At 50.2% G+C, this 57484-nt stretch overlaps 1 protein-coding gene and 1 pseudogene across 5 annotated transcripts; one reads left to right on the top strand and one right to left on the bottom strand.

Annotated features, from left to right (window-relative positions):
* Positions 1-26572: 26572 nt before the first annotated feature.
* Positions 26573-44293, bottom strand: Arhgef19 (Rho guanine nucleotide exchange factor 19). Of its 5 annotated transcripts, none has more exons than XM_028753968.1 (18): positions 43978-44293; positions 43114-43220; positions 38772-38921; positions 37186-37629; positions 36552-36836; positions 36304-36412; positions 36160-36236; positions 35685-35947; positions 34624-34784; positions 34392-34544; positions 34076-34205; positions 33619-33693; positions 33444-33533; positions 33151-33311; positions 29078-29236; positions 28722-28801; positions 27353-27457; positions 26573-27041 (listed from the first exon to the last, which is right to left on the bottom strand). In XM_028753968.1, exons 3-18 carry the CDS (start codon positions 38782-38784, stop codon positions 26884-26886), a joined length of 2463 nt encoding a protein of 820 aa, XP_028609801.1. In that variant the 5' UTR covers positions 38785-38921; positions 43114-43220; positions 43978-44293; the 3' UTR covers positions 26573-26883. The 5 variants fall into 5 exon arrangements, with proteins under 5 accessions (XP_028609801.1, XP_028609803.1, XP_028609800.1 ...); XM_028753970.1 differs by lacking the exon at positions 38772-38921 and adding an exon at positions 40785-40917 and having other exon boundaries at positions 44014-44293; XM_028753967.1 differs by having other exon boundaries at positions 44014-44293.
* A 4709-nt stretch (positions 44294-49002) lies between these two features.
* LOC114609578 lies at positions 49003-49482 on the top strand (annotated as a pseudogene).
* Positions 49483-57484: the final 8002 nt, after the last annotated feature.

The following is a 57484-nucleotide window of genomic DNA, read 5'->3' as shown; positions in this document are numbered from 1 at the left end:
ACAAAGAAACAGACAGGGAGAGAGAGACAGACAGATGGAGGGAGAGACAGGCAGATGGAGGGAGAGAGAGAGAGAGAGAGAGAGAGAGAGAGAGAGAGAGAGAGAGGCTGTTTGCTGATTTCTAATTTTATTTTGAGTGCTTCACTGGATGCTGTCACACAGCAATGATCAAACCAGACAAACATCCCTGGCTTTGCAAAGCGCATTCTGGAACGGTGCTGTCCTGAGAACTCCCTGGCTGGAATGCCAGGTGGATGGGCGTGTTCTGTATCGGCTTTGCACAACCCATTGGCCACTCACTTCCAGCCACCGTTAAGCATTCTAACCGCAAACAAAGAGAAACTGCCTTCAGTTATGCTCACTTAAATGGATTTAAACAAAAGCTGGATGTGTTGGTACAGGCCTGGAATTCCAACGCTCAGGAGGCAGAAGCAGGAGGATTATCACACGGGGCTGGCCAGAGCTACAGAGCAAGACCTTGCCCTAAAAAATAAAAAATAAAAGTTAAGGCACTGAGGTGAAGCTCGGTCGGTAGAGTGCGTGCCTAGGAGGCGAGCTACGGATTCCATGTCCAGTGGGGCATAGACTGGATGTCATACCACACACCTGTTAGCCCAGCACTCAGGAGCTTGAGGCAGGGGATCAGGAATTCCAGATCATCCTCAACTGTGTAGTGTTTCTCTCTCTCTCTCTCTCTCTCTCTCTCTCTCTCTCTCTCTCTCTCTCATTTTTTTTTTTCAAGACAGGGTTTCTCTGTGTAGCTCTGCCTGTCCTGGAACTCACTTTGTAGACCAGGCTGGCCTCTGTAGATCCTCCTGCCTCTGTGCTAGGTTAAAGCTGTGCGCCCACCTATCTGCATTTGCCTTTTTAAGCCCTTAGTTATTGCTCTTGGGCTTCTTGGACACCCTATATCAGAGTCTCCCAGACCCCCGGGCCTGGCTTAGACCCCTAGAGTCTACATCTGGGACACAGTGGCCTGGACTCTGTGTTTACCCAACTTTCCCAGTGATTCTGACAGGAAAGGTAGGTTCTGAGACCCATGAGCAGCTGCTTCTAGATTCCCTGCTTGAAAGAAATTATGTGAGGTCTCTCTTGTGTATACTGTGGCTCCTGGTCCTGACCAGGTCATACTTAGAGGTGGCATAACAGCCCTCCTCCAAACAGGGCTTCCCCAGCCAAGGACGCACAGGTTTCAAGATAATGAATTTTGCCCAGCAGCCCATGAACTCTCTGCAAGCCTGCACTGTTTCCAATACACAAACCGGTTGGCATTACCATGCTGTGTCCAGCGGGTTTGAAGGGTCCCTGGGGGTCCGTCTCCCACATCCCAGAGCCCCCCATCTCCTCAGCTCTCCGTGTCAAGGCTCTCTGGCTCTAACTGCTGGACAGTGAGAGGGAGATACTTGGCCAGGTGCCCCACCCTACAGACTAGCCTGGTCAAGCAAGCAAAGGAAGGAAGTGGAGAGAGGCCCCGGCCAGCGGACTCCGCTCCTGGTAGGGCTGACACAGGCCTCAGGAATTTGAAAACAAACACTGGGACAGGGAAGGAAGAGGCTGCCCCTGGCTGCTGAGCCAAGGCTGGCCAGGCCAGCCCTTCTCCGGGGCAGTGGTGAATTTCAGCCCTGCCGACTGTGGCCCAAGGCTGGAGTTTGTGTCTGGAGAGTTTCCACTCCACAGATCATAGTGGTGGGAGGTGGGGGGGGAGGGTGAGGGGCAATAGAGGATGGCTCCCCTCCCTCCCCCAAACCCCAGAACACCCTGGATGGAGAGAGAGAGGGGAAAGGGTCAGAGGAGCAGAGAGCTAGAAAGTGGCCCAGTACCAAGGGGGGGGTGCCCATTAACACTTGTTGGTCACTTACTGTGTCCCAAAGGCTCAAGATGGAAGTATTGTACTGTACAGGGCTGGGGAACCCTGAGGGGAGAGTATCAGGGAGTCAAGCTTGGAAGCTTGCTGCAGAGTCTGAACAAGGTCTCCCAGAGAAAGCAGCATCTGAGATGAGCCCTGAAGGTCCAACTCTAACCTCGCAGGATGAAATTTTATTTTATTTTTTTTATTTTTTTTTTTTTATTTTTTATTTTTTCGAGACAGGGTTTCTCTGTGTAGCCCTGGCTGTCCTGGAACTCACTCTATAGACCAGGCTGGCCTCGAACTCAGAAATCCGCCTGCCTCCGCCTCCCAAGTGCTGGGATTAAAGGCGTGCGCCACCATCGCCCGGCTAGGATGAAATTTTATTAATGTCATCTTCTACAGTCTCACAGCCCAGTGAGTGGAGGACTGTCATCGTCCCATCGTGTGTGTGTGTGTGTGTGTGTCCATTCCTCACAGTCCCACTTGGAGACTTTGGAGACAGCCTGCCTGGGTCCAGTCCTCACTCAGACACTTCCAAACTGTGTGGCTGCGGGCCAATTACTTAACCTCTCTGTGCTCCCACCCCTGAAATGAAGACAGTAACAGCTCAGTCTTCACATGGCTTTCATGTCAGCTCGGTAAGTTCACACAGGTAAAAGAGCCTGGGACAATCCCCGGTGTTAGTAAGAACCATAAACGCCTCCGATGACGTCATTATTTAAGCGCTAGCTCACAGGTTCACCTTCATTCATTCATTCACCCTTCACTGATTCACTTCCTCCCTCAACCCACCACGCCCACACCCCTCCCTCGCCACCAGTCATAGGTTGGGCAATCCCCAGGTACCCGGCTGGCCGGCTCCTGCCTCCCAGGCCACTCTCCCATTCCCAACCGGGCCACCAAGCTGCTAATGACTCTTACTGTCCTCTAACTCCCACAAACCTCAAACAGTGAAGGAGCTGCCTGGGTAGGACAGCATGCTGGGACAGGAACTGGGCGTGGACCCTGAGCCCCCAGCTCCTTGGCCAGAGCCAGCACAGGAGCTGAGAGAGATGCTGGACCCAGGGCTTCCACAGGCCGCTTCAGTGCCCCACTTATCTCCACACACCCCTCTTTTCCCTTTTAGTTTGGGGCAGGGCCTCACTAAGTTGTCCAGGCTAGCCCTGAATTTTTGCGATGCCCAGCAGCTAAAACTATAGGCAGGTGTCATCAGGCCCATTTCCCCCACCCTACCCCCATCATCTTTATCGTTATTCTTCAACAGGGTCTTATGTAGCCCAGGCTGGCCTTGAACTCTCTATGTAGCCCAGGCTGGACTTGAATTCTGTAGCTGAGATGACATTGAAAAAAAAACTTTTTTGTTGGTTTTGAATTTTTAAGACAGAGTTTCTCTGTGAAGCCCAGGCTGTCCTGTAAGCTCACTCTGTAGACCAGGCTAGATTCAGACTCCACCTGCCTCTGCCTCCTGAATGCTGGAATCAAAGGGGTGTGCCACCAAGGCCTGGTTGACATTGAATTCTTGATCGGCTCTCCTGACTCCTGCTTCTGCTAAAGCCCCAGACTCAAGTTAGCTATCCCGCGGCTGGAAGCCCAGAACCTGCTGAGGGAGCTTCGAAGGGAGCTATCGACAGCTAGCAGCGCTGAGCAGAAAGCCCATGCTTTCCTTCCTCCTTCCTCTCGGGGCCTTGGAGAACAGGTTGGCCTGGGGAGGAACCTGCCATGATTCTGAAAGAGCCATTTCCTGAGTGCTGCCCTCATGCCCAGTACCATAGGGGACACTTTAGATACTTTCCATAACATCACACGGCGACTAACATCTCACCCACAAGGCAACTGTGCCTCAGAGAAGTCGAGGGACTTACCCAAGACTGCACAGCAAGGAAGCATGGTCCTGCATTCAAATCTAAGTTTGAGACCTCAGCCTACCAGAAGCCGCAGAGTTGGCATCTGGGATTGGAGAGAAGCCGGGTTGGGCATGAGGTGATGTTGGGGCCACAGGGTGGGACCAGCGACGAGAAGAGTGAAGAGACACAGTACAGGGCGGGTAACGGGAACCTGGCCAGGCCAGGCCCCGGGCCCCTGGGCAGGCCCTGAACGCAGCAGGCTTGTCCTGTGGGGCTGCCTGGGCGATACCAACTGTGTGTGCTGACTCAGTGACTGCGTTGGCTTTTTCCTGGAAAACAGCAGCCACGATGGGGGTGAGAAGTTCTGGGAGAAGGAGGTGAGGATATCTCTCCTGCTTTGCATATACGGAGTCCTGAGTTCAATTCTCCACACTTTCCCACACACTCCAAGTGCCTTTGCACCTCCTCTGCAGACCCAGGCCCACCTCAGGCCTAGGGTGGTGCCAGCGGAGCACAAGTGTCCACCTTAGCCACACAGCACAGTCTGGGGGCCTGTCCCCATGTGTCTTCTGCAGAGACTCATCTGGCCCCACCCTAAGGGGCAGTAGAGAAGGCACCTGGATGCTATGCCATCTCCTTAGGGACTTCAGAGCTACATTCTGCAGTAGGGACTAACTTTAGGGACTCAAAGGCCTCAATGGCTTGTCGCCCCCCACCATGACTTCACACTGCCCAGCTGGGCCCAAGAAAGATGAAGTTCAAGAGAACCCTTCCTCAGGCACCTGGCACGGCCAGTCACAGTCATTTGTCACACCCCAGAGGGGATAATGGGATCAGGGACTGTGGCCTGCTGCAATTTACATTGGCCCTCATACCCAGTGTGGGGCATGAGGAGAATCCCACAGAAGCATTCATGGGGCCAGCAAGGGACTGAAGCCAGGGATGGGGTCTGGACCTTTCCCCCCATTCATCACTTGTGGCTCTCAGCCTCAGTGGCTGCTGTTCTTAGGGTGTTGTGCTGGTGAATGTGGGAAAAGGCTCCCGTACAGGACTGGGAGGACACGGGCAGCTGCCTGGTGGGCTTGGGGAAGTTGATGATTGACAGGCCTGGAGAAGCTGATTTCCCTGGAGAAGCTGATTTCCCTGCTATAATATTCCCCGTCTGGAGCATCACAGAACTCCTTAGCAAGGGATACTGAGGCAGGCTACTCTGGAAAGCTCATCTCAGGGAGCCTCAGCTCGGCACTAACAGGAGGCGCCTGCCTTACAGAGCTGCTGTGAGAACAGCGTGCTTTTGAGAGCAAGGGAAGAGGGGAGGCAAGGGTGAGCTCATTAGAGAGAAGGCTTTGGCTGGGAGATGCCTCAGTGCGTAAGAATGCTTGCTATGTAAGCGTGAGGCCCTCAGTTTGGGTGCCCGGGACCCAGGCAAAAGGCTGGGTGTGGCTGGGCATGCACCTGTACATAGATGAGGGGCAGCGACCGCAGACTCTGGGGAGTCTGGCAAAGAAGTCCAGCTGAGATGCCAACTCCAGGCTCAGTGGGAGAGCCTGTATCAAGGAAATGAGATGAAAGATAGAGAAGGATATTGATGGTCTCCACACTCTCACTTACCTGTACACCACACACAGGCACATGCAGATGCACACGCACCACACACACATACACACGCACCATATATACCCATACCATACATACCACAAGCATATACAACACACACAATACAGACACACACACCCTACACACATACACACCACAGACACATACATACTACACACACAGACCACACACATATATACACACCACACATATACCACACACACACCATACATATACACACCGCACACGCCCTAAATACAGAACACAGATCACACCACACACTCACACAAAGGGCTTCATGGGGAGACAGTGTGTCAGGTAGGCTTGGGAACCCCGGGAGTCACTTGCTATGTGATCTCAGACTAGTCCCAGCTCCATTCTGAGATTTGGTTTCCTACGTGGTCAAATCTGGACGATACAAATAGAAAGGGCTCCTGGGGCTTCTGCTAAAGGAAGCCCTTCGGTAAGCAGCCTGATACTCTGGTAAACCACTGTCCATGTTGGCAACTGTTCTGCCAAGAACTTGGGCAAGCTGCTGGAGCAGCCCAGGCCACGGGTCACAAGTGTCTGGGAAAAGGGTATTCCAGGCTTGGAGGGGAGACCAGGCTTCTGATAACAGAGGCTGTGCCTTCCCTCAGCCCCTGTCCAGCCTGCTGCAGCTGCCTCTACCCTACCCCATGACACAATTGATCATTGGACTGACTCCAACCACCAACCAGCACAGGGAGACCACAGGGTGTGGCACGCAGTCCTCCAGCCCAGCTCCAGCCTCTGCTGCCCCCTGGTGGTTGCCTCGAGAACTGTAGCTGGTGAGGAGGCCCATGGCCTTCCAGTTTGTGAAATACATTCTCCCTGACCTGAAGATGCATTTAAGCAGAGGGCAGGACTCCGATGAGACCAGACAGGACCACTCTCATATCGTTTTCTACCTTATGGTGCACTTGTGGAGGTGGATAACAAATCCGGGAGTCTCCTTCCGTGTGGGTCCTGTGGATTGAGGTCAGCTGGTCAGGCTTGGCAGCCAGGGCCCCTAACTGCTGGGCAGTCTCCTCAGCCCTCAGATGGGGTTTAATCAGAGGGGAGTGGGACCTTGGCAAGTCACCTTTCAGAGCCTCGGCTAGCTGTAGAATGAGATGATGAAATCAGGGGGTGGGACGGATTAAGAGCCCTGAGCCTGGCGCCCCGAGGTTGAGCTGCTGACAAGAGGAAGGCTTTCCTAAGAATCATAGCCTTGCGACCACGAGACTTCTCCCCTTCGTACAACACTTGTGTGTATGGGGTGTGTGTGTGTGTAAGTGCAGGCACAGGCGTGCCACAGAACAACTGTGAAGGTCGGGGGTAACTACCAGGATTCTGTTCACTCCTTCCATTGTGTGTGTTCCGAGGATTGAAATCAGGTCATGGCCCCGTGCACGTGAACATTTAAACCCGCTGAGCCCTCTGACCACAACAACTTATTTATTCATTTATTATTTTGTGTTTTAAAAAAATTTATATGTATATGTGTAAAAACATGTGTGCTCAGGTACCCATAAAAGAAATCCGATGCCTGACGTGGGTGCTGGGAACTGAACTCAGGTCCTCTGGAGAGCAGCAAGTACCCTCAACTGCTGAGCCGCAGTTCCGGCCTCCTCTTTTTTTTGAGACAGTCAAGGGTGACCTTGGACTCCAGACCTTCTTAACAGTCATCCCAAGTGCTGCAGGCACGCACCACCACACCTGCCTTTATCAACTGTTTTAGAGACAGGGTCTCAGTGTATAGCCCAGGCTGGCCCCAACCTCTCCATCCTCCTCCTCCATCTTGTAGTTGCTGTGATTCCAGGTGTGCACCGTCACAATGCCTGGCGGTATTGCCACATTTCCATGTAAGGAAACCGAGGCCCAACGGAGATGTGACGGCAGCCACTTCCTAACCCAGTCTGGAGCCCCCTGCCCCTCAAGAGCCCTGGCCTTGCCTCCTGTACCAGCACTGGGCCACCAGGCCCTGCCAGTGACCACCCTCGGCTCAGGGGCCAACACCAGCCAGTGTCTCGCAATGGCCATCCTGCTCATCCCCCTGCACCCCGCCCAAGCAGGTGCCTGTACATCCTGTTCTTCTCGACATACAGTGGTGAGGATTCCACAGCTCCACTTCCTCCACCCACCCAGCTGTTTGTGACAGTCCCCACAGAAGGTAAACCCCTGCCGGTGTCAGACGAGGGTCCCTCCCTCTGGCATGTCACCCATTCCTTTTGTTCCTTCTCTCAAGAGTCATGAAACTTGACCTGGGGAGGACACTTGAGAAGGGTACCTTGGGACAGGAAAAGAGTTACTTGGGAACAGGAAGTAAGAGCTCAGCCCAAGTTCAAACCCAGGTCAAAGCGGCAAGAGTAGCCAAGCTGGTCTCTCAGTGCCCAGGACTGCTCAGCCCAGGTAGGACAGCTTCCTTCACAGCCTGAGGACACTCTTGCCACAGGGGCACCATGGTGCTTCTTGGGGAGCGGAGGCTGCTGCTGTGGGGAGGAGAGGCAGCAGAGGCGAGTGCCTCCGACTCATGGCTATGCAGGCTTGGATGTGACTCCTGTCCCCACAGCCCGGATCCACATTTTCTTCTCCATGCAGGGCCACATACAACACTGGAGGACAGCTGAGGTCCCTGCCCTCATGGACATCACAGCCCAACAGGGAGAACGACAGACAGTAAATGAACCTACAGATGAGCCAACAGGAAACCCATGATGCTGAGGGGGGGGGGGGGCGTGAGTGCAGCAGCCATCAGGAGGTGAGTGGGTAGCACTTGAAGCCTGGGCTGCGAGGAGAAATCTATGAAGGGCTGCAGGGAGGCATAGGCATACATCTTTTGCAGCCTACTTTTAATAAGGGTTGAGCCTCTCCTCTAGCCCACCACCCAGGAGAGGCAGTGGAAAAGAGGAGTTATTAGGCTGTGGGGGAAGTGGATCTGTTCAGCAATAGTTTCTTGGGAGTGAGCTTGATCTTCTTTCTCAGCAGTTCAGTCCCCTAGCAAACACCAAACAGGACTCAGCAGCTGCAGACCAGTCCTGGAGGCAGCCAGACACCAGGCATGAACCAGCAGCTGTAGTTCAATCCTGAAGAAACTACCAGGCTCACTAACCAGCCTGAGGCGAGGCCGCGGAAGCAGCAAGCTGCCACAGGAACTTCACGAGCAGTTCTTGGGTGAGTTTCTCTCAATGGTGGAGTTATCACAAGTTGAGCTTAGTTGAGCTTAACGCTGTGTAAGGCGGATCAATACATATGTGTCTTTCGAAGTACAGCAAAGCAGAGCAAACCAAATCAATACTCAGTGCTCGTCTCCCGCTGTCTGTGGGGTCGTATTTATACTCCTTCATCAAGGGTCCTTTCATGTGTTTTGTACATGTATGTATGTAAAGCTATGTACAAACATCTTTTCACCAGTGTCTGTTTCAGGAAGACAGTTTTTCCCAGGTCTCCTCCAGCAAGACATCCTTTCACCTGTGCGCCCCAGCAAAACAACATTTGACATAACTAACCTCCCAAGAAACTAGAAGTTTTCACCCTCAGGGGGTTTTACAGAAAGCGGTTTTGTTTTTTGAGACAGGGTTTCTCTGTGTAGTTCGGGCTGTCCTGGAACTCCCTCTGTAGACCAGGTCTGGAACTCAGAGATTTGCCTGCCTCTGCAGAAAGTGTTGAGTGTTGTTGTTGTTTTCCATGTGTGTTGGTGTGTATCTTGCATTTATGTGTGGGGCAGGATGTCAGATCCCCTGGAACTGGAGATATGGACAGTCATGAGCTGCCCTGTGGGTGCTGGGAATTAAAGCCAGGCCTTCTAGAAGAGCTGCCAGTGCCCTTAACCATGGACCCATCTTTACAGCTCCCAAGAACACGTTTTAAAAGGGTGGTAGGGGGGCTGGTGAGATGCCTCAGTGGTTAAGAGCACTGACTGTTCTTCCAGAGGTCCTGAGTTCAAATCCCATCAACCACATGGTGGCTCACAACCATCCGTAATGAGATCCGATGCCCTCTTATGGGTGTCTGAAGACAGCTACAGTGTATTTACATACAATAAATAAATTTAAGAAAAAAAAAGGGTGGTAGGAATTAACCGATGCCTTATTTATTTATTTATTTATTTATTTATTTATTTATTTTTGGTTTTTCAAGACAGGGTTTCTCTGTGTAGCCCTGGCTGTCCTGGAACTCACTCTGGAGACCAGGCTAGCCTCGAACTCTCAAACTCAGAAATCCACCTGCCTCTGCCTCCCAAGTGCTGGGATTAAAGGCGTGCGCCACCACCGCCCGGCTCCAATGCTTTAATTTTGAGGAACTTTTTCAGAATTTTTTTATTTACCATGGTCCAGCCTAAGACCCTCAGTTGTATCAGGTTTTGTGCACAAAAGAAAAGCACAGAAGTTGAATGTACCTGAGGCATGCACTCTCTGTGTACCAAATATTCAGATGGGCTTCTTTTTACAGGCCTACAGTCTGTGTCCGGAAGTTTTTGACTATTTTGCTTTGTATAATCGTAGAATCTATTGCTGCTGATTTCTGTAAGGAAAAAAAAAAATAGTGGTTCTTGTCTGCAAAGACTGACAGTTAACGTCTGTTGAGGTAAATATTTAAAATCGGCCACTGGTCAAGCCGACTATCTAAGCTGCGGCGGCTCTGCCTAGCTCAATCACCATGTTTCTTGGCCGGCCAGAGGCCACCTGCACACCACAGCTAGAACCAGCCAGACAGAAACACCAGCCCTGTCACCCACGAGACGCCAGCGTGGGAAATCTCCCACACTGTCTCCACAAGGCTGGGCATTGCCCAGACCATTCCGCCAACCATGCAGGCCCAGTAGGAAAATGAGACTCTGATGCAAAAAGATTAATCAGAGGTTTATATATTTGGTAATGATTAACAACAAGATGGCCACTCAATCAGAAGTGTAACCCAATACCCAACCTAGATCTACCAACTACCTTTGACTGCTATAGACACGAGAACATCTGACCCCATGTCCCCATCTCTCTCATTCCTCTCCCCTAGCTCCTCCTCTTCCTTCTCCTTTTCCTCTCCCTACTCCTCCTCTTCCTCTCCTTATTCCACCCACCTTAGCTCCTCCTACAAACATCCAGCCAAAACAAGTTGTCTGGCAGAGTCCTTGTGTTTTCCTGCATAAGAAGCTCATGGCTCTAATATGAGAGCTGTCATCAGCTCCGTGGGAATCAAACCCCTCCACCAGAAGTTTCTCTTCATTTTATTTTATTTTTTATTTTTTATTTATGCTTTATTATTTATTTTTTATTTTATTTTTGGTTTTTCAAGACAGGGTTTCCCTATGTAGTCCTGGCTGTCCTGGAACTCACTCTGTAGACCAGGCTGGCCTCGAACTCAGAAATCCGCCTGCCTCTGCCTCCCAAGTGCTGGGATTAAAGGCATATGCCACCACTGCCCAGCTCTCTTCATTTTAAAATCAGGGATTTCATTTGTTTATGTTTGTTTACTGAGGCAGGGTCTCACTAAGTAGACCAGAGTGACCATGAAGTCGCAGAGATCCACCCACGTCTGCCTCCCACGGGGTGGGAGTACAACCAAGCCTGATGATTTGAACCCAATCCCCAGTCTCCATGTGGTAGAAGGAGAGAATCAACTCTCACAAGTTACCCTCTGGTCTGGAGACATGTGCTGTAGCATGTGCACACCAAAACACACACACCCAATAAATACACATAAAAAATACCCGTAATACTAAAACAGCAAAGGACTCGAGAGGCAGCTTGGCAGCTTCAAGTCCTAGGCATTCTTTCAGAGGACCTGAGTTAATTTATGTTTGTTTATTGAGGCAGGGTCTCACTAAGTAGACCAGAGTGACACACCAGGTGGCCCAGAACTCCCTGAACTGTGGCTCCAGGAGATCTGATGCCCCCAACTGGCCTCTGTGGCACCTGCACACACGTTCATAAATAAAAGTAAAAATGAAGCCGGGCAGGGTGGTGTACAGATTTAATCCCGGCACTCAGTAGGCAGAGGCAGGTGGATCTCGGGAGTTCCAGGCCAGCCTGGTCTACAGAGTGAGTTCCAGGATAGCCAGGACTACACAGAGAAACCCTGTCTCGAAAAACAAATAAGCAAAGAGCAAAATTAAATCTTGTGGGAGAGAGAAGTGACCTCCTAGTGGCTTGCCTCGTGGCAGCTGGCAAGCACAAGAGAGAAAGAACCAGAGTCACCATTATCTCCTTTAAGAGATGCCACCAATGAATTATTAGTAACAGGTGTCTTGTAAATATATACGTTTGGGTTTTTAAGGAAACCAAAACTCTCACTACAAAGTAATAATTTTTAAATTGAAAAACATGGGCTGAGGATGTGTGTTTAACAGTTTCCTCCAAGATTGAAACATTCCGTCCTGTGGGGAAGCTCTTTAAACAGGAAGAGTTGCTTCCACATCACTGTAACACCACAGGTTTGTACAAAGCCTTCAGCCCATGGCTTTTTTTTTTTTCTTACTCTGGATGGACTGGGCCTAGTGAATCTGGTCAATTTCAGGGACTTCCTGAAGCTATTTTGAGTTTTTACCTTCCTGTTTAAAGAGCTTCCCCACAGGATGGAATGTTTCAATCTTGGAGGAAACTGTCAAACACACATCCTCAGCCCATGTTTTTCAATTTAAAAATTATTACTTTGTAGTGAGAGTTTTGGTTTCTTTAAAAACCCAGTTATGCTACACACATACACACACACACACACACACACACACACACACACACGACAGCTTTGTTAGCACAGGTCCTTTTTTTAAAAAGGTCTTCAGACACACCAGAAGGGGACATCAGATCCCATTACAGATGGTTGTGAGCCACCATGTAGTTGCTGGGAATTGAACTCAGGACCTCAAGAAGAGTAGTCAGTGCTCTTAACTGCTGACTACTCCAGTCTGTCAGTTATATTTTGTAAACATGTTTTGCTTTTAATCCTGGGTGTGGAATATGGGGCTGTTTCAGATTTTCCACAGCGGCTGACCATTTGTCTGCCTTGTGAGCGCTTCAGCAGGGGTGCGGTTCTGCCAGCTGTAGATAGTTTAATTCTGAGGACTCTGTAGAGGGTAAAAATACCAGAGCCCCTGAGAGAGGGGGCTCTAAAGGAGGAGAAGGAGGAGGAAGAAGAGGAAGTGCTGGAGAAGAGGCTGGGCGGCCAGCGCCAGCCTCAACACTCCCCTTGCCTCAGCACCCCCTCACGCTCACAAAAGCTCCCCTTCACCCTCCTTACTCCTTCCTGCCGCCTGACCCTTCAAAAGAGACACAGAAATTCCAATAGCACTCCCTAACACAAACCCCCTCCCAGAACAGCAAATGCCAACCTGAGAACAGATAAGAAAGTAGCCGCGGCTCCCAGCCCCCATGTCGCTGAGACTGGCACTCTCTCTGATGGGTAGCTAGACACTCCCCAGCACAGGTGGCTTTTGGCCTTGGGAGAAGCAAAGAACCACACATCCTCGGAGAGATTAAGCCAATTAAGCGGTCCCAGACAGCTGTGACCGGTTTGTAAACACACTTACCCCTGATAGCACCATAAAGGCCAGAGGAGCATCCCTCCCCAGTTGCATGACCCCGCCTGCCGCCTAAACAGATGGAATTGTGTTTGAAGGATGACTTCCCTTATTTGCCATGTAACCCTGAAACCCCAGAACCTGCTCATATATAAATTCCCTAAGCTCCTAGACGTGGCATAGCAATACTGCCCTGTGCAGATCACGATATAAACCTGGGTTCAAATTTATTAAAAGACTCTTTGCCTCGCTGCATCAGATCCGGCAATTCTTTGAGCTCTCCTGGGGATCCCGAGACCTGGGCTTGACGCTGGCATGGCTGATCCTCTTCTTGGTTCCTGCTCCTGCTGCTGCTGCTGCTGCTGCTGGTGGTTTGTCAAATGTTTGAGAAAAAACAGACAAGAAGTTGGAGATATCCTGACTAGACAAAGATTGGACTTACCCCGAGGAACTCAGGTGTGGGGCAGTTTGAGTGGATTCAGAAACCCAGGAGCACTCATAGCTGAGGACAGTCAGTGTTTCCTCTATTCCCGACCAGATTCCTGGAACACATGACCACTGTAGTATCAGGAAAGATTCATGAACCCCAAAAGACCAATCAGGAGCTGATCTGATGTAACCACACAAGGGTCTTTATTCTCAAGCTGAGGCATGGACTTCACTTACTGCCAACCCACAGGATGGTTTTGGTAGAGAAAAGCCCTGGACACTCACTGGGACAAGGTTTTATAGGAAATGACAAACTCGGTGTGAGTGTTTCTAGGCGCCTGGCAAGCATCTGATGGGGGGGGGGGGGCTACTGTGTCCTTTAACATAATTGGCTGGTGCTGGGAGCCAAACCATGAACTTAACTTCTGCTTTCCTCCTGATTGGTGGTTGTTAGGCAGGAGCGGGCTTGTAACCTGCAGGTGCAAATTTGTTGGGGGTATAACCTGGAAACTGGTGCTAGATGCTGGATTTTTGGGGGTCAGGGGTAACCTGGAGCCTCAGGTCTTATTGTTTTGTTTTTTGAGACAGAGTTTCTTTGTATAGCCCGGGCTGTCCTGGAACTCACTCTGTAGACCAGGCTGGCCTCGAACTCAGAAATCCGCCTGCCTCTGCCTCCCAAGTGCTGGGATTAAAGTCGTGTGCCACCACTGCCCAGCCTCAGGTCTTATTGGTAACCTAGAAACTGGTACTAGATACGGGGCCTTTTAGTTTACTTGAGTTAAAACTTAGGTCAGGTTCTCGAAGATGGAGTCTGATCCCAGAAAATTTGTTCTCTCCCCACAACTCCCCACATAAAGAACTTGACCGCTAGTCACATAACACAGAACACAGAGTTCTCCATGCTAATGAGGTAATTAGATGGGCCCTGAGGGCTCAGCCAATAAACTTCCCTTCCTGGACATTTCTCCCTGCAAATGGTGTTTAATCTCTGGCCCACCCATTTTCCACGATGAACAATCAGTAAGCAGTTTGGGACCAAGGAAGAATCAGAAAGATAAAAGAACCCAAATAAAATAGATTAAGAGGTTATGCCAACATTACCTTAGTGTTTTCATTCTTATTGTGTGCACATGTGCACGTGTATGGAAAACACAGGACCAATGATGATGTCAGATTCTCCTTCCATCACGTGAGGCCTGGAAACAGCCACCAGACCTGGGAACAAGGGCCTTTACTAACAGCCATCTCGCTAGCCCTTTTTTTCTAGAGACTTATTTTATTTATTTATTTTTATTTATTTATTTATTTATTTATTTAGTTAGTTAGTTAGTTAGTTTTTTTCGAGACAGGGTTTCTCTGTCCTGGCTGTCCTGGAACTCACTCTGTACACCAGTCTGACCTCGAACTCAGAAATCCACCTGCCTCTGCCTCCCAAGTGCTGGGATTAAAGGCGTGTGCCACCACCGCCCGGTGAGACTTACTTTATAATTTTCATTTATTTATTTGTGTGCCTGTGTATAGGTGTGTGCATGTGAGTGCAGATGCCATCAGAAGCCAGAAGAGGGCACCAGATCCACTGGAGCTGGAGTTACATATCACTTCAGTTACTTTTGTATTGCTGTGACATAAATCACCATGACAAAGGCAACTTATAGAAGCAAGACTTTATTTGGGGCTTATGGTTTGTAATGGTTTCTATATGCTTGGCCCAGGGAGCAGCACTATTAGGAAGTGTGGCCTTGTTGAGTAGGTGTGTCACTGTGGGTATGGGCTATAAGACCCTCATCCTAGCTGCCTGGAAGTCAGTCTTCCATTAGCAGCCTTCAGATGAAGATGGAGAACTCTCAGCTGCTCCTGCACCATGCCCGCCTGAATGCTGCCATGTTCCAGCCTTGATAGTGGACTGAACCTCTGAACCTGTAAGCCAGCCCCAATTAAATGTTGTCCTTATGAGTTGCCTTGGTCATGGTGTCTGTTCACAGCAGTAAAACCCTAAATAAGACATGGTTCCAGAGAGTTAGCATCCATAATAACAGTAACAGGGGCAGCAGGCATGGTGGCTGGAGTCGATGCTGAGAGAGTAAGCTTCAAGCTCAAAGCAGAAAGAGCACACTGGGAATGTGTATGGCTTTGAAAGCTCAAAGCCTACCCCCAGTGACACACCTCCTCAAACAGGCCACACCCTAAGCCACACCTCCACAAACAGGCCACACCCTCAAACAGGCCACACCTCCTCAAACAGGCCACACCTCCTAAGCCACACCTTGTAACAGCACCACCACCTTGGGACCAAGTATTTCAGTCTCTGAGCCTACAGGAGATGTTCTCATTCACACCACCACACAGGTGATTTTGAGTCACATGACATATGTGTGCTGGTTCTCTCCTAACTACTGTGTAACTATGGGCTTTTCCACCTGTGCCCCACTTCCCAAAATAACAACTCTGAGGCTTATTATTTATGAATAAATGCCCAGGCCATAAGCTTGGGCTTCCTTCCAGACTAGCTCATAACTTAATAACCCATTTATTCTACTCTATGTGTGCCACATGGGGGGTTACCTCTACTCAGTTTCATGCATCTGTCTCCTCAGAGTTTGGGGCGAATCTCTCCCACCCCTTTCCCAGAAATCCCTCTCTCTCTGTCCCACCCTCTATTTCCTGCATCAGCTAATAGGACATCAGCTTTTTACTGACAGGTGATGGCTTCACACAGTACACAAGGGACTCTCTCTACATTTTCCCCTTTTAGTCCAATAAAAGGCTTTTTCTCTTAATAAATAATAATAAATTATAAGCAATAAAAACAGTTACAAAAACTATCAGGAAAGATGACATCCATGATGTCCAGTCCATATGTATCTGGCAACCTTGGAGAAAGTATTCTATCATCTATCTTATCTTGGGAGGTTCAGAGTTCTATACCTAAATCGATTTCTATTGTAGTTTGCATTACCAACCTAAAAACATCTTTTTAGACCTTAAAACATTTTTCTAAATCCTAAACAACTTAGGTGCAATACTTTAAACAAGAATTGAAACGTACATGCATAGTATGCTGTAACAATTATAACCTTAATCTGTATCAATATACAAAATCCATAGCAAATGTAAACGGTTTGGCTTGTTGATGCTCTTCGGTGTAATAGTAGGATTTAATAATCTACCCTTTTATCCCATTATTCCTACACCACTGAGCTGTCTGTCTCTCTAGTCCGGAAGTACATTTTGAATTTCAAGGTAGGATCTGTATAGCCTTGGCTGGCCTGGAACTCACTAGAGTGAATATTCCCTCCCTCTGCCTCCCCAGAGCTGGGATTACAACCGTGCACCGCCAACCATTGCTTCTTTTTTTTTTTTTTTGTATTTATGAGTACACTGTAGCTGTCTTCAGACACACCAGAAGAGGGCATCCAATCTCATTATGGATGGTTGTGAGCCACCATGTGGTTGCTGAGATTTGAACTCAGGACCTCTGGAAGAGCAGTCAGTGCTCTTAACCGCTGAGCCATCTCTCCAGCCCCCAACCATTGCTTCTTATGTGCCCTCCTCACTCTTTGTTTTGGTGGAGACAGAGATGGAACTTGGGGCCTCATGTGTGTGAGCTAAACTCTAGTCTTAGTAAGGGTCTTTCTCAGCAGCCCCACTTCAGGACACAGTCTTTTGACTTCGGGTGGAGTTTGGAGACCAGAGAATAGGGCAGGGCCACAATTATATCTGGGCTACTTAGTGTGTGGAGCAGTAGGTGTGTCTGAACTACTTGGTGGGTGGGGCAGCAGGTGTGGCTGGGCTACTTGGTGGCCTCTTCTTTCTTCCACCCACTCTACAACCCCCCCACCCTTTCAATCCCCTAGCATTAGGTAAGTGACCTGGCCCAAGGGTCAGTCAACAAGGTCTGCAAGGGAGAGGGTAGGGATGGAGGGGCAAGAGATGCAAAGAATGGAGACAAGGCAGGGTGTCTAGTGTAATCTCATTTACTGAAAGGCAATTATGAGTATAAAGCACAAGCAGAGGAGTGCAGCTGGAGACACTTAACCACGAGTGCCTTACAGCTGGGGGCACTAAACAACAAGTCCAGGATATGTCTGAGAAAACCAAGATGTTTATCAGAGTGTGCTCAGCTATTGTGGGCTGCTTGCAAAAATATCATGCTAGAAAAAACAAGTTTCTTATCAGGGTGAAAAGTATCAACCTGTAAATATATGACCTGAGATGGCTGCAAAGATGATAGCCACTTTCAGCTAGGAGTCAGCTCCCAACAGGTCCCCCTTTTTAATTTTTTCAAAAGGGAAGGCTGGGAAAACTTATGGAAACCATGTCTGTCTTAGGTTGGAACAGACCCTAGCTTCCCTTTCCCATCTCTGGATACTCAACAGCCATTTGGTTGAGCTCCTGTCTTAGGTTGGTGAGACCTCCCAGTTAGGGACAAGGGTCTTGAGGTGTTCTCTTAACGGTTGTTGACTATCTGGTTTAGTGTGTAAGTTAGGGGCTAATCCTTGTTGGTCTTGATGACAGAGGTTTTAGGGTCCCCTACTTCCAGCCTGTGATAATGGACCTATATGGGTTCCATTTGAATAGTGTCTGTTGTCATACAAAAGCCTATTAAACAGTATGGGCCTGAGAGACAAGAGAATAAGTCGTCATAATAGGGGTCCCAAGATGGATGGGAGTAAAGTCGTGAGCCATGGCAAGGTACTAAGCCAAGCTTTGAACCAGCCCTGTTCCTGGTCACGCTGGTGTTTTTGGTTTTTCTAGACCTCTCTGACCTTTTTCATAGAATCTTTAACAATGCCTGAATGGTCGGTATAAAAGCAGCACTCTTCTTTAAGGGCAGCACACAACACCCCTGTTGGAGGAGTAAAAGGTCTAAGCTTCTTCTATTCTGTAGCACTACTTCAGCTAAGGAGGATAATGAATTTTACAAATGTGATATAGCGGATTCCATTCTTTCTAAATCTAAATCCATAGAAGTACAGAGCTGATCATAACTTTGATCTTCCAAAACAATCGAGGAAATCCCCGTCCCTGTCCCGGCCAATCCTAAACCCAAAAGGACAGCTACAGTAACTGTTGTAATGGGTTTTCTCCCGGGTATAAGCAATGTACCCTACTAAATCATAAATCAGGGAACCAAGGGTCCGATGGAGCCCCCTTGGAGGCACTGGTGATGATGTCTCCTTCAGCTTTGAAGACTTTCCAACTCAGGTTATAGGGCATATCCTGGTTGATTTATTCCAGTTTGAAGGCAATTGTGAAGGATCTTCATGTTTACTGAAAAGAAAAAAATCGGGTTCTCGGGGGCTTCTCCTCCCTGGTCTCGACACAGCAGGTTCCTGCAGCAATCATCTTTGTTTCACTTTTGAATTTTCAGTTGACTCTTCTTCCAGCAATGTCCCTCACTGGGTCTCTCGTTCTTGCTGTCCCACGTTGGGCACCAGATGACCCAGCCCGAGGGTCAGTCAACGGGGTCTGCAAGGGAGAGAGTAGGGATGGAGGGGCAAGAGATACAAAGAATGGAGACAAGACAAAGTGTCTGATCAAGTCTCCTTTATTGAAAAGCAATTATGCACATATAAGCACAAGCAGGGGAATGCAGCTGGAGACACTCAACCACGAGTGCCTTGCAGCTGGGGGCACTAAACCGCAAGTCCAGGACATGTCTGAGAAAAACAAGATGTTTATCAGAGTGTGCTCAGCTGTTGTGGGCTGCTTACAAAAATATGCTAGAAAAACAAGTCTCTTATCAGGGTGGAAAAGTATAAACCTGTAAATATATGACCTGAGATGATTACAAAGATGATAGCCGCTTTCAGCTAGGAGTCAGCTCCCAGCAGGTAAGAGAGAAAAGGGGATAGAGGAAAGGGAAGAGATACCTGAATAAAGTCAGGGGTCAGAAAGGGGTTAATGTTTATTGTTAGATTACTTCCTGCTGATTAGGGGTGTTAGTTCCTTGGGGGCAAGTTTGGTCTTTGCTATCTGGATTTGCAATTTCTTTTCTTTTCTTTCTTTCTTTTTTATTTTTTTTTTTTGTTTTGTTTTTGGTTTTTCGAGACAGGGTTTCTCTGTGTAGCCCTGGCTGTCCTGGAACTCACTCGGTAGACCAGGCTAGCCTCGAACTCAGATATCCGCCTGCCTCTGCCTCCCAAGTGCTGGGATTAAAGGCGTGCGCCACCACCGCCCGGCTTCTTTTTTATTTTATTTTATTTTTTTTTAAGGTTTTTTGAGACAGGGTTTCTCTGTGTAGTCCTCGCTGTCCTGGAACTCACTCTGTAGACCAGGCTGGTCTTGAACTCAGAAATCCGCCTCCCTCTGCCTCCCAAGTGCTGGGATTAAAGGTGTGCACCACCACCGCCTGGCACAGGATTTCCAATTTCTTCTTGTTTCTTTTTTGTGCAGGACTACTGAACAAACTATGACCAACAACAACCAACAACCCACCATGCCTCCCAGGGTCCTAGCATTTATCTACCCTCGGAAAAGTCCCCAGAATTCCAAAAGTCATACAACCACAGAAACTGTCTGTAACTGGCAAAATCACTCCTCAGCAAGAACATGAGGCAAATCATGTCAGCTACTATGGCTAGTCTGTAACAACTCTCTTCCATACCTGGACTAAAACAAAAACACATTCTTATAATATTTCTTGTGTGTGTGTGTGTATGTGTGTGTGTTTTAAAGAAACCAAAATTCCAGACTTTTCACTACAAGCAGGTCCCTAGCAAAGGCAGGAATGAGTACCATAGCCCTCCAAACCAGCTCCTGAGAGCCAAGGCCTGGAGACCAGTTGGATAGACAGTGCTGGACCTCTGCCCCTACTGTGCCCTCCCCACCTCCTGTCCTGCAGACAGCAGCCTGTGTATCTCCTTCTGCAACAAGCAGAGGCAGGGCCTTGGGTCCTTAGCCAAGGCCAATTGCCTGGGCAGGGGCAGGTGAACCCCGTGATTCTGCTTGGAAGGGGGAGGGAGAGTGATGCACGGGGCCCTTGGAGATCTTTTGTAACATTGTTTGTTTGCTGGCTGGCTGTGTGTGCCGGACCAGCCCAGGCTCCCAGTGTGTAGTCTGGACCCTCCCCCTACCAGCTGAGTCCAGATGTGCCAGATAACCCAGCTGCCAGAGAGCTTCTGTCCTCTTTTATTTTTATTTTTTCCTCTCCTTCAGTCAAGCAGATAGGCTGCAAAGCAGCAGAAGCAGAGTGCCTTTCACCTAGGATAGACAGCAACCAGTCCATGGCCTAGTTTCTGACTGGAGATGAAATGGGAGATATATATATATATATATATCTCCCATTTCATCTCCAGTCAGAAACTAGGCCATGGACTGGTTGCTGTCTATCCTAGGTGAAAGGCACTCTGCTTCTGCTGCTTTGCAGCCTATCTGCTTGACTGAGTCACAACTGGCAGCTGCAGCCTCTGGTTAGCACCTCAAAGTGACACAGCAGGAGGCTAGGTAAAGCTCGGGCAGGGGATTGTGTTTCTCTAAGCAGAAGCCTCGTGGAGAAGAGGGGACGGGGACTTATCTCTGCCCTTTGTTCCCAGTCCTTGTGGGACACTCAGAGCGTTTGTTTAACAGAGAAGGCCTACATCCATACACGCTAGGAGTGATTCTCTGGCTTAACTTTCACCATTTGTCACTAACTTGGAGAGTCATGGGAAGTTTAAAATTGTAACTAAGCCGACCTTGAAATCTTATTTAGACGAACTTAGTCAATATCTTATCTCCTGTTTTTGCACTTGGGGTCCTGTGGTGGATATCTTCTTTATGACCTTCGGTTAGTGGTTTCTGTAACCCCTTGGGAATGTGCCCTAAGTTTTAGAAGTCTGCTGTTATCTCAGAAGCAATTAAGCTGTCCATTATAAAAGGAACTCCAATGTCCCTGTCATTGTTACCAGAAGCAAGTAGTAAGCAGTCCTTTACCATTTGGTAATGATGGGCACGCTCCCCAATTCCTGGTGACCCTAGCACACTAGCTGTTTCTGCAGAATAAACACTCTTTGTCTTTGCATACTCTCTGAGTCTGGGGTCTTCCTTCATCGAATTTCTGACTCTTACACAGACTTGTTTCTGCCTCCCTACTGCCCCAGGGATGCACCTGATGCCATGGGCAACTTCTCTCTCTGCTCTGTGAGTTGCCAGCCTTGGCTGCCCTGGTCCAGTGAGATTCAGAACTAGAGAGACTGCAGGGGCCTGGTCCACACATAACTGAGGAACTCCCATTCTTGACTTCTCTGAGTGTCTGGAGCCTGAAGAGCTGGAGGGAGGGAAGCCCTGTGCTCTGCTCAGAGGCTCTCACAAGAAAATTCCCATCCTCTCTTCCGGAGCACGTCCCCGTGTTGTCCCTGGGTACTCTGTCTTTGCCGTCCCCATTTAGAGCCCAAGCAGAGAGTCTCAAAGAAGCTATGTGTCTTCCTAGATTCATGGTATTTGGATATGAAATATATGGATTTGGGTCAGCAAGTTGGCTCGGCAGGTCAAGGCGCTTGCCACCAAGTCTGATGACTGAAGTTCAATCCCTGGAACCCACATGTGGAAGGAAGAGAACTTGCTTTTTGCAGTTACCCTCTGACAACTCTGCCCCGTACACACACGCAAGCACTGTGGCATTCACAACTGCTCCCTGTGGTTCTGTGTTCCATCTCTTCGCTGGGGTGTCTGAACTCTGCTCAGGCAGATGAAACAGGAAGTGTTAGGCTACAAACATAGCCTAAGATGGGGGTCCCAGTCCGGGTGAGCCACAGCACAGGCTGAGGCCAAGGAGACTGGGGTTCCTAAACTCCCAGGTGTTCAGTTGTCACTGGAAACCACGCAGAAGAGTAAGGAACAGGGGAGGGTCAGGGGTCCATGGGCCCACACTGAGGCTTGGGCTGGGGGGGGGGGGCTCCCAAACTCCCAGACACCCAGATTCTGTTAGGTCACAGGGAATTGAAAATGGGGTTGGAGTCTGCCCGCTGAGGATGAGGACAAGCCCTGAGCCAGGACAATGGGGGACTCTGGCTTAGCAGTGGTGGCAAGTCCCGGAGTAGAGAGGGTCCTTCTGCAGTAGGTTTAGACGGCGGGTGGTGCAGCTCAGTTGTCGAAGGCCTTCTCCAGGCTCCCCACAGAGGTTCTTGATGGAAGAGACTGTCCTTGGTTCTCGGTTCTCGATTGTTCATCGTGGAAAATGGGTGCATACCACCTTCTCAGGGTGGACCAGAGATTTAATACCTTTTTCAGGGAGGAATGTCCAAGAAGGGACGCTTATTGGTTAAACCCTCAGGGCTCATCTAGATACCTTATTAGCATGGAGGACTCTGTTCTGTACCACATGACTAGGGTCACCATCCTAACGTGGAGTGCCGTGGTCTGTGCTCCAGGACAGGAACTGGGTTGGAAGCAGATGAAACGGCTGCCGGTCTGGGGGTTTCTGAATCTGCTCAACCTTCCCAGTTTTTGTCTGGCAACACGGTTCTGCTTGTCCACACCTCCCCACAAATAAATTAAGAATATAATTCAAGCATGTAATGTATAGGTGGATTCCTCTCTCTGTCTGAGGGCTGCAGCCCCTCCACAGCAACGAACACTCTTTGCTTCCTAAACCCGCTGTCCAAATTTTGAAAAGAGCCCAACTCTTTAACGGAGTCTACCTGGGAAGCACTTGAGCCTGGAGATTGCTGTAGCGTGTGAGCCCTAAGGAAATGCTGTACACGGGACAGGACAGACCCAAGAGAAGTCCTGGTCAAGGTCTCACACACGGCCCATGAATCAGAACATGGTCAAAAAAAAAAAAAAAAAAACACAAAAACCCCACGAATTTCTTCTGCCCTGCCCTCACCTTCTGGGTGCCAGGTTGCAGGCGCCATCCTGCCTGCTTATACAGTATAGGAATCCAGCCCAGGGCCACTCCAACACTAGCGATCACTTGGCTACGTTATGTCTCTCTCCAGCCCCGACTCCCCTTTTTGGGACGGAAGGGTCTTACTATGTAGCAGGTAAGTCTCTTCAGCTGCCATCTTCCTGACTTAGCCCCTCCCCCTTCCCAAGGGCGTGCTGGGCTAATGGCTGTGCCCGGCCACACCCAGCTCGCTAGGACAGTGTGAAGGAAGGTAGACACTAAGACAGTGGATCGCAACCCAGTGAATAAGGAGTCCACGCTGACAGACATGGCAGGCTGAATGAATGAGGTGAAGCATGGTGGACGAACGTAAACCACACACACGGGATCCATGAGTGTCCCCTGGTCCGGGCTGGTGTGGGCCCTGGGTTTCATTCCCGATCCAAGAAAGAAAGGAGAAGAATGGCCGGGCGGTGGTGGCGCATGCCTTTAATCCCAGCACTTGGGAGGCAGAGGCAGGTGGATTTCTGAGTTCGAGGCCAGCCTGGTCTACAGAGTGAGTTCCAGGACAGCCAGGGCTACACAGAGAAACCCTGTCTCGAAAAAAAAAAGAAAGAAAGAAAGAAAGAAAGGAGAAGAATGAAAAAGAAAGAAAAGAAGGAAGGAAGGAAGAAAGAAAAAGAAAGAGGGAGGAATAGTCAAAGTCTCTAACAACCCCCCCCCCCACACACACACACAAATGTTTTTTTCAACATGGTCTGTTATCTCAGCCCTCAGGAGGGGGCGGCCTGGCTCAAGGCCAGCATGGGTTTGGTTGAGACAAGCTTTTTTTTTTTTTTTTAAGGATCGTGTACATCATCGGGGTTTGGAGGCTCACCTTTTTTCATGCCAGCACTTGGGAAGGGAAGAAGAGGTTTGTCTTAAGTTTGTGACTAGCCTGGGGTACAAAAAGGGGGGGGGGTGAGGAAAGAAAAGCAACCAACCCCAGTGGTGACCCATGTGGCCGTCACGTGCCTCCTGACGTCATGAGCCGAAGACTCTGTTTACCTCTGTGGTGTTCTTGCCGAAAGCCGCAGTAACTCCGGCTTCGTCATGAGAAAAACATCAGATACACCCAAATTGCAGGATCGTGTACAAAATACCGACCAGAAAGCCTCAAAATTGCCCAGGTCAGGAAAAACAAGGGAAAACGGAGGAGCTGAGTCAGACAGACGGGGAAGTGAGGGGATGGACAGGAGAGGGCACGTGTGGGCAGCCTGAAACCCGGGCGAGGTGCAGCTCGCTGTCACGTGGGCGCAGTGGAGGGGGAGCCACCTGGACTTCAGGGTGGATCCAAAGAACGAAAATCTAAACACAAAACCGAGGGGGGGGGGGGCGCTAAGGGCGCGGCTCAGTTTGGGAGGGTTTGCCTCTTGGAGTCAAATGGGACCCAATGCCCAGTTCCATCCCAGCACCACATAAACCTGCGGTGGTAGCTTGGGTCTGTAATCCCAGCACTAGGAGGTGGAAGCAGGAGGTTTAGGAGTTCTAGGTCATCCTGGAGTATGTAAGGAGCTTGAGGCTGTCTTGGGCTGGAGACCTTGCCTTAAAAAAATAAAAACCAACTTGAGCAAAGAACATTAGGAAGAAGGAAGACGACCGCTATTCAGGGCCATCCTTGGTTACATTGTGAGTTTGAGCCAGCCTGGACTACATAGCCCTGTCTAAAAACCCCAGTAAAACCAAAAAGAGACTGGTGCTTGCCTGGGAGGTAGAGTGTATCCTTCAAACACAGAACAAGCAGGAGGAAGACACTATCCCACTATCCTAAAGCCTTGGTCAGCATGCCTTCCTGGCCACCCAGGGCCAGGGCCACTGATCTCTATAGTTCCTCTCCCTCTCCTTAGGGTAGAGAGAGACTCACAGTTCAGGGTGTCCTGGAACTCACAGAGATCCACTTGTCTCTGCCTATCTAGTGCTGAGATTAAGAGTGTGCACCACCATGCCTGGGCCTCTTCTCTAAGCCCCGAGGAAGGCCTCATCCCAACTGTTCACAGCTAATTCACCCTCTGGTCAGTAGGGGTTGCCCCTAGTGGCTCATGGGACTCCAGGGTCAACCCTGTCCAGCCTGACTCTTGGGACTGCACACATGGCTACTGTTACCATTTAAATCTGAGTGTCTCCAGAACCACGGTACTAGAGGGTCACTGCCCAAGGTGGGGAATGGCAAATTAACCTGGGAGGTATTGTTAGGTTATTGGGAGGGGATAGAGACCCCACCTCTCCCTCTGTCTGTCGGGCATGTCCACCATGAGTTACTGGACTGCCACTGGCTCAGAGCACCAGGCCTAGGTGACTTGGGACTGAAACCTCTGGACTCAAAACAAACTTCTTTTCTTCTTCTTTTTCTTCTTCTTCTTCTTCTTTCTTGTTTGTTTTGAGACAGGGTTTCTCTGTGTAGTCCTAGCTGTCCTGGAACTCACTCTGTAGACCAGGCTGGCCTCGAACTCAGAAATCCGCCTGCCTCTGCCTCCCAAGTACTGGGATTAAAGGACAAACTTTTCTTCTTAAATCATTTCAGGCATTTTGTTGCTATGACAGAGAGCTACCACACTGAGTAGAGCCTATCAGAACATACTAATCCTGGATCAGTGCACAGGAAACCATGGACCCAAGCTAGTCCAATCACAGAGAATTCGAGGACTCCACCTGGGAATTCTGACAAAGTTTTGCTGGAAAAAAAAATCTGCAATGCATGCTTATGTACTTATTCCAGGAATTCAGGAAAGTTAAATTCTAAAGTTGTTTTCTTTATTTTCTGTGTAGCCCTGTGTCCTGGAACTCTGTAGACCAGGCTGGCCTTGAACTCAGAGATCCACCTGCCTCTGCCTCCTGAGTCCTGGGATTAAAGGTGTGTTCTATCGCTGCTCAGCCAATGTTACATATTTTATAGTGTATGTTGGGGGCCAGAGAGGTGGCTGGGGGTGGTGGTGGTTAAGTGTGCTGGCTGGGACCTGGGTTTGGTTCCCAGCCCTCACATGGTGGCTCACAACCATCTGTAACTCCAGTTTCAGGGAATCTGTCGCCCTCTTCTGGCCTCCCTAGGTATTACAGACACAGGGTGCAAACACCCATTCACATGAAAGACACCTAAAACTGTTTTTAAACAAATAAACAAAACAACAAACCATGGAAGAAGTATGTAGATGATTTTGCCAGGACTGTGATGGGGAGATGGTTGGGGGTGGGGGAACTTCCAATGAAGCTATAGGCTCACAGTTGGAGGCAGACAGAGGACACACAGTAGGACTGGGATTTGTCTGCAAGTGCAGCTCACTGGCAACCACCAAGTACACAGAAGCAAGGAATAATTCTCTCCTGAGACCCTGATGGGGCCTGGCATCACCTCCACCTGGAGCCCAGCCCAGGAGGCTGATTTGAGAGCCTGGCCTCTGAGCTGTGTTTTAATAGTTTCAAGCCCCCACCCCCTCCCCCCCCCCCCCCCCCCGTCCCCAGTCAGTGCTGCTTTCTTGGCACAAGCTACAAGAGGCAACTACAAAAACTCACGGAGTCACTTTAATATTCAAGCCTGCTTGGATCTGACACTTTGCTACTTGGTAGGGAGAGTAGCAAGCAGTTTGAGGCAGCCCTTCTGCCCTCGGGACACCTGGAGACTGGTGACAGCAGGAACAGCCAGCGCCCTCCTGATGGGGCAGCCTGTGCAAAGGCCCTAGCTCAGACTGTGAGCAGAGGCAGCCAGAGCAAATTTACAGGACTGTTACCACCCAGTGCCTGCAAAGGCGGCTTGCAGACAGACAGACGCCCACCGGCACCAGAGTGGCCCCAGCCGGGCCCCAGCAGAGTATCAGGCAGGCTGGTCCCCCAGCTTGCTGCTGGCGTTGGAGACCCTCTTGTACTCTCGGAGGTTGCGCAGTCGAGCGCTGAGGCTGCTGATCTCCTCCACATGGGCCTGAGGCACCCACCCCTTCTCACCATCGGCCAGACGCACGCCCTCCAGCCAGCCTAGGAACACACCACAATGAAGAGCTGCTGGGCAGGCCTGGGACAGAACACCTCAGCCCGATGCCAGCCTGAGGCCAGGTGACATACCATAACATCACCAGTTCCCCAGAAGGGCCACACCTCTATGAGAAGGGTATTTCCCACTCTCCCCATCACTCTCCATTCTCAAGCAGGAAGTCCCTCCTCTGACCTAACCAGATTCCCAAATGCTGTGGTTGATCGCCACTTGCATAATCCTCCCCTGTGACAGGTTGGTCATCTAGCTACGTCCTGCCCCCTCAAAAGGGCTCTCAGGAAGGCCCGCTTCTCACCATCGCTGGTCCTGGTCTTCACTGCCAGGATGTCTGTCTTCTCCAAGGTGAGTTCATCGGGTTGCAGGGCCTTGTAAGTCCTCACACACTGGACCTGGGGGCGGTCTGAGAGCCGAGAGAGGGTCCAGGAGTCCCCAGATCAGAGGCGGGAGAGAGTAGGGAAAAACAAAATCAGGGAGGGGGCCACAGTTGCTCCTCTGGCCACCCCAGCTCACTGCAACACCCTGTATTGACCTGTAGACTCCCCCACAAACCCCAAACACCCACCACATAACCCAACAGTTCTCTGGGTGTCTAAAGTTCCAAAGACCTCTCGAGATCCACAGTGTTTCACGTGAGGCAGCCCACTCTGCCTTGCCTCGCCTCCAGGCCCGCTTCCCTCAGACTCCTGAGTTCCAGTCACACAGGGCCGCTGTGGTCCCTGAGCAACTGATGCCTTGTGCCAGGAGGGCCTCTCTCCACCCTCAAGGCCATCTCCCAGTGGCCTCTGTTGACTGCCTGTCTGGAGTAGGAGGCTGGTCCTTAGCCTCAGTGGGACTCAGAGCCCAAGCCAGAGAAGCTGTCCATTCCAGCCCTCAGATCTTCGTGACAGAGTACATAGATGAGCAGAAGCATGGCAAACAAGTTTGAGCTGGCTGTGGTGGCTCACACTTGTAATCCAGCACATAGGAAAACTGAGACAGGAGGTTTGCTATTTATTCAAGGCCAGCCTGGGCTACACAGCAAGACTCTATCTCAAAAAGGGAAGAAGGAAGGAAGAGAGGGAAGTAGGAGACCAGACCTGGCCCAACTCCCAGCTCGGGCGGCTGGGCAAGTTACTTAACTTTTCTGAGCCTTAGTTTCCAGAGACGGAAAAAAAAAAAAAAAGCCAAAGAACCTGGCTAATTAGATCACCAAGAGGAGTAAATAAAAGGAGTGAAACTTTAGTCCGGTCCCTGGCCTGAGCCACAGCACATGCTGGCTAGGAAAGCATCTGCCTTTCCCTCTCAGACCCATGCCTCTGCTCAAACACCTCCCAGGGCTATCTACTGCCCACTGTCTGCCAAGATCCTCTCCACCGAGATGTGGCTGGACAGCCTCATATCATATCCATCCCAGCTGAGCCCCCCACCTTGTTACCACCATCATCCTAGCCTCCCCCCCCCCCAATATACCCGGCCTATCTGCTTTGCAACCAACACAGACAGACAGACAGCTGTGGGCTCCAGAGCCACCTCTGTCTAGCTGGGAGGACCTGGACTAGGCACTTGACCTCTCTGAATCTCTCAAAGTCTGCAAGATGGGTTGCCTGCGTCTACGGAGTTGGTCTGTGCACCCTGCCCAGCCCTCTGTGATCTTCAGAGTCACCCCAGAAAGTTCTGGGTCCTACCTTCCCCATCACATGTGATCTCCTTGTCCTCCTGGGGGCTGGATGGACGCAAGGCTGAAATCCACCGCTGCTTCTCGCTTCTAGGGAGGGGGAGGTGTGGCTATGTGGGGCAAGTTACAGTGGCCCAGAGCAGGCTTGGGAGCCAGAGCTGAGAGAGCTTGGGTTAGGTTGAGACATCCTTGGCTACAAGCAAAGCACCAGGCCTTTGCCCCAACCCCTACTGCTTCCAATCTCACGCCGCCTCCCTGATAGAGGGGCACAGTGCCACCTGCCAGGATTCAGGCACTGCTATGCCCACCCAGCCTCGCTCTCTGCCCCTGCAGGAACAGCAGGGCCCTTTCTCAGGGTTTGCTTACTCGGTCCGTGCTCTCAGCAGCAGCTGGTGCCTGGCACGCTGTCCGTGCAGAAGCCTGAGCAGGAACACATGGCCCGGGATACCCTGGAGCTTCAGGCTGAGGTCTCGAACCTGTAGCTCAGCCATGTTGGCATGGACAAAAACGGCAAACTTCCCGAGCCTGGAGAACAGATGATGGGGCAGGAGGGGTCAACAGAGCCTCGGTGTTACCCTCTGAGCCACCTCAAGACCCCACGAACCGGTGGAGGGAGAAGGAAGGCTTGTTTCCTCTTCCAAGCCTGGCTTGACTGGGTACCATTTCCCAATTGACAGTAAGGGTCTCATCAGGGCATCCAAACAGAGCTCAGGAGGCTAAGGCAGGAGGATTGCTATGAGTTCAATGGCCTGGGTTTCTGCTAGCGGAAGATAATAGAAACCATATTCCCACCCCAAGGACACTTTTGAGGTCTTTCTGGCTCCAACTGGACTCCCATGGGGCTTGTATCAAGGCAGAGCCGGGTGCTGCTGGGTCTGCGGAGGGAGAGGCAGGGAGGTGGGGCCGGGTCCTGGGTCTGTTATTGTATCCCAGAAACAGGCCCACCTCCTTTTCCGTAACACTGTGCTGTGCAGGAGGCCTGCCATCATGTCCACCTCCCCCCGCCACACTAGAGCAGTCACCTCTCCTAATGCTGCGACCCTTCAATACTGTTCCTCATGTGGTGGTGACCCCCAACCGTAACAGTATTTCGCCGCTACTTCATAACTGTAATTTTGCTACTGTTATGAATCCTAATGAAAAGATCTGTGTTTTCCAATGGCTTTAGGTGACCCCTATGATAGCGTGGTTCAATTCCAAAAGGGTCGTGACCCACAGGTTGAGAACCACTGGACAACAGGGAGCAGGTCCCTCTTTCCTTTGTCTTCCTACTCTGGCAACTGTCTATCCTGAAGCACCTGCCCCCGTCTTGGCTAGCTAGCTATGCTCACCTAGACAAGAGTTTCTGGTCTCTCCCACCACTCTGCCCTGCAAGCTGGCCAGGAGCAGAACGTGCCCTTCAGAACAAGCCCAGACTCTACGATAACTTCAACATCCCTGCTCTCCTGTCTGTCTGTCTGTCTGTCTATCAACAGGATCTTACTATGTAGCCCTCACTGCCTGCCTGCCTGCCTATTTTCTTTCTTTCTTTCTTTCTTTCTTTCTTTCTTTCTTTCTTTCTTTCTTTCTCTCTCTCTCTCTCTCTCTCTCTCTCTCTTTCTTTCTTTCTTTCTACAGGATCTCACTATGTAGCCCTCGTTGCCTGGACCTTGCAATGTAGACCAGGCTGGCTCCTGTCTGTCTCTGCCCCCTGAGTGCCGGGACTAACGGCGTGCACCCCCATCCTGACACACTGTCTTTTCGCCTACAGTTTACAGCCCGGCTTCACCAATTCTCAGGCACACATTGCTCAGCCATAACTTTTCTGTCTTTCCTGAATCACTTCTCTATACAAAACTCCTACTCACTCTTCAAAACCCAGCTCAAGAGCTAGAGAAGTGGCTCAGTGGGTAAGAGCACTTGTTACTATTCCAGAGGACCTGGGTTCAGAACCCAACACCCATCTGGCAACTCACAATGGCCAGTATCTCTAGTTCTTGGGGATCTGGTGCCCTCTTTTGGAATCTTTGGGCATTACATGCATGTGAGAGTGTACAGACATACACGTAGGCAAAACACCTATACACATAAAATAAATCTTAATTTAAAAACAAACAAACAAAAAAGCCAGGCAGTGGTAGTGCATGCCTTTAATCCTAGCACTCAGGAGGCAGAGGCAGGTGGATTTCTGAGTTCAAGGCCAGCCTGGTCTACAGAATGAATTCCAGGACAGCCAGGGATACACAGAGAAACCCTGTCTTGAAAAGAAAACAATAAACAAAACAATCAAAACCAAAAAGCAGCTCCTGTCTCTTCCTCTGGCAACTTTATTCATTTTCAGTCCATGCTTTGTATTACCTTAGCAGACCTTTCCACTTAAACAACCACCTATAATTTCAGCTCCAGGGCAGCCGGACACCTCTAGCCTCTCTCTGAGAGCACCTGCACGCATCCTGCGCAGACATGTAATTAAAACAACCCAAACCAACCAAATGGTAGCTCATGCCTGTGATCCCGACACTCAGGAGGCAGAGTGGTTAAGTCTGAGACAAACCTAGACTACGTAAGGAATTTCAGATCAGTGTAGGCTCCAGTGTGGACCCTGCCTTAGAAACAACAAACAAGCCAGGTGGTGGTGGCACATGCCTTTAATCCCAGCACTTGGGAGGCAGAGGCAGGCGGATTTCTGAGTTCAAGGCCAGCCTGGTCTACAGAGGGAGTTCCAGGACAGCCAGGACTACACAGAGAAACCCTGTCTCGAAAAACCAAAAAAAAAAAAAAAAAATAAAAGAAAAAAACAACAAACAAACAAAACTAAGAACCCAGCCCAGGTGGGGCCTGGCGATACACATCTTTGATCTCAGTGCTTGGATGGCAGAGACAGGCAGATCTCTGTGAGTCCTGGGCTAGCCTGCTCTACATAGTGAGTTCCAGGCTAGCCAAGAGTTACTTAGTGAGACCCTGTCTCAAAACTAAAACATTCAACAACAAGCAAGAACAAAAAACCAGAGACTAGTGATGTGGTTATCAAGGTATATGCCCACAAGTCTAGGGTTCCCGTGGACATAGAAAAATCTCATTCATGTCTACACCCTCAGCTCCCAGCACAGCCTGGTGCAGCTCGACAGTGCAAGGGTGCTTCACGGACTGAACCATCAGGAATGAACTTCTCTTTTAGCTTCAGATTCCCTGGCTGGCAAGATGGCTCACTGGGTAAAGGCACTTGCTACCGACTTTGGTGACCTGAGTTTGATCCCCAAGACCCACATGGTGGAAGAAGAGAAATGGCTCCTAGTGGTTGTCCTTTGACCTCCACATGTGCATCGTGACGTCACACATACATACACAAAATAAAACACTAGAGGGGCTGGAGAGATGGCTCAGTGGTTAAGAGCACTGACTGTTCTTCCAGAGGTCCTGAGTTCAAGTCTCAGCAACCACATGGTGGCTCACAACCATCTGTAATGGGATCCGATGCCCTCTTCTGGTGTGTCTGAAGAGAGCTACATATAAATGCATCTTTGAGGAAACAAACACAACAAACAAACCGCCAGAGCTGGGTGCACGCTTTTAGTCCTGGCACTCCAGAGGCAGAGGAATGCAGAAGCCAGTCTGGTCTACAGAGTGAGTTTCAGGACAGCCAGGACCATATAGAAAAACCCTGTTTCAAAATATCTGCCCCACAAAAACAAAAACAACAGAAAGGCCGGGCGGTGGTGGCACATGCCTTTAATCCCGGCACTTGGGAGGCAGAGGCAGGTGGATTTCTGAGTTCGAGGCCAGCCTGGTCTACAGAGTGAGTTCCAGGACAGCCAGGCTATACAGAGAAACCCTGTCTTGAAAAAACAAAAACAAAAAAAAAAAAAAGAAAAAAAAAGAAAAGAAAACCCTAAATTTAAAAACAATTTCCAAAAGCTAGCTTCCCTTTTGCCCCCTGTCCAGTGTTACGGTCCGCCAAAGTCTTCCTCTTACTAGCTTACTAGCAAAATCACAGCTGCGGGGCGCTCTCCGTACTGAAGACAGGGTGTGTCAGGGTGTTGGTCTGGAGTCCAACCGTCTCCTGGCTCTTTTACTCACCCTGACTTTGAGACTGACAAGGGAACCTGCTTGCCAGGGAGACATCTTCTGAACAGAAACAGATCATGGAGTATGCCAGCACAGCGGAGCTGCCGAGAGCTTGCGCTTCACGTTCACCGGACTTGGCCTGCCCATGTGTTTCATCACCGCCCCAGACTCAAGAGTAGTGGCGAGTCCCCTGCACACAGTGCACCCCTCACCTCTGCCTGACAGATCGGCGGGCCTGCCTCAATGCTTTCTTTGCAGAGCCTCCAAGGCGCAGGCTACCCTGCCGCTCAGCCTCAGACCAGCTGAGGCTCTGAGGTACTTGGAGGCAAGTCTAGCACGGGAGACAAAAGATGGAATCTCCCATCCCTCTGTCCTCTCCCCTCACCCCAACTCACTCCTTCCTCCGGGACAGCAGCAGGCAGTCGTTGAAGAGGTGAAGGTACACGGCCTTGCTGGACAGCTTCAGTTTGGCTGGCGGTGCGGCGGGCAGGGGGGCCAACTCTACCAGCTCCCCGTGCCGCACCAGCCAGCGGGCCTGTGAGATCAGCGGAAAGATCTGGAGAGAGGGGTGGACAATAGGGAGGGCAGGTGAAGCAGGGGATACTGGGTGAGTCCAGAGCAGAGAGAGGCCACGGGCAATGATGACCTAATCCCAACCCCTAGAGGCAGGAGGATTGCCTTCTCTTACCTTGCCCTCAAAGTGGATCTTCTTGCTCAGGTGAATGAGTTCCTCCGTCCGCTTCATGGACTGCACGCTGGCATTACATTCCTGCACCAGCTGGGATGGGGATGGGACATTATTTGAGTCCCCGCAGGGGAAGAGGAGGCCCCCAGAAACCCACAGCTCTAACCACTGAGCTCACCTCCTTTAGTGCACTGAAGGCTTTGGTGGCCATGTCCTCATCCTGGGAGCCCGGTGCCGTCCTCTTCAAGATGTTCTGGTGGGAGAGAAATAGTTCCTTGGATGCTGTAGTCACTTGTAAGGTGTCCATGAATAAATGACCCCTCACTCCAGTCCCTATAAGTCACCCTATTGGAGCTCATGGGATCACACACAAAAAAGGCAAGAGGGTAAGAGAGTCGCCTGGGAAGGGACGGGCACTATTGTGTGTGGGGGGAGGGGACAAGAGGAAAGGGGGAGGTCTGGGCATGCCCTGTATATGTATGAAAATGTTACAATGAGACCTATTATGCATAATTAATATATGCTAATAAAGGGAGAAAAAAATCTATATAACAACAAAATCACATGCTCAAAAGGTGACAGACCAAAGGTTGCAGACCAGCCTCTCCCTCCCCGCCCCTTGTGAAGTGAGCTACCTCCACCAACATCTTGAGGCGAGTGACCCTCTGGAAGGGTAGGATGAGGAAGGAAGTGAGAGGCAGCCGCTGGCACACAGGAGACTCCTCTAGGCGAGCCAGGATGCCGGGGAACTTGGGGTTCTCTAGGCTGGACAATGGTCGGGGTGCGCTGTCACTAGTGGGTCTCTCAACACTCCTGCCCCATGCAGTGGGTCCCCCTTATCCTGGATGTAGAACTTCTTCCCAGAAGCCCTCGCCTCACAGACTGATCCTGCTCCACCCAGTCCTCTGCGCCTACCCCTGCCCAAGCCCCCCACCGCAGAGCCCCTCCTACAGCAGGCGCTGGTAGGTGCGTTCCTGATAGGCCTGGTTGGTGACGTAGGGCAGGTAGACCCGGCGGAATGCCGGGCAATGGTGCAGAACCACATCGCACACGCTGAATCGCAGCACGTCCGCCTCTAGACGCTGTTCCAGGTCGTGAAGGAACCTGCCGGGAAAGCCAAGGTCAAGGACAGCACCACGACAGACCTCGGTCCCCACTCAGGCAGGCCAGGTCACTTCCTCACCTCTCACTGGTGCTCTTGACCTCGGGCAGTTTGGAAAATAACCACTGCTTGTCCTGAGTCCCCAGACACTCGCTCAGCTCCACGGAACCTAAGAAGTGACCCACGGCCACTGACAGGCTGTGGATGTAGGAGGCCTCCGAGGTAATCAGCTCAAATTTGGCCTGAGGGAGGGTGGAGGCCAGGTGATCAGAGCAGAGTCAGGCCACGCAGAACCAGGGTCTCAAATCTCCCACGAAGAGGCAGCCTCTGTAGACACCATTTCCCTGCCCTTTGGATAATCTGGCGCCAGGTGGAGCCCGGGCACAGCCTAAGCCAGTTGACAAGCTCCGTTATGGTAGATCTTTCCCTAAGGGCCTGCTCTGATCCTGGCACTCCGCCACGCCCGCCACCTGCCTTTAGCCCCGCCCCCAACCAGCGAGGGTGTTGTCTATGGCACCGCCCTGTGTTGCCCGCCCTGTCCTGGACCCCGCCCTCTCCCTTGGCTTACCCACTAAGGCTTACAAGGACCCTTAACTTTCCCAGGTCCTCCTACCCACTCGCTACGTTGATAGTGCCTCACCCCTACTAATCTTCCCTAATCACCTGCGCTTGACCCCGCCCTGTCCTAGGCTCCGCCCCTTCGATCCCCTCCTGGCTTCACAACTAGCTTGGGGAAGGGGGGAGTCTTACTTTCCCGGGACGTCTCACCCACCCTCGGCTTTGACAATCCCTGAGTCCAGCGGAGCCACTGGTTCAAGTACTTCTGGCCCAGCCCCCTGTCATAGGCTCCTCCCTCCGTTTTAGACCCTCCCGTCTAGTTCTCCAGGCTCGGCGGCTAGCCTTTTCTTCCCAGGTCTCCTCCTTGCCCCCCACCGACCCACCCTGCACGTTGACAGCCCCTCACCTCCCTGCGGATCCCAACACCTGCTTCTGGCCTCGCCCCTATTCTAGGTTCCTCCCGTCCGCCCTCCTGGCTTCCTTGCTGGGCTCCTGAGTCCTTTTCTCCCACCCGTTCTCCACGTTGACAGCCCCCCTCGTCCTCTTAGATCCCCCCATCTCCTTCCTCTAGCCCCGCCCCTCACCTCCTGCAGTTTGCAGTCGCGCAGGCTCAGCGTGGCCAGGACGCCGCTGCCGCGCACGTCGGGGATGTCCTGCCACAGCGAGAAGGTGGAGCCTCGCGTCGAGCGCTGCGCGCGGAAGGAGCTGCTCGGGGAGAGGTTGGCGCGCGGTGGCCCGGGCCCCTCCTCCGCGCCCTCCGCCCCGTCCCCGGGGCCCTCCTCCTCGCGCTGCTGCCGCCGCAACTCGCGCGCGCTGGCCACGTCGCTGTACTCCTGGTAGAGGACAGCTGGGCGGGGCGGGGAGCGGGAGCTCATTTACCCTTGCCAGAAACACTAATTGGGCACCAACTGCACGCCAGCCCACCTGCTAGTCCCTGGTAATGCGATTCTCTCCCTCTCCCACTGTCTCTACCTCCCGACTCCCCCAAAGCGGGATCCCCAGTTTCCAATGTCCCCGGCCCCGTCTCCCCTGAGCCCCTTGCAGCATCTCTGCACGTACAATTAAGGAGGAAGCGGGACTGGCGCCGCTCAGTGGCGTTGCTGGGATCCTGAGTCGGCTTTTCATGCGTGTCCAGCCTAGGAAAGAGCGTCAGGACCTCTTTGCATCCCTCCCCAACCCGAGCCCCATGAGAGAGGTGGGTACCTGGGCTCCACCAGACCACCGTGGATCTCATTTAGATCGACGGGTGCTGGCAACGACACACTGTCCATCCTCGGCTCGGCTCTTCGGGATTCCCTCACGGGCAGTTTCCCTACAGAAAGCAAGAGCTGGGGTCGGGCGATGGAGAGAACACGGAGCGCCTGACTGACTGATCGATCACCTGAAGACGTTAACACGGGTGGGGTAGGCTGTGCCCTGCCCGCCCTCAGAACCCGGAGGATAGCTGTTACCTTCCCGGATGACTCCAGCACCTGAGCCCGAGGTCAGAGCCCTCATGGCCGTGCTGCGCCCCAAGCGCAGAGAGGAATGCAGCCTAGTCATCAGCTCTGAGGCCGAGAAACGCCTTCGCTCCGTTGCCTCAAGGCCTCCTCTGGTGTTCCCAGAAAGCTCCTGTGGCCGAGGCTCTTGTGCACACAGAGCCTGCTCTTGTGCAGCCTGGCCAGTCTCCAGAGGACCCGTGGGGGTCTCGGTGCCGCTGGTGGCCTCTTCGTTATGATACACCTGCATCTTGCGCCCTAGGGGTGGGGATAAAATAACACCTGTCACCCACTGTCGTCTGTCCCATCTTCTCCTTGTTGTGGTGGCGCTACCCTGAGCATCAAAATAAGGTCCCCCGGGGCACTGAGATCTCTGAGAGCTTTACATAGAGGGCCTGACTGCAGAGAGCCAGGAAACAGGGAAATAGGGGCTGCCAGACTACTTATGTAATCCTGACAAGTCACTTGGACCCTATGAGCCATCTTTCCCTTGTCCCTAAAACTTTCCCTGCTTTTTGGGGCACTCTGGAATTTAAAGGGTTCAAAGAGCCACCCAGTCCCTCCCCTAGCTGCCCCAAAGGGCCCACCCCCAACCGGGGTGACTCACAGGCTGACTTCTCTGAGCCACTGTGGCTGGCCCTGCGTTGGGGCTGCATGTGTTGAGAACTCCAGGGTCCCACCAGAGTTGGGGGCTGGGCACCAGGACAGTGAGGCCAGCTGCCAGCCCTGCTGGGCCTCATTCCTCCACTGGTGGAGATATGGGTATCTGGGCCTCCTGGGGACATCGGCCATAACAGTCCTTGGAGAGGGGCAGGGGTCGCCAGGGACCAGCGGCTACCAGGAGTTTGTAGCTCCCCCGGAGCAATGGGAAAGAGGTCCACGCACACCGGGCTTGGAGGTTGCAGGCTGGGCAGCTCCACAAAGGACAGGCTCTCCTGCTGGCACACGGCTACTGGGCGACGGGCAGTGCCAGGTGGGCCAGCCAGATGAGGCTGGAGGGTTGCAGGTGGCCCACAGTCCATTTCTCCTTTACTCTGCCACCCTCCTGGGCCTGCAGGGAAAAAGGTGTCAGACCCAAATAGAGTACAACAGGGAGGGCCAGTGTGCCACCATGTCCTGGAGGCCTGCAGAGACCCTCTTGTACACATGCACACAATACACAGACACACTCACATGCCTATTTAGTAAACACCAATATTCATCGGGACTTGTTAAATGAGGAAGCATAGCATCTCATTTAAACTCCATCTACTGACCTAAGGATCTGATGCCGTAGGTGAGGAGAGTCAGCTGAGTGGCAGAGCCAGGCTTCTCACACAGGTCACCGCTTCCCAAGCTGCCTTTTTAGCCACCTTACACATTCCCTAACACATGGACACGTGACCAGACATACAGATAACATACACTGTCACACAGATTCATGTTCCAGCACACAGACACACATTTTCTTCGGGCATTCATAGTTTCATAGATAACTTGAGACATATCAAACTCGGATACACAGTCATATCCTTTTTGTTTTGTTTTGTTCCACAAGCTTAGATGTTTTCTCTCAGTCACACACACACACACACACACACACACACACACACACACACACGTTCCAGGCATGTACGCACATACCAGGATGCAGATACACCCGGCCCCCAATTGTCTTGTGAGGTTATCCACCCCCTTCCGTACCCAGACTTGAGGCCTTCATGCTGAGTGATGCCTACGGCCTTGCCAAGCTGGCTGGGAGGGTCACAGACTGGCAGGCACGCCACCACCCAGATTAGTCCCTCCCAGGAAAGAGCAGAGAGATGCCCAATCCCCAGTTTGGGATGACTGAGGGGCTTATCCCCATCCCAGCTCCCAGACATGATCAAGCCAGGCAGAACGGGCCGCTTCCGGGCAGGATGCCATCCCCAGGCAGTTTGCCAGCACCCCAGGGCAGGATGATGAGCCTAGAGGTCCAAGACCCTCAAGCTTCTGCCCTGGGCCCTCTGTGGCCTCTCTCTCCCCCCTCACCTCATCAGCTGAAGCTGCTGCTGTTGCTGCCTGCCTGCTCCGGCAGGGGAAGCCCTGTCTCTGCCCAGCTGGCTGGGGGAGATCCCACCCAGACAAAGAGTTTGATTCATCAAACCCTGTGGTGAGGCGAAGAGAGGGAGGGAACAGGCAGCGGGCTGGGGCTGGGCGGGGGCCTACACTTGCCTGGCTGTGCCATGGGCAGTCTGGGCAACGAGGACCCCTGCAGAGGCCCCTCAGGCCAAAGGGGCAGTGCCCAGTCTGGCAGAAATAAGAGGGAGACCCAGAGAAATGGCGGCCTTAGAGACAACAGCTCAGGAACTGACTCTGGAGACTCTGAAGGAGAGAAACCACAGAGGGTGAGACACTTGAGGCCCGAGGACAGGCTGAGTTGAAGCTGAGACAATCTCAAATCTCAGACTGGTCCAGATACTCAGGCAGATGGGAAGACCCGAAAACAAACAAACAAACAAACACAGGGAGACTGACTTGGGTGAAGAAATAATAGCTCAGTGGGGTTGCCAGTGTGGTGGGAGAGCTGGAAAAACAAAAGCTGTTAGAATCTGAGCTGGCATGAAGCAAACCACAGGCACTAACACAGAAGGGGGCTGGGCCCAGCCTAATCTCAGTATGCCAGGAAGGCTTCCTGGAGGAGGTCCCAGCTCACTGTTGCAAGGCTCAAAGCCTCAAAGACAAAAAGATGGAGAACTAAACCCCAGGCCTGAACCAGAGACAGCATCAGGGTGCATCCGGTAGAGGACAGATGGGAGTCTGCACTGCACCCCAGCTTCCTCTCCCAGCTTGGGGGCTTGAGGTAAAGGGTGGCTGTTCCTCAGGGGCTCTCCTCCAAAACAACAAGTGTACCTCACTCCCTGAATTAGCCTTTGTCTCTCAAGTCTTTAAGAGCTCATCTGGTAAGTCAATTAATCTAAAGTAGGAAAGCTGGTACCCACTTCCCAATGCTAATACAAGAGTGACAGCAATACACAGGAGATGCCTCAAGTACAGGGCATGGTGAGCCTTGTCACTGGGTACAGGGCATGGTGAGCCTTGTCACTGGTAGGCAGTCCCCTGAGTGTTATCTCCTCAGTCTTTGGTGGAGGATGGCTCGGGCCAGCAGCCAGTAGTAGGAGCAGACAAGTAGAAGACAGCAGAGTTAGCTTCTGTCCAGCACACAGGTCTCCTTTAGGTATAAGTACATCGGGTCTAGAAACCCCTGGGGGTCAACTGCCTCCCCCCCCATGACTTATGAAGCTAAATTAGCAAGCATCAGAACTCAAGACCTCAGAGGAGAAGGCTGAAGGGAGCTAAGGGCTTTCTGGGATACAGGAAGAAAGAAATCTGTTAGGGAGTGTCAAGCTGGTCTGCCTCCACCGTGCTCAGAGCCGGAAAGGTCATGGCTGGAAAGGGGTTCCAAGCCAAGCAGGGCCCCAGGAAGGGACATGGGAATGGCCTGTCAAACTGGGATGCCAGCCGAGTAGCTTTTCAGGATGCAGATCACCCAACATTGATGTTGGTACTTCAGGCCCAGAGCTGGGTTTACTACTGTGCAGCACTTCTCTGATAATATAAAAAAGGAAAGTCTCAGGGACTAATGATTTCAGGGGGCTGGGTACTCAGATGTGAGCCCAGGATGGACCAGTGCACCTGAGGCAAGGACCCCTCTGGAAACCAGGTTTGAGGCCCTACGTGGACACTGACCAGCCCTGTGGCTTTCGGCAAATTATAAGTGCATCTTTGGGCCTTGGTGTCCTCCTATGTCAGGTGACTCTAAGGTCTCCCAGATGCTTCCTCTAAGAAACCTGTGTCATAGGTGTCTCTGCAGGCTGAGAAGGATTGGCAGAGGCCAACGAGTGGCCTCTACTAGTTAGAGAGGGCAATCGGCCTGCCCAGCAAGCTGGCAGGGCATCCCTAGGCACTGCTGTTGTCTGGGATGGCACCTTTGCCCCTGGTACCCAGCCCTCCCTCCCTGCTCAGTGCACTTTGGCTGCCTGCTCAGAGGAACGGGGACCCTGCCAGAATCCCTTGCTCCTTAAGGGACAAAACCTAGTTGGAGGTCATGGCCAGAAAAGGGGTTCCAAGCCAAGCAAAGCCCCAGGAAGACAAGAATGGATTGAAGCCAGAGACAGCAGGCAGGCAGCACAAAGAACTCCCTCGGGACACGGGAAGGGGAGGATGGTTGCTGACCCAGGGCCCTACCTCAGCTGGGGAGCTCCTCTGTCAAGCTGCTCGTAGAGGCCAGGGCTCCGGGCCACCCTGGGGGCAATGGGGTTGTAGCCAAGTCCTCAGAGGACCATGTCAGCATGGCTCCAATGCTAGGCAATGCAGGCTCCTGGGTATTGTGTGGGGTAGGGAAGGGGGAGGCGAGGGTGAGGGAGCCTTGCAGAGGCAGGCGGCTGTCTCAACGTGCCTGCTCCCCGCCCCCCTTCCCCAGAACCGGTTTGGCCAGTCAGGTACAAGAGGGGGCTGGAACAATAGGAGTCCTATGTTTCCCAGAGGCTCGGAGGGACCCCAGACAGCTACCTAAAGATGGGGTTAGCTAGGTTCTGCTCCTAGGAGGTGGGCCACCTCTCTGGAGCTTCCCAAATCCTAGGGTATGGGTGGGGACTTTGCGGGAGTGGAGGACATCCTGGAAGCTCTGCAGAGGAACCTCCAAATCTGGAATCTCTTCTCAGGGATCTTTGAGACCTCCTCTGCGTGTCCCCTCTCTCCTATGAACCACATCTGTGAATTAGGAACACTCAGCTGCATGGCTGGGGGACAGAAGTCAGTCTTGAAAGTTAGCCATCTTCTGGATGGCCCCGCCGGCATAGCCACTCCCCAACAGTGGCCCTTTCCTGTTGGAATGACCAGCCTCGAGGTCTTCAGCAGCTGCAGCTCCAGTGAAACCTTCACATAGAGAGCAGCCCACAGGGAGTTTTAGTAAGGTCAACTGAGGTCAAGGAAGCCTCTATAGGAGTGGCAGAGTGGTCAGTGATCTGTGCCAGGCACACAACTTGGCCAAGCCTGTCGAAAATGTAAAGCCACTTCCTCCCGGTGCTACCCGCCATGTGTGTGAACACCTTGCAATTGGCAAGCAATTCCCAGGAGTACGGAGGGTGGGTGGAAGGATGTTGGCCATGGTGTTAAAAGCCTGTAGTACACTTCCTGTGTGCAAAACCCTTCACATGCATGTGTCTACCTACTGTGCATCACGATCCTCTGAAGCCCACACTGTGACGGCTACCACTTAGCAGGTGAGTACAAGAGGCTTGTGCCCCTAAACACTAACACGAGCACTCTCCCATGTGTGAGGTCCCCTCACCTCTTCCAGATGGTGAAACCAAGGCTCTAGGGGTACCATTACATTAAGAAGAACGACCAGGGGACTGGAGAGATGGCTTAGTGGTTAGGAACCTTGCTGCTTTTGCAGAGGAGCCAGATTCAGTCCCTAGTACCTACATGGCAGCTCCTAACCATGTGTAACTCCAGTTTCAGGGGGACCTGACACCTTCTGGCTTTCAATGGACACTGGGCATGTATGTGGTAAATACACTTACAGACATGCAGGCAAACTACCCAGACACATAAAAAATAAAAGTGAATAAGTCAACAAAAAAAGAAAAAAAGAAAGAGAATAATAGTCAGTATTGAAACCCAGGTTTGCCTGTCTCCATCACCTGCCAACATCCTTAACCCTTGACTAGGGTGCTGGAAGATGCCTGACCTACCTAAGTACCATCCATATCCTTCCCCCCAGCACCCCAGATCTGGTATGTAGGTGAGGATGATCTTGGGATATTGAACTTCCTACCTCTACCTTTTGAGTGCTGGGATCACAGTGAGCACCACCACACCCAGTTTACATAGTGTTGGGGCTGGAACGCAGAATCTCTTGTCTGGTAGGCGAGCACTCTACCACCTGAGCGTCAGTCTCCAGGCCGCTAGCTAAGCCCTTCTCCTATTCCTCCTATACTATAGGCCCTGCAAAGCTTCATGTCCCGACCCCAGTGAACCTTCCCTCAGAGTGTGGGTCCTTTAGCATCCGATTGATGACTTTAAGCTCAAAATGGCGTCCTCTACTTCACCTAAGGACCATGACACTGTGAGACGACACTGTCCAGAGTGAGTGGGAGATAAGAGTTGTATCAAGGTTATATAGAGAGCCGGAAGAAGAGGATATGGAGAAAAAACCGCCAACTGCTTATTCCTCCCAAGAGGCACTGCCCTGACCCCTGGCTGGAAACCAGAGGGTTTGGACCTTGGGTCGGGGGCAAAGCGGGAGCCCTAGAAAAAAGCTTAGGAGATTGTGCTTCTGTCGCACCGGATCGGGTGGAACAGGCTCTCCAGAGCAGAGAAGCTTCCCTGGGCCCCTGAAAGTTCAAGGTAAAAGGGGGCGTGTCGCGGGCAGGACTATTGTAGGGAACCTGGCCAATCCCTGCTCCACTCCAGAGGGCGGGGCTTGAAAGGGCGGAGCCAAGGCGTGGGGCAAGTTAAGAGGTGTGGTCAGCCAGACGTGAGTGGGACCAAAGTCCGAAGTCTTACTGACCTAAAGCAGTGCCTTTTGGTGGACCGCCAGGACCTCTCCTTGAACTTGGTAGGTATCACAGCTGGCACATTCCACCGGAGCCAGGATGCCAGGAAGATCAGAAGGAACTGGGGAAAGGGGACCCGAGAACGATTAATCTTTTTGTTTAGTTTTGTTCAGATAGAGTCTCTTACGTAGCTTAGGCTGGCCTCAAACTTCCTGTGCAGTCCAGGCTGACCTTGAGTTCGATTTATAGCTAAGGATGACTTTGAACCCGTGAGCTTTTTGTTTCTACCTTCCGAGGGCTTGATAACAAGCATGCAGCTTGGCAATACTTTTTTTTTTTTTTTGAAAAATATTTATTGGGTTTGGAGAGATGGTTCAATGGTTAAGGGAACTGCTCGCGCAGAGGACCCGGGTTGGGTTAGGTTCCTAGCACCCACACGGTGCCTTACAACTGTCTATAACTCCAGTTCTAGGGGATCTGATGCTATTTTTTTTTTTTGGCCCCTGTAGGTACTAGGCACACGTGGTGAACACGTAGGCAAAACACTCATATACATAAAGAAACAATAAAATAAAACTTTAAATACGATTTATTTTACATTGTACGAATGCTTGCTTGTATGCATGGCTGTGCACCACGTGCATACTTGGTACCTACAGAAGTCAGACGAGGGCGTCGGATCCCGTAGAAAACTGGAGACACAGAGAGTTGTGAATCACCATGTGGGTGTTGGGAACCTAACCCAGATCCTCACAAGAGCACCCAGCTCTCTTAACTACTGAACCGCCTCTCTGGCTCCTTGACAATGAATGTTCACATTGCCCTTGTCCTAAATCTCCTTCTACAACAGGTTGGTCAGTGTCAGAGCCAGAACTCACCGATGTTTGCAAATCCCAGACAGACGCTCAGCCTACCTCCGAGGGGATGACGAAGCCAGATGCGCGGCCAGCATTTTCCCGGTAGTTGAGGCTGAGTTCCTTCGCCCGTAGTAAAATGCCTTGGACTTGGGGGTCCCAAGAGCTTCTCGGATGTAGACTCTGAGCTCTGCACTCCTGCCCCTCTCCTCCCTTAAAGTTGGACCTGCGGCTTCAACTCAGCCGACTCTGAACAGCTGTGTTCTAGACAGACTCAGCTTCCTGCGGTTCCAGCTAGGTCCCTCTACTGTAGTCAGAGACTCGCCCCATCCAGGCTCAACGCTCCTCCTCTTCCACGCTCAGCACCTCCTCTCCTCTCAGGCTCGTCACCCCGCCTCCCGCTCCCTTCAGACCCCGCCCTGAGGCTCAGCACCCCTCCAAGGCAGGCCCCGCCCTACCTAGGCATTAGCACTCGGCCCTCCCAGGCAGGCCCTGCATCTCCCGGGCATGCTTCACCCCTCCCGGACTTAGCACACTGTCCTTCTCCCAGGCAGGTCTGGTCGCACCCAGGCTTAGCACGGTGTCCCTACAGTCGCTCCCCACCCTCCTCCGTGCCTGGTGGGTCTTCCACCTGCAGGGCGTGTGTGTAGTTGCTCTGGATCAGAGCCAGGTGAAGGGCACAGGCACCAGCGAGAGGTTGGCCAATCCACTCAGCTGGCTGTGTTAGTCTTACTGGTACCAGGGGCGTAGCCAACAGTTGGAGGGAAGGCTGTCAAGGACCAATCCTACAAATTTCATCCTCCATCCAGGTACAAATGTATGCTCATACTAAGACGACCTTGACCTCAGATTTGCTTTGACTTTATCTTGGGCCCTAGGGGAAAACCTACTATGATTCTGCTTAATCAACGTAGCGATAAACCGACTCCTAATAACGTACTGCTGTCCCATAGATAATCACATCGCTCAGCCCTCATCAGAGAAGATTCTAGCAGTAGATGGGGAATTAACAGAGACCCACAGCTCTCTGAAAGATTTAGGGGCACTCAGCCCTAAATGGGAGATGTTTCTCATACCCTCAAGGCTCAGGGATCTATCTGTTCCAGAGAGTGGGTAGGGAGGCTGTAAGAGCCAGAGGTGGCAGATGAATCCAAAGGAAACGGAAGTTTCCGGACTCGACAAGAAGATGCACATATGAACTCACAGAGACTGTAACAGCATGCATAACATCTGCATAAACTCAAGCCAGACAAAAATCCCAGCGAGCAGAAGGTAAGGTAAGCACAAACTGCCACCCCTCACCAAGAGGCTATTTGTAACCGATACTGGTAGGAAAGGGGACATTGGCTTTCTTCCATGGAGTGACATGGGGTGTATCAACCACACTGAAGAGCCTCATGCTCAGAAACAGTTGGCCAACACAAACCTGACTCCCAAGGTTTTTAAAACAGGACGATTCTGTGTAGTGCTGTCCTGGAACTCTGTAGACCAGGCTGGCCCGGATATCACAGAGAGGTGCCTGCCTCTGCCTCCCAAATGCTGAAGTTAAAAGCATGCACTACCACCTCAGCTTGTTTTGTATTTAAGAGAGAGAAAAAGCGTGGAGTTTGGTGGGTAGGGAGGAGGAGAGGAGGGGGGGTTCTGGGAGGAATTAGGGAGGGGGAAGAATATGATCAAAATATATTGTCTAAAGTAGCCAGTGTCGTGGTATAAATGTGCCTGTCCATCACGTGGGATGCCTCATTTACTAAGGCGCACACAAACAGAAACGGAAATGCTTAAATAAATGAACCATATTTTAAGGAAAAACAAAAAGGCTGGGCTTGCAGTGGGTTATTGACAGCCATATGGATGTTGGGAATCTAACCTGAGTCCTCTGGACGAGCAGCCAGTGCTCTTAGTCTCCGAGCCTTCTCTTCAGCTCTCATTTCCCTACCTTTTTATTCTCTCTTCCTTCTTTCTTTCTTTCTTTCTTTCTTTCTTTCTTTCTTTCTTCCTTCCTTCCTTCCTTCCTTCCTTCCTTCCTTCCTTTTTTTTTTTTTTTTTTGTTTTGTTTTTCGAGACAGTGTTTCTCTGTGTAGTCCTGGCTGTCCTGGAACTCACTCTGTAGACCAGGCTGGCCTCGAACTCAGAAATCTGCCTGCCTCTGCCTCCCAAGGGCTGGGATTAAAGGCGTGTGCCACCACCACCTGGCTCTTTCTTTCTTTCTTTCTTTCTTTCTTTCTTTCTTTCTTTCTTTCTTTCTTTCTTTCTTTCTTCTTAGAGGCTCTCATTGTGTAGCCCTGGCTGGCCTGGAACTCCGTCTGTAGACCAGGCTAGCCTCTAACTGACAGATCCACCTGCCTCTGCCACCTGAGTGCTGGGGTTAAAGCTGGATGTGACCACACCTGCTACCAGTTCCTTATTCTATAGCCCTGCCTCCAACCTCGGCCTCTGCCTCCTCCACTCAGCCTCAATTTCCCTTCCTCTATCAGGAATTCACCAAGACCAAAGGGAAGGTCATGGTCTCCATCTGGATTAACCTAATCTGGATGCCCTGTGCCCTCTAGGCTGCTGGCCTCCAGTCAAATTTCCACCAAGCTCCTAAATACAGCAGCTGGGCAGTCAGGAAGGCTTCCCTAGAGATAGCCATGAGCACAAACTCTGGTGTGAGAGGAGGAAAGAGTCTGGTTTGCACACATATGCACACACACACACACAGAGGCACATGCGCACATATATACACATAGAAGCATTCACACAGAGGCATGCACACACAGAGGCATGTGCACATAGAGACAGGCACGAGCACACACACACAGGCACACACATATCACATGACCGGGTGATTGATTGCTCAGCCATCTCTAGGCTTTTATCAAAAAGCCCTCACACTCAGTCCCTTCACAGTTGTCCCAGTGTCGCTGCTTGTGAACCACCTGAGAGCCCCAAAGCTGTCCCAACTGCTGCTTCTGCTTCCAGGGTAGAGAAGCCACATGGTGACAACCATAATGGTGTCACAATAGCCTGTGCCAAGAATTGCCACTGTGATTCCCCTAAGTTTCTTCTAAGTAGGCACCATAATTAGTCCCCTCTTACAGAGGAGGCACCTGAGACCTAGAGGTCCAGCCTAAGTCCCCAGAAACTGAGAGTGCTGGAGTCAGGACTCAAACGCAGCCACTGGGTCTCTGGAGTTGGGATCTTTGGGCAATGCCCCAGGACTCTGCATTTTGGGCCCTGTAACTCATTCTCTTCCCCAAAACAGCAATAGAAGACTGGTTCTATTACTCCTCCCTGTTTAGGAGGGACAGAGATGTTGCTGTCCCCACTGTTCCCATGGTGAGGAAACAGGCTCAGAGAGAGGCAAAGCCACACTGCCTGCTGGGGACAGGGCTGGGACTTGTGCCCCTGTCTCTAGGCTTTCAATCAATACCTCTTTCTCCTATGATGCTCTCAGGGACACCCTTGTTGGTAGACACGGGGGCTTGGGACTGCATAGCTGACTCTGTCCCTGCTGGCACTGTCATCTGGCTACCTACTGGTCCACAGAAGCAGATCCTGCCCCACCAAGCCTGAAGATGTAATGATGCCCACCCTTTCCCAGGGAGCTACCCGGACATTCTTAGTTCACGAGCCAACCTTCTTGCTGCACTGCCCAGGAAACTCCACAAACCTGTAGACTCACTCCATCAGCTGGCAATGTGTCCTCCGCCTCTGAAACCAGACCACATCTCAACTCCATGCCAAGGCTTACTCTCTTTCTCCATGATGGTGCTTTGGATTCCTGTACACTAAGAGTTACCCCTGTTGTCAGGGCTGAGTGGAGAGGACTTGTCACTCCAATACTCAGGAAGCCTTTCCCCTCAAGGATCTGCAGAGACGGTGGCCTGGAAGAGTATCCCTGCTTCCCATTGCCCCATAGGTACAAGGAGTTGCCAGCGCAGGACTCAGCAATGCTGAGAAGATCATAGGAAACATGATATACACCAAAAAAAGTCATCTCTGTGGCAAGATTTGGAGCATCAGGGAGGGCTTTCATAGAAGAGGGTGGGTCACTAGGGTCCTGGCCACCCAGAGGACTCAATCCTCCTAGAACAAAAAAAACAAAGCCGGGGCTGGAGAGATGGCTCAGTGGTTAAGAGCACTGCATGCTCTTCCAAAGGTCCTGAGTTCAATTCCCAGCAGCCACATGGTGGCTCACAACCATCTGTAATGGGATCTGATGCCCTCTTCTGGTGTGTCTGAAGACAGCTACAATGTACTCATCATATAAATAAATAAATAAATAAATAAATAAATAAAGTCTCTCAAAAAAATCTGCTAAAAAAAAAAAAAAACCAAAGCATTCTGTCTATGAAGAGTATTGAAGCAAAGCAGGTGCACATGCGAGCTGCATTGTGGGTAATAGGGTTCCCTCGGGTCTGTTCAGAGTCCTAGGCCATCAGTGTGGTCAGAACAATGGGCACTCCTGCAGGAAGAGCAGCAGAAAGCAGTGCCCTTGGGCAGAGAGGCCAATACCTCAGTCTTTAGATGAGGGTTTCTGAAAGCGCGAACCATTGAATGGATTACCGGCAGATGGAGATGAATGACAGATGGAGAGAGAGAGACCGAAAAATTCATGGATTAATTCAACAACCATTTATTAAGCACCTTCCCCCATGACGAAGGCTATTTTGAGCGCTGGCAGTAAAGCGGTTAGCACCACACACCTGGTCTCTGCTCTCACGGAGCTCACTCTACTGGTAGAAGATGGACACCCAATAAACACTGATAACGAGTTGACCCATAGGAGCGCAGATATAGTAAGTCATGATACACACCAGCTCGAGGGACAGGGCCTCTAGGGATTACGTGGATCAAGAGAGCCCTATGGAACCCAGGTAGCCAACGACCTGTGAGCATCATGCCTAAGTTTTTTTGTTTTTTGTTTTTCGAGACAGGGTTTCTCTGTGTAGCCCTGGCTGTCCTGGAACTCACTCGGTAGACCAGGCTGGCCTCGAACTCAGAAATCCGCCTGTCTCTGCCTCCCAAGTGCTGGGATTAAAGGCAAGTGCCACCACCGCCCGGCTAATGCCTAAGTTTTATTGTGACTACTGTGATACGTATCTTACCCACGATTCTCCGTCTGTGAGGAAGACACACTGCAGTGGTCGGAAACACAAAGAGAATCTGAAAGACTGTTACCAAAAATGGATGGAAGAGCAGGCCCAGAGCCTGATTAACAAAACAACGGCTGCATTTCAGCAAGGAAAGATCCCTCCGGCTCCGTTCTCTGCTCCTCCGCCTGCAGGGGCCATGATCCCACCTCCCCCCTAGTCTCCCGGATCTTCCTCGGCCTGGCATGATGCCTGCACCCCACATGGGAGGCCCTCCCATGACGCCAATGATGGGCCCCCTCCTCCTGAGATGATGCCTGAGGGACCAGCTCCTGGGATGAGACCGCCCATGGGAGGCCACATGCCCATGATGCCCGGAACTCCAATGATGAGACCTCCCGCCCGCCTGATGATGGTGCCCACGCGACCCTGCATGACGCGGCCAGACAGATAAGAGCAGAAGCGCTCTTCATCGTTTTGTTTTTCTTGTTCTCTTTTGCCAGGAGATCTTGGTGCTGAGCCTCAGTGTTTACTAGATGCATGGCAAGGAACTTCCTTCCTAACAGAGAGGATACTTTTGGAGGGAGAAGTGATTCAAAAGGGGCCGTTTTCACTTCCATTGTGAAACGTGAAAATAAAATGGGGCTGGAGAGATGGCTTAGCGGGGCTGGGGCCGGGAGCTCTGCCTTAGCTCACTGGCAGAGTAGCAGCAGTTGTCTGAGGGTGCAGATGGGCCTTCTTTGGGAGACTGAAGCAGCAGCTCTGGAGGCGAAGGCCTGCTCCATGCTCCCGAGGTGGTAACAGATGAAAGAGACAGTCCCTGGGTCCAGTTTATTGGTTATCCACTGTGGAAAATGGAAGCATACCTATTTCTCAGGGTGGGCCAGAGATTAAGTACCTTTTCCAGGGAGGAATGTCTGGGAAGGGGAGCTTATTGGCTAAACTCTCAGGGCCTCTAGGTACCCCATTAGCATGGAGAACTCTGTTCTGGGCGGATGTGACCACAGGTCATGTTTCCTTGTTTCCTTATGTGTTTCCTTTATGGGTTCCAGGCCAGGAATCTGGTAGGGAGCAGGGAACCACCTACTGTCTCAGGTGTGTACCCTGAGTTTCCAGGGACTCAGACCGGCTCTATCTTACCAAGTTTCCTTGCATGGTTCATTATCCCACACTAGTCTAGACCTGACATGCTAACATTAGGACTGGCTCAGGCTGGCCAGGAAGTAAGATCTACTCAGGCCCCACCCAGGACTCAGTCATGTTTCCCTGTGGCCCTCCCAGTAGCCTCTGCATATTCTGGTCCTGTGTCCCAGTGTCTTGCTGTGGGGTCTTCCCTGACAGCTGGCAGGAACTTGACTAGTATAGCCAATGAGGAAGTGGAGACAGGGGAGGGAAGGGGGAGGAGAGAAGAATGGGGGGAGGAGAAGAAAAGAGAAAAAGGGAGGTGACCTCCAGCACAGTATCAGTATCTTCCCTCCTGCAGGGTAGAAGCAAGACAGGCAGGAGAAGCTAGTGAGAGGCTTGGCCCACTAGCATAAGGGTTGTTTGCATCTTTGAAACCTTGGGTGCCTGTTGAAGTGGAAACTTAAGGGTTATTTGGAAAGTCAGTTGTGTTGGATGGGGTTTTGGTAAGGCAAACACATGAAGGAATGTTTTACAAACGGGCACAGGTGAAAAACTAAGGTAGACTTGTGAAGGAACCTTTCACTGAAGCAGACACAGGAGAAAGGATGTTCTGCTAAGGCAAGCATGTGAAAGGACATGTGATGAAGGATTCTTCATTAACAACATGCATGTATTGGTCTGCCTTACATGCGTTGTTCAGCTGCATTTGTCAGGACTCCATAGAAAGAAACCGCACCAAAAAAAAAAAAAAAAAAAAAAAAAACAAAAAACTTCTGGTGGTGTGTTGCAGTTTCTTGCTGCTTCCTCAGACTTGGGCTGATTGGCAGAGTGATGTCAGCTGAGACAGACTCACGTGCTGAGACAAGGCCTGTGGAGGACACGTGATGTTTGGAGGGTGTATAAAAAGGACTCGACAGTGATGGAAGCTGAGCTTGGCTTGCTTATAGAGCTAGCTGTGCAATGCTTTCGGGTCTTGAGTCTTCACTGACCTTCACTTAGCTGAGAGAGACACAGCTGTGAACTGGCATTCCTCTCGGCCCTGATCCCCCCTGCTGACACGAGCCAAGGCTAAGGCCCGGCTCTCTCTGCTAGGTAGCACCACCCCTGCTGATTCCTGTTTGCTATCCCAACTCTACTGAACTGCTGGTGTATCCGTGAAGTGTTTTCGAGTGGATGGAGCGGCCGCTGCTGACCTGTGAACTGAACTGAACTGCTGATCTCAGACAGCACAGACGGAGTTGCTCCAAAGAACCATTTCTAAACAGGTCCACTTCCCCTCTTATCCTTTCTTTTCCACTCCTTCTGGTGGGTGGTGGGCTAGAAGGGAGGTTAAAGCATTTAAGAGCCATCATTAAAAATAGAGTTTGAAAAAAAATTAAAGTTACAGGCGTACTGACATGGCTTAGGCATGATGGGTAACTCTGCTTCTAACATAGAGGAAACAGCAGATTATGGGGGCTTAGCAACGTTGTTTAAGGAGATTGACAAAATGGCAGCTATTGCTGTTGGTTGGTATCCTGTCTCGCTCCCAGACGGGGTTCGTTTTTTTTCTTTTTTTTTTTGGTTTTGCTTCATAGTTTTCATGTATCCTATTTTGAAAAAGTTTAATGGGAAACTGGAAAAGTCTCTTCTGTTGGAGAGTTTGCCGACAGAGGCAGAAGTGCTTGGGAAACACAAAGGGGCCAACAGGAAGGGGGAAAATTCAGGCTTGGAGAATGAGACTGAATGATGAAAGCGGGAAGCAAACCAGGCTGGAAGGTAAACCGCTGCCCTGCCCTGCTTCTAGAGGCCTGAAAGAGCAGGAAATGGCACAGTACAACAGGTTTAGGTGCAGCCAAGTGCACCACCAGACAATGTGCTTGGGCCTACACAGGCACCTTCAGCCTTCCCAGTTTGTGCACCATATGCCTGGTAACCACGGTGGAGAGGCTTGTAATGAATTGACCTGGAGATTGGTAGAAATGTTAGATCTAAATTATTATTATTATTATTATTATTATTATTTTAAAGATTTATTTATCTGAGTTCGAGAGTTCGAGGCTAGCCTGGTCTACAGAGTGAGTTCCAGGACAGCCAGGGCTACACAGAAAAACTCTGTCTCAAAAAAACAAAAAAACAACAAAAAAAGATTTATTTATTTTATGTGATTACACTGTCTTCAGACACACCAGAAGAGGGCATCAGATCCCATTACAGATGGTTGTGAGCCACCATGTGGTTGCTGGGAATTGAACTCAGGACCTCTGGAAGAGCGGTCAGTGCTCTTCACCACTGAGCCATCTCTCTAGTCCCCGATCTAAGTCATTTTAAAGAGACTATTGCAATGTATGGTTTACATTCTTTCTTTGTCAAAGAAATGCTAAATAACTGGGCTATCTAACATAGGGTTATTCCACAAGATTGGAAGTCACTAGTGTCAGCTGTTCTAGAAGCTGGACAATTACAAATGTCATGGTAGGGACACAGAGCCACCAGACCAGCATAGCGTAATTTAGCAAGGGGAATCCTGTTACTAACAAGCAGCTGCTTGGTGAAGGGTGCTATGCTGACTTACAAGAACAAATCCAATCTGACGATGGTGTCATTGAACAATGTCGTGTTTCAGCTTCAAGAGCTTGGGATTTGGTTGAGGAACTAACTTGGGAAAAAAATCTACCTCATTTACTAAAATAATACAGGGGTCTGGAGAAGCCTTCACAAAATTCATACAGAGGCTGAATTCAGCTCATAACAGACCCTGAAACTAGACAGTCATTGATAGAAATATTGGCCTTTGAGAATGCAAATACTGAAAGTAAGAGAGCACTCAGACCATTGAAAGCACGCGGAGCCCCTGCAGATGAATGGATAAAGGAAACAACTGGTATTGGTTCTCAGGAGTATAATGCCAATATCATAGGGCAAATCATAGCTAGAAATATCAGGAATCAAAATGCTTGATGCTTTAATTGTGGTGAATTTGGTCATTTCCAAAGAAATTGTAAGGCTAAAAGATTCAGAACTCAAAATAACAGGTACATTGACTCTAGAGAATACGGTAATTGTAGCGGAGAACAAGCAGGTTCTGGTCCCTGTGAGCCACAAAGGCTTCCAGGCTATTGCAGCCGCTGTGGAAAGGGCAAGCATTGGTCAGTGGATTGCTGGTCTAAGAGAGACATGCGAGGTGACCTCTTGCCATCGGGAAACGAGCTGAGGGGCCTGTCAGGTCGAGGGTCCACAGCAAACAATATGAACTGTGTCCCTTCGGTCAGGCAGGAGGTACCGAATAGGCAAGAAAATCAAAATTAGGTATTTCTGATCTTATGCATGCTACAGAAGGAAGCACAGCTTTGGATCTGCCCACAGATACCCCTCAGGTTGAAGGTTACAAGTTAACCACTGCTGTGTGTGCTCCCTTACCCTCAGAGACAGTGGGAATAATCTGGGGAAGAAGTGGATTAACTTCTCAAGGATTTATTGTGCATCCAGATACAGTAGATGGGTACAGCAAGGAAGAAATAAAAATCGTAGCATATGTGAAAGAGATGCAAATTGATTCGAGGGTAGAATTGCTCAACTGTTGCTTCTTCACATCAAGGGTAAGGCTGCTCCAGTAGAAAGGACAGGAGCTTTGGGGAGTACTGGAAAGCCTGTGCTCTGGCCAACAGTGGCAAATGGTTAGAGACCCAAATGAATGGTACAGATGAGTGGTGCTGACATGGAGGGTTTGGTGGACACAGGAGCTGATGTTAGTACACTTTCCTAAAAGTCTTGGAATCCAGATTAGCCACTTCAGAAGGTTTACACACAATTTATAGGAATTGGTAAATTATCACGAATAAGACAGTGTCCCATGGATTACCTGTGTGGGACCCGAAGGGCAAACAGGGCAGTTGAGACCTTATGTGGCTGACATACCCATAAACCTATGGGGAAGGGATCTTTTACAACAATGGGATACTCAAGTTAATATTCCTGTAATTCTGGGGACAGCAAACAAGGAAATTAGAGGTGCTGTGGTAGATACCCCTGGAGAAGGTTTTGATTCAGGTGATAGAGAACAAGCTGTTCCCAGGGTCAAAAACCAGGACATCACAGGGATTGAGTTTCTGGATCTATAAAAAGAGCCACTGCTGAGGTACCAACAGCTTTGCCTGTAAACTGGTTATCAAACCAGCCTGTCCGGCAAGAGCAGTGGCCCATAACAGAAGAAAAATTGCAGTCACTTGAACAACTATTACGACAGCAGCTGGAGGCTCAACATATAGAAGAGTCAGTCTGCCAGCCCACGGAGTTCCCCTGTGATTGTTGTAAAAAAAAAAAAAAAAAAGAAAAAAAAAAGAAATCAGGTAAATGGAGGATGATAAGTTATTTAAGAGCAATTAATAAGATAATTCAACCACGGGGTCCTTGACAGCCTGGACTTCCTTTACCGTCTTTGTTACCCAAATCATGGCCTATACTAATCATTGACTTGAAAGATAATTTTTTTTCCCTCTCAAAACCCTTGCATGAAAAAGGCAGGGAAAGGTTTGCTTTCTCAGTACCTGCTTTGAACATCAGTCATCCACTAACGAAGTATGTCCACAGGGAATGTTAAATAGTCCAACTTTATGTCAGTATTTTGTGCAACAACCTTTAGAAATTATTGGTAAGCAAATCCCTCACTCATTTATCATTATCTGGATGCTAATCTGTTGGCTGATTCTGACAAAGATGTTATAGAGAATATGTTTAAGGTAACACAAAGAAGTCTGCTGTGCTGGGGATTACAGATTGCTCCAGAAAAAAATACAAAGAGGAGATTCACTTAGCTACTTGGGCTGATTTTATAATCAGTCAACAAAAAATTCAACCACAAAAGGTACAGACTCGTAGGGACCACTTGCAAACTCTTAATGGTTTTCAAAAATTAACTGGGAGATTATTAACTGGCTGAGGCCTACAACTGGAGTAAGTACTTATAAGTTAAGTAAGGTGTTTAAAACATTACAAGGAAACTCCAATTTAAACAGTCCAAGATGTCTAATAGCTGAAGCAGGAAAAAAAAAAAAGAGTTAACTCTTGTAGAACAAAGACAGAAAGAGACATATGTGGACAGAATTGATCCTAAACTCGATTGTATTCTGGTCATTTTACCCTCAACTCACTCTCCTACAGGGCTCATTGTACAAAGGGAAGATAGTATTATGGGATGGATTTTCTTAGCTCTAAACAAAGTACAAAATGGAAGACATATATAGAAAAGATTTCTGAATTAATTATAAAAAGTTAGAAAAAGACTACATGAGCTGGCAGGAGCAGGTTTGGCTGAAATTGTTGTACCTCTTACAAAGGCTGAGATTATGTCATTATGGGTGATTGGCTAACGAGGATTGGCAAAAAGCTTGTAGTTACTTCTTGGGCGAAGTTAATAACAAATATCCAAAAAGCAAACATTCATAAAAACAGTTTATAAACAGTTTATAAAAAGGCATACTCAGATTCTTCCACATATAGTAAAGAGAACACAGATTCCAGAGGCACCAACATTTTATACTGATGCAAACAAGATGGAGATGGCAGGTTACAAGGCAGATAAAGTAAATAAGGTGGCCAAAAAGCCGTATACGTGGGGTCAAAAATCAGAATTGTATGCTATCCTTATGGTGTTATTAGATTATCCTGAACCTCTTAACATAACTACTGATTCTTTATATGCAGAAAGAGTCATTTTGCATATAGAGACAGCCGAATTTGTACCTGATAACTCAGAATTAACTTTGTTATTTACACAATTACAACAGGCCATCAGAAGTAGAAATTGTCCATTATGTATTACTCATATTTGGTCTCATACAGGTTTGTCTGGTTCATTAGCTCAAGGAAACAAGGACCTCGACCAATTACTAATATGAAATGTGTTAGAGGCCTCAGATTTTCAAGAGAAACATCATGTTAATGGGAAAGGTTTAAAGAAAAAATGTCCATCTCTTGGCCACAAGCCAAAGAAATAATAATAGAATGTTCCTGTGTGTTCTCCGTACAACTAGACTCCCTCACCTGCTGGTAGTGACCCTTGGGGTACAAAAAAAAAATGACATCTGGCAGATGGATGTTTTCCATTTTGTAGAATTAGGAAAACACCATACTATTGACACATTCTCAGGATGACGAGGGGCAACTGCTTTAGGTTCTGAAAAGGCTGAGTGTGTAATTTCACATTCATTGGAAATAATGGCAATTATGGAGATACCTGCACAAAGTAAAACTGACAATGCTCCCACATATGTATCCAACAAGATGAAGCAATTCTTTGCACATTATAATACAAAGCAGGAGGCAGAGGCAGGCAGATTTCTGAGTTAGAGGCCAGCCTGGTCTACAGAGTGAGTTCCAGGACAGCCAGGGCTACACAGAGAAACCCTGTCTCGAAAAACAAAAAAACAAAACAAAACAAAACAAAAAAGCAGCATATTACTGGTATACCACACAATCCCACAGGACAAGCAATTATAAAAAGAGCCAATTGTACCTTAAAAGAGATGCTCATTGGACAAAAAGGAGAGTAAACACCCAGGGATAGACTAAATAATGTGTTGCTAACTCTTAATTTTCTTAATGTTGGTGAAAAGAGAGCAGCAGCAGCTGAGAAACACTGGGTTATTGAAAAAAGTGAGGAACTGGGCAACCGATGTACTGTGAGCATGTGCTGACATTACAATGGAAACTGGCAAGAGTGTTAAGATAGGGAAGTGGGTTTGCTTATGTATCTACAGGAAATGAAAGAATATGGTTACCAACATAACTGATAAAGATTGAACTAAAAAAACTTATAAATCAGATCTGACCAAGGAAACCTCGTATCACTTGAGACATGGATGTCTTCACAAAGCAGATAGCCCAAATAATTCACACACTGTCTCAACTACTGATTTCTTTTCTTTTTTTTTAATTTTTATTTATTTATTTATTATATGTAAGTACACTGTAGCTGTCTTCAGACACCCCACAAGAGGGCATCAGATATCATTACAGATGGTTGTGAGCCACCATGTGGTTGCTGGGATTTGAACTCATGACCTCTGGAAGAGCAGTCAATGCTCTTAACCACTGAGCCATCTCACCAGCCCCATCAACTACTGATTTCTTAAAAAAAAAAATGCATGCAAATCAACTTCAAAAGGGCTAGCCCAAGTCTATCACAAGGAAATGGACAATACATAGACTGGACAGACAAGGCAGAGACTGGATAAATACAGAGACCGGGCAATAAATGCTACCTACAGCTAGATTTTTTCTGGCTAACCATTTTTTCCTTGGTGCCCAAAACAGGAATTCTTCACCCCAATTCATTAGGAAACAAACACAAT

Source organism: Grammomys surdaster, unplaced genomic scaffold (assembly GCF_004785775.1).
Source record: "Grammomys surdaster isolate TR1022 unplaced genomic scaffold, NIH_TR_1.0 125977, whole genome shotgun sequence".
Taxonomy (NCBI): domain Eukaryota; kingdom Metazoa; phylum Chordata; class Mammalia; order Rodentia; family Muridae; genus Grammomys; species Grammomys surdaster.
The sequence above is the reverse complement of the archived record's forward strand: the minus strand, read 5'-3'. Positions and strand labels throughout refer to the sequence as shown.

Bases quoted from the DNA above. Each gene is read 5' to 3' on its own strand.
- Arhgef19 (XM_028753968.1), bottom strand. The intron at 34,545-34,623 runs GTGAGGAAGTGA...CTTTCCCGGCAG, and splicing joins GTCAAGAGCACCAGTGAGAG to GTTCCTTCACGACCTGGAAC. The intron at 28,802-29,077 runs GTAAGCAAACCC...CCCCCTCCCTAG, and splicing joins CTGCTGAGAGCACGGACCGA to AAGCGAGAAGCAGCGGTGGA.